The following is a 72089-nucleotide window of genomic DNA, read 5'->3' as shown; positions in this document are numbered from 1 at the left end:
AAGACATCCATCTGATGGGTTTGTTTCTTCCCCAACGCCCAAGTTAATTGCATTTTTAGTGTTGCATTCCATACCTGTCGAGAGTTAAATAAAGCCAATAAGCTCAGGTTAGTTTCTAATAACATTGATGCCGTTTCTAAAGGTGAAAATAGTTTATTAACTATGCATTTTTTTAAACTAAAGAAAGTGCAGGTGTGACCTGGAAAGTTGCACGTCAAAGTGAAGCCTGATTTCAGTCCTTTGGGGGGATGGAGTGTCTGACAATGTCTGTCCACATCAGTATTAGCAGCATATGGAGACTAAGACGTATTCTGTGCTTCCCCCTCTCCTGTGATGTGCTCTGGTGGGTCCCCAAAGCAGGTGGGTGAGAAGCAGTGCCCAGGGGCTGGTTATGGCTAAATACCATTATTTGTACCTGAGGTTCATGGTGACTACTGAAGTTCTGGGCAGAGTTGGGTCAGGAGACTTCTAGTCTGGTCTGTGGCAGGGGTATCCGAGCTGCCCACTCCAGGAGCAGGGACTTGAACAAGCTGGGGGCAGGAGGAAGTGGGTTTGCAGACCTACTGGACTGGCAGCAGCACCCCTAGGACTGGTCTTACATGCCAGGCCTGTCTAAGAAGCGAAGGCTCTAATGAAGCCGGTTAGCCTAAACTAGAGAAGCAAAAAGGGATTATGGGTCCATGGCTTCATCTCCTGCCCACACCCCCACTGAGGCAGGTGGCCTCATCACACATAATCTGCCTGAAGCTGCCCGTTCTCTGACCTTCCTCAAGATCTTTGCTTTCACCCTCTAGTGTGCATTGAATTGTGTCATCTTCAAATTGATGTGTTGAATTCCTAACCCCTAGTACTTCAGAATGTGACCTTATTTGAAGACAAGGTCTTTACAGAGGTAAGAAAGTTAAAATAAGGTCTGAGGGTGGGCCTTAATCCAATATGACTCGTCCTTATAGAAAGGGGAAACAGACAGACACAGAGGGAAGATGATGTGAAACCCAGGGAGAATCACGTGAAGGTAGAAGAGTCGAGTGATGCGTCTGCAAGTCAAGGAACACCAGAGATTGCTGGCAACCACCAGAAGACAGGAGGAGGCCTGGGACAGATTCTCCCTATGGCAATTTCTCCCACATGGGAAAGTGAGAGCTTGTGAACATGAGTCAGTGCCCGGCTTCTCGAGCTGTGTGGGATGCTACCCAAGAGGCACACTGCTTTCTTGCCCCACTCAGAATACTGAGATAATTGGCATGGCTTGGTGTTTGGGAGAAGCTGGGAGTGCACAACCAGGGTTTGGAACTCATCAAAAGGATGCTACCAACCACTTCATATTTTGTCCTCCTAATCACTTTATGGACTCCACCAGGATGCCCACCATGAGCCACTGGGGACACCTCACCTGCAGACCCTCCACCTGGCCCAGAACAGTGCTAATAAATACTACAACTGGCCCAAAGCTCCATGTGCCCAACCCATACCCTTCTACCCCCGTGGTATGCTCCTTGTGTGGACTCTTGAAGGTGGCAAGAGCAAGCATTTACAGGTTGCAAGTTAGCAAACAGAAAGCCAGCCTAGCTCTGCAGGGCGGGTCGAAGGCTCACAAACTTGAGCCTTTCAGGGCACTTCACTAGAAAAACGTAGAAGAGGCTCTCAGAACTGGGCCTGGCTTTGTGTAAAAGAGAGAAGGTATACAGTCTCAAGAACCCCCCCCCCCCCCCCGCCCCCCGCCAAAGAGGGAATAAGAAGTGTGGAGCAGGTGTAGCCATAGAACAAGTCTGAGAATGCCTTCGAATCGCCAGCTGGACTGGCTGGTGAAGATATTTCCCAAAGTCATTCAGTAAAGACTGGAGGAGGTGATGGCTTCTACATATGTGAAGACAGCAACATAAAACCTCAAGGAACGTGAAAAATCAAGGGAACATGACATCACTGAAGGAGCACAATAATTTTCCAGTAACTTAAAACAAATAGAGATCTGTGAAATGTCTGGAAAAAATTCAAAATAATTGTTTCAAGGAAGCTCAGTGAGCTGCAAGAGGACGCTGATAGACAACTCAGTGAAATCAGGAAAATAATATATGAACACAGTGAGACATTCAACAGAGAGATAGAAATTTTAAAAAAGAACCAAACAGATATTCTGGAGCTGAAGCATACAATGATTGAATGAGTGAATGAGGTAGAGAACATCAACAACAGACTTGATCAAACTGATGAAAGAACCTGCAAACTCAAAGACAGGTCATTTGAAAGTATCCAGTCAGAAGAGAAAAAAGGAATAAGAAAAAGAGAAAAGGGCAGAAAGCTTATTTAAAGAAATAATGGCTGAAAATGTCCCAAATCTGGGGAGAGAGAGGGTCATCCAGGTACATGAAGCTCATAGGTCCCCAAATAGATTCAACCCAAAGAGGACTTTACTGGGACACATTATAATATAAATGTGAAAAATACAAGACAAAGAAAGAATTTTGAAAGCAGCAAGAGGAAAGGAACTCATCACATACAAAGGAACTCCTGTATGGCTACCAGTAGATTTCTCAGCAGAAACTACCATGGTGAAAAGGTGAAAGATTTTCCTCTAAGATCAAGAACAGGACAAGAATGTCCACTCTGGCCACTATTATGCCATATAGTACTGGAAGTCCCAGCCAGAGCAATTGGGCAAGAAAGAGAAATAAAAGGCATCCAAGTCAGAAAGGAAGAAGTAAAATTGTTTCTGTTTGCAGATGACCTTATATTATACATAGAAAACCCTAAACATTCCACCAAAAAACTGTTAGAATAAACAAATTCGTAAAGTTGCAGGATACAAAATCAACAGACAAAAATCAATTGCATTTCTATACACTAACAGAAAACTATCAGAAATAGAAACTATCCCATTTACAATAGCATCAAAAAATAAAATACTTAGAAGTAAATTTAACCAAGGAGGTGAAAGACCTATACACTGAAAACTATAAGGCATTGATAAAAGAACTTGAAGAAGATACAAATAAATGGAAAGACTTTCCTTGTTTATGGGTTGGAAGAATTAGTATTGTTAAAAATGTCCGTAATACTGAAAGTGATTTGCAGGTTTAATGCAATTTCTATCAGAATTCCAATGGCATTTTTCACTAAAATAGAAAAAAATCATAAAATTCGTGTGGGAACACAAAAAACTGAATAGCTAAAACGATCTTGAGAAAGAAGAACAAAACTGGAGGCATGACACTTCCTGATTTCAAGCTATATTACAAAGCTATCATAATCAAAACAGTCTGGTACTGGCATAAAAACAGACACATAGATCAATGGAAGAGAACTGACAGCCCAGAAATAAACCCGTGCATATAAGGTCAACTAATCTTTGACAAGGGATCCAAGACTACTTAATGGGGAAAAGATAGTCTCTTCAATAAATAGTGCTGACAAAACAGGATATTCATGTGCAAAAAACGAAACTGGACCCATATCTTACACCACTCACAAAAATTAACTTGAAATGGATTAAAGATTTAAATGTAAGACCTGACACTATAAAACTTCTATAAGAAAACATAGGAAAAAAGCTCCTTAATATCAGTCTTGGCAATGGGTTTTTGGATATGATACCAAAAGCACAGGCAAGTGAAACAGAACTAGACTTGTGGGACCAAATTAAATCATAGCAAAGGAAACAGTCGAGAAAATGAAAAGGCAACCTACGTAATGGGGGAAAATATTTGCAAACTGTTTATATGATAAGGGGCTTATATCCAAATACATAAGGAACTCATACAACTCAATAGTAAAAATAACAAATAATCCAATTTAAAAAAATGGGCCAAGGACCTGAATAGTTATCTTTCCAAAGAAGACATACAAATGGCCAACAGGTACATGAACAGATACTCAACATCACTAATCATCAGGGAAATGCAAATCCAAACCACAAGGAGATATCACCTCTCACCTGTTAGGATAGTTATCATCAGTGAGACAGTAGATTACATGTGTTGACAAGGATGTGGGAAAGGGGAACCCTTGTACACAGTTGGTGGGAATGTAAATTGGTACATTCATTATGGAAAATGGTATGGAGTTTCCTCAAAATATTAAAAATAGAACTACTATATGATCTAGCAATCCCATCTCTGGGAATATATATGAAGGAAACAAAATCAGTATCCTGAAGAGATGTATGCACTCCCATGTTCATAACAGCATTACTCACAATAGCAAAGATATGGAAACAACTTAAGTGCTGTCAATGGATGCATGGATAAAGAAGATGTGATATATGTGATTTATTTATGGAATATTAATCAGCCATAAAAATAAGGAAATCCTGCCATTTGAGACAACATGGATGGAACTTGAGGGCATTATGCTAAGTGAAATAAGCCAGAAAGAGAAAGAAAAATGCTCTACGATCTCACTTATTAAAAAAATAAATCAAATTCGTAGGAATAGAGGATAGAATGTTGGTTTCCAGGAGCTTGGGGTGTGGGAAATTGGGGAGATGTTGGTCTTAGGGTATAAACTTTCAGTTATAAGATGAGTAAGTTCTGGGGACCTAATGTAGGACATGGTGACTATGGTTAATAATACTGCATTGTATACATGAAATTTGCGTAGAGAGTAGTTCTGAAGTGTTCACACTACAAAATATATGGTAAGGATGTGAGGTGATAGATGTCTTGTTTAACTTATTTGTGGTAATCATTTCTCAGTGTATACATATAGCAAGTCATCGCATTGTACACTTTAGATATATATAATTTTATTTGTCAACGACACTTCAATAAACCTGGAAAAGAAAGTATCAGAAAATGATATAGTTGTTCATACAACATTGAAGGAATTTTAAGTGTATTCCAGGAAATTAAAAAAAAATTTCATATGTAAGTACCTGGGAGCTATACATATTATCATATCATTTCAAAAATAAAACATTTAAAAAATAAAAAATAAAACGTCTTAGAGTAAGATGAAACAAATGGTGGAGCATCTAGAATATTAGTTTCTGTCATTTTCTGCAGTCTATGCCATTTCAAAAACTGGTTATTGCTTCCAGAGGATTCCCATCTATAAGCCTGCTTTTCCAATGGCAGCTGAGCTTTTCCCTGTGGGCGTTATGTTTCCACCATGTGGTCACCAGAGCCACAGTCGCTTTGCTGCCTGCACTGCCTTTCTTTCTGCTGTCCCTCTTCCTGGAGGTGGCGCCTTCTCCCTCCCACACCCTGAGGATCTCAGCCCTCCTTCCATCCTGGGCTTGTGTACCCCATCAGTCCCACCCTGGCATCTTTCTTTTCATCCTCTCTTCTCTATCCTCACACCCACCATCCTTTTCCAGACTGACATTTCCTCCTGTGGATGCTAGCCATCATTTTCCAATCACGATAGAATCCAGAGGATCTTTGAACTAGGAGGTGAAAAAATGACATCTTTATGTTCATTAACCTCTAACTGAAATCTAGCATTTCCTTCAATTATGAATGCAGACATCAATGCCCTGTGGTATTAGCAAATACCTTGGACTTTGTCCCTAATTCAGGTTTCCCCCTGCATGTCTGATAGTCCTGCATGTTGGAAGCCATGAACCTCATTAAAACCCATGGGAACAATACCCATATTTTCATATCCCATTACAGTTGTTGCAGATACCTGGACGTTCACTCGTGCTCATCCTGCTTCAGCGTTCCTGCAGTGTCTGACCTCTTGCTTGGGGCTTGATATTTGATTATGTTGGTAAAGAACCTGGTCTGCTACCATATCACAAGTTTTTTCCCCAAACATTTTTTGTTAACCATAGTTCATTATAAATGATTTCCTTTGCAATCCTGTGTTTATTTTATGCCTTTAGAAATCATTCTTCTAAGAAGTGGTCCATAGGCTTTGCCAGATGACCAAAGGGCCCATGGCTCAAAGTGGTAAGACCCACCTTTGTTGGAACTGGCTTTTGTGTCTTCTTGCTCAGTGAGGGACATTGGACCCCTGGCACCAGGATTCAGAAGAGAATCCTCAGGCTGGTGTTCCCTGGCATCCGCCTCCCTTTGCATCCTGTTGGTCTCTATCCCTTCACACACCCAGACTTTAGCCACACAGGGCCATTTCAGCTTCTCATGTATGCCCTGCACTTCCCCCACCTTCCTGAATTCACGCAGTTCCTCCTTCTGGAACATTCTCCTCTCTATTCAAAGGCCGTTGCAAGCAACATCTCTTCTTCAAGGCCTCTGGAGAACTCGGTGTCTGCCCCTCTCCGTATGGTAGGGGGTGCTCAGGGTTGTGCAGCTCGGATGAGCCACTGCTGTGGGCTAAGCCTGATGGAAAGGAGGGAACAGGAGGGTATGTTGTGTTCTTGGTGAATCTCTGTGCTACACACCAACGCCTTTTGGGGTGAGGGCCCTTTTCAGGGATAACAAACTCACCACGAGGAAGCCATCCCTGCCTGGAAGGACCAGCAGCTCTCAGTGAGCTTGTGGCTAGAGAACGTTCAGACACGTCACCTTACTCTTTGGAAAGGGAAGAACAGGGATGGAATAAAGTTCCAAGGACCTGAAGCAGAGTCCTTGACGTCCTCCCTATCGAGCTGCCCTAGGGCATGTGAGCGAATGTGAAGATACCTTGCTGGATGCATCGCTGTCACATAGATCTCTAGTCCTGTCACTTCCTCTTAGTGTGGATAGCACCATGGCTCTCACTCTTTTGCCTGGACCTTGAGGTCCTTGCTGCCTGTACTGGGTGGAATAGTGTCCCCCTCCAAAATTCATGCCCCCCCTGGAACCTCAGAATGGGACCTTATTTGGAAGTAGAGTCGTTGCAGGTGTAATTAGTTAAATTAAGATGAGGCCATACAGGACCAGGGTGTGCCCTAAATCTGATGACTGGGTCTTTATAAGAAGACAAGGGGACTCAGAGGACACCAAGTGATGACGGAGGCAGAGATTGGAGTGATGCTGCCACAAGCCAAGGAATGGCAAGGATTGCTGGCAGCCACCAGAAGCTAGGGGAGAAGCACAGGGCATATTCTCCCTCAGAGCTTCCAGAAGAACCAACTCTGGCATCACCTTGATTTTGGACTTCTGGCCTTCAGAACTGCAAGAGAACGAATTGATGTTGTCTTAAACCACCAAGTTCCCGGTAATTTGTTATGGCAGCCGCGGGAAGCTAATGCACTGCCAGACTCGCCTTGGGCCACCCAGGGTGAGCATTCTGCTTCCCTCTGGCCCCGGCTCTCCAACATTCCCCCACCCCACGCTTACCCCCCCTCAAATCCCCACACACCTTAAGGAATGGGAGGGATGAACCTTTCTCATGTGTCTGTGTCAGCCTACGGGCTCTGCAGGATTGATTACAAGCTACAATTTGAGGTTGTTTAACCAGCAAAGTGTTTGTGTTTGCACGCTTTTTTATTTTTAATTAACTACTTGGCACATAGCATGCTTTCTAATGCTTTCAGTTACCACATATAATTATTTAGATATAAATTTTAGAAATGTCAAGTGACTGGTTTCTTGGCAGAGGTAACTTGAAAACTATTAACCTGCCACACTCTGTTCCCATAAGCCTGAGCCTCTCAGACCAGAGTGAGCATGCCCCTGGGTGGGCTGCAGAGCAAGTGATGGGGTCACTGGACCAATATCCATGATCGATTTTACTGAGGAGCAGTAACTTAAATCAGGTTTACATTAAGCCCCCCAGAATGTATTAGGAGTGGGATGAGAGTTCCCATGGATTTTAACACAGTTCAAGACTGCATCATTAATCTCTGGGGATGTATTTTAGGGGAAAAATTTAAGAAGATATCCTTTCTGTCTGAGATAGGGTCATCCATTCATTTGCTGAGCTTTTCGTGGGCATCTTCCATGTGCCAGGTGGGTATAGAAACTGAGGATACAAGGTGACCAGTTGTGTCTCTGGCCCTCAGGGACCTTCCGTCAGCTATGAGGAGTCCCTGCCTGGCTGGGTGGTTGGTGGGGGATGACACTTCTCTTCCCATCAACAGAGATGGTCAAGAAAGAGTTCAATACAACTGCCCTCATCTGTTTTTCTGAGATTGTCTTGAAGTTGAGTGACTTATAAGACAACCAGAATGTGATAAAACAATTAAAATCCTTCCATTTGAGAATTCAAGGGAATGTTGATGTTTAATAGCCACAGATCATGTTCCAAATACCCTTTTTTTGTGAAAAGCACTCACCAGGGGTTTCCTTTCAGATCAGAGGAGGGGGGCTAGCATGGAGACAATTGTTTCCTTCCCCAGGAGCAGAGCAGATCCAGGACTAGAAGCCTGGAGGCCAGTGAGCTGTCCATGATCCTGCTGCTGGCTGCGGGTCACTGGGCACAGAGGGGTTGGCCATCCAGTCTGGAAGAGGGTTGTGGATGAGCTTCTAAGGACCTGTGCTCCTACTTTCTTAGAGGCTCTGGCTGAATACAGGGCTCGTTGGTGTTTTTCTTTCAAGACTTTATCCCAAATAAGTACCAAAGTCTTCCTGAGAATGCCTCTCAATATTTGCCTTTGTCCCTGGAAAGGCTGTCTCTGGGGAAGGGGTGGCAACCCACATAGCCATGTCTGGGGTGCTGACCACAGGCAGCAGGCGAGGTCTAGGCCTGTGCCCATGGAGGAGAGAATGGCCTGCAGCCTGAAGCTCAGCTCTCCATCCCTTTGGGGGACCATGTTGAAGTGTTGGGGACCTTGGCCGCATGCTGCTTCCAAGAGTCCCTTTGGCAGATGTGTCCAGGAGCAAATGTTGTTCCCTGAGATCTGAATCACAAACCAAAATGCAGCTTCTCCTAAACACCAACAGTTTTTAAAGAATAATCCTTGAAAGATAGCTTTCTAAATCAAATACCACATTTTTAGGTCTTTTAGGCTGGATAGAATGTAAAGTATCCTTGTTTGGCCGTCTCACTATGTCATGCTGGGACAGCGATGCTGTCAAGCTGTTGAGCTATGCAGAGCTATTAGCCTCCATATCCAATGTCCCCAGACCATGAAAATTTTGGTTGTTTTGCTTTTCTAGCAGAATCTGTGGAACATTGAGGAGGATGTAGAAGAGGGTTTATCTGCTACATGTGGCAGCTTCCTCACTGGGGAAGATCTCACTGAGCAAGGACTGTGTCTGCAGTTCTCTGTGGGTTCCTAGAGCCCAACACAGGCCAGGTGTGTGGTTGGTGTTCAGTACGTCTTGAGATTGAATGAATGAATGAATGAATGAATGCCACCACCATTAAACTTGGATGTTAGAGAAATATCTGTTTGTGCACTAGTTTTTGAGAGGATACCGTATATATTTTTTGCCTTCGTTCTTCTATTAGTTGAGGCATTCTTTAGTAAGTGCTAATCCTCTACAGAAATTGAATGTCTTATATTTTCTCCCTATTGTTTACCTGCTTTTGTATATTGTCCTAAATTTCAGAACTGGTGAGTCTACACACTCCCATTGAACCCGAGTTGAATTTAATTCATGCAGTAATTATGCATTTGTGTGGGAGGCCCACTTAGTTCAAGGACCTTGCTGTGTGCTAGGGTAGGGAGGGGTGGGGAGGGAGGGAAGGACATCTCAGTGTAAATCAGACTCTGACAGCGTCCTAGAGGAGGGGTGAGTACAGTGGGAGATAACACGTGAGATGTATATGGTAAGAGAGGAGTGGACCAGTGCTCTGAATTTTCAGAGGGGGAGAGGTTGTTGTGGGGAGATGGTAGTGGTGGAATTGGGGAGGACTTCAAGGAGGTGGCATTTGGACTGACCCTGGGAGGATGGATGCATTTGGAACAGGTGGAGAGTGAGGGGCAGGAGAGAAAAAGGTGGGCTGAGTGATGGGAAAAGAACATGTGTTTTCATTCCGTTGGAGTTTGCACTTTACCGAAGAGACTGGGGATAGCGAGTGTCAAGCCTTGAAAGTCAGGCAGAGTCCTCTTACCTCAGGGAAAGGGAAGCATTATGCAGGGTTGAGTCGGGTGAGATTTGGCCAGAGCCGCCCTTAGGAGGAGCCATCTGGAAGTTGGGTCCAGAGTGGCCTGTTAAGGGAGCCATAGGGAGCAGAGAGGTCAGATGTGGTCCCTGGTGAGGTGAGGGTGGGTAGGGAGGTGAGAATAGGTGCTAGAGATGTTGCAAGAGGGTGACTACTCCTACTAGGTGGGGAGAACCTGTTATCTGTGGCAACAGAAGGAAGCCACAGAGTTCCCTTCTGAAATGTTCTTATGAGTCTACGCATTGGGTTTTGGGGTCTCAGCCAAAATTTTATCTCAGTACATCAGAGCATGATACATTGGCTAAAAATATATAACTATTAGTCAATTGAGTTGCTACTTAACTTTCAACTTAATAAAGAATTTGGATGTTAATAGCACAAGCCGCTACTGCCTCTGAATGTTTGTTCAGATCCTGGTGGAATCTACTAGACAGTCATAACCTGCTTGTGCAGGGCTTTCCCTCACCAAACTGTGGTCTGGAAGGCAGGGACCCTGTTCTGGCCATTCCTTGTTCCCTGGCATCCACACAGTCTCTGTCACCATAGGGTTAAGTAGTCATCAAATGTTGGTTGATGAGTATAATTCACGAGACACACTGCGTGGAAGATCTGTTCCAAACTAAGTTCAAGGGAAAAACTTTGGAATTGTAATATTGGCTCTGCTTTGCATCTTCTGTGCTTTGTTCATAACAGCAAACAAAGTTGTGTGTCCTACTTTAGTAAAAATAGGAGTTTATTCAGGGTATTGATTTTCTCTGCAAAATCGGATCCCATCATTTTATGTGATGAATGAGATCACTCTCCTCTCCTCCTCCCAAGTATAAGTTAGAGTCTTAGTGCTGATAACTGTAATCAGGGGTGATAGTGGCTCAATGATCTATGGCTTTCATAGCCAGGGTACAAATAGCTGCTATGACAATACTGTTGATATGCATGGAAAACTTCTTGCAGCCAGATTGGAAAGTTAATCAGACCAAGGAGAAAGAGACTGTTGGCTAGAAGGAAGGACAAGAGGCAAAGGTGTTCCTACTCAAGTCCAAATGTTTCCCGCACTTGCAGCCCCGACAGAAACATATACAGGGGCAGCGGGGCATCTGGAGATCCAAGCATCTGAATGTTCATGAGGTGTGACCTTGGAGCAAGGCCTCGGCTTTCTCAAAAGGCTGTGAACTGCCACACCCAAGGTCACGATAAGCTCTGTCCACCAGAATCCCATTTTAGTTCCTGCGTTGTTCTGGACTGTGTCCAGACAGGCAAGCGTTTCAGGAGGCTGAGGTCTGTGCAGGTGATCCCAGCGCCCAGGCCCCCAGTGCTTGAGGGATTCAGAGAAAAATCAACGTGAGCCGATCAGGAAGGTGAACCTAGAATTTGACTCAGGTTCAAAAGGACTCCTCAGCAAAGCAGTATGATACCACGGGCTACAGAAGATGTGAAAAGAATAAACAACTTCAATAATTTAAACAACTTTTAATCTTTGATTTAAAGGTTCAGTTCTGTACTGGAGTCTGAGAAGCTTACTATCTGAGGGTTTGCCCCAGAAGGCCTCATCTGCCTTCCCTTTATGAGGCTCCCTTGCTTCCAGGACAGCCTGGTCTCCCCAGCCGGAGGCTCCAGAACCTTCTGCAGTTTATTACCTTGCTGGACTACTCTCCTCTTATTTGTTGGTCAAGATCTCAAGGTATTGTGTACATGTGCTGGTAGAGTCCACAGGGTATCTGAAGACAGAATAATCTTCCAATTTTTTCCTGTCAATTTTGATGCATAAACAATATCAGGCTCATACCAACCCTTTAACAGACGACACTGCTAGGGCCGAATGAAATCTATTTATTTCAGATACACCAGAAAAGCGTTGCATGCAAATCAGAACTTTAATCACAGTGTTCACAGACATGTTCATGGTGGGAAATCTTGAATACACTGGAGTCCTTGGGTAGAGGCAATGCCCAGTGTTTGTTATCTGCATTTTATTTGTAAAACTGCAATAGATATTTTAAATGCAACACAAATGAGACAATCTTTTTTTTTTAAAGATTTTATTTTTTCCTTTTTCTCCCCAAAGCCCCCCAGTACATAGTTGTATATTCTTCGTTGTGGGTCCTTCTAGTTGTGGCATGTGGGACGCTGCCTCAGCGTGGTTTGATGAGCAGTGCCATGTGTGCGCCCAGGATTCGAACCAACGAAACACTGGGCCGCTTGCAGCGGAGCGCGCGAACTTAACCACTCGGCCACGGGGCCAGCCCCGAGACAATCTTTTTTTAAGTGGGTATGTCACTCATAGATTCCACAGAGCACACTGACTCCTGTTTGAGAATGAAAACCACTTCCCTGGAACCTTCATGGGGAATATGAGGAGGCCTGACGGAACACCCCCCACTATATCTGGGCGCAGGAAGAAGCAACGGAGGCTGGAGACATGGGGAGGGCCTGAAGTCCATGCTCCACAAGCTCTGTGATCATGGCCAGTCCTTCATCCCTGAGTGGCTGAAATAGGTGTATTGACTCTTGTTTCCCTAGCCCCTCTGTGTTTCTGCTTTGTCATCTGTGGGGTGGGGATGATAACCTCTCCATGATGCAGGCGTTGCAGGCATGATTGGGTCATTAAATAAGATAGTCTCTGTAGAGCATTGAGAGCATGCTGGCGTGCAGTGGGTGCTCGTTAATTGTTAGCTATTTCTATGACTAAAACTCAGGGGTCACTGGAACCACCACATATATTGCAGTGAGATGTGAGCATACCATCCCTGTTCACCCTGGCTAAGTCAGCTGACCAGGCTCCTCCTGCGGTGTGGCCCCCTGGGATGGGGCATTTGGTCAAAGAGGGTGGCCTTCTGACACAGAGGGCTCTTTCTTCAAACAAGGGTTTTTGGTTCAGTTTTACAACCACTGATCTAAGCTGGTGCTTCCAGCAAGTCATGCCAATCTATCTCTGCCAGCCTCTTTTTGCCAAGATGGTGCCAAGTTTGGAAATCATCCATGAGACCTGTGCATTGGCTCAGTTCGTGGCAACTCAGCTCCACTGGCCTGATCATGTGAGAACAGTGGATGGCTCTAGAAAAGGCAGCCACAGGCTTGTGGTCTCAGAGAGAGCTGGGCACCAGGCATCCAGGAAGGGAAGCTGGTGGATGCAGGGGAGGCGAGTCAACCCAAGCTGGTTACTTCTCCCCGTCTCATGCAGCCTCACACTCTTTCCTTTCTATGCCTCACGTCACCAGGGCGCTTCTCTAAGGAGCCTTCTCTGCTTTCTGCCTTCACGTTCCCATCGCCTGAAAGGAAGCTTGGGTTCTCCCTGCCCAACCTACTGCCTGCCAGAGGCGCTCTCCAAGGTGCTGACTGGCCGCGTCCTCCTTAAGAGCTTCGGCTCCCCTCTGTGCTGATGATTCCTGAACCTGTGCTTTTAATAAACCCCAGGCCTGCACTAACAACAATCACATTGCTCCCAGTTATGAGGACTCACAATCTCCAGTTCTTAGCTTGGCCTTGAGGCTTCAGTATTACATCTCTATATTTAGACTGGGAACACTGAGGCTGGGGGTGGCAGGGCAGACTTGAAGTCCAAGGCAGATGTTGAGGCTCTTTCTCTGCAGCATCAAACTTCCACCTCACTTTCGTTTGCAACTAATATTACCACGTGCATACCCTGCTCTCTGTTCACACTCACGCCCAAAGCTCAGCTCGCCAAATTCCCTCCCCAGTTCCTGCACCCTCATCACCACCAGGCACAAAGGCTCCTCCTTGCCCCTCTCTGCCCTCTTTCATCCTCCATCATTATCTGACTCCTTTGGGTTTGTCCCTCTCTAGCTGTCCCAGCTTTTCATTTTTTAACCCACCCTTCTAGTTTAGCCCCTCCTTGCCTCCCCCCCCTTTCTTTCTTTAAACTCAAACTCCAAATCTGATATTGATGCTAGCAGGAATGCACTTGGACATCTGTTTACAGAATGGCTTGGCTTTTATTCCATCAGTTGTCTGGCTAATTGCTACATTATACTTCTGCTCCATTCTGCCTCCTCAGTCAACCCACATTCCATCACCCAAACAGACAGAATTTCAGGGACTTCTTATCTCTGAATCTCAAAATAAACTAGAATGCCAGGAACTTCATGGATTCTCCCTTGGAGGTAAACATTAGGAAGCTCCCTCTGACCCCTCTTGTTAGGTAGGTTCTTATGGGAACGTGGGGAGGCAAAGTTGGGAGGCGACTGGATAAGAATCATACCATGGGACCTACAACATACCTATGAGGGTTAAAATGCTTAGATTCATGCCAGCCACAAGTATTCATATGGGATGTCCCAGGTGCCATGAGGTTGATGAAATTTCTTACATTTTTTCTAAACAAGCTCCATCTCATTATTTGGGAAACTAAGGGGCCAGATAAAATGTTGCCAATGGTTTCTAGGTTTCTACAGGGAATTTTTCCTCTACCTGGAATCCATTTCCCCTCACCCCCACCCCAATCTGGTTGCCACCCTGCCCTCCTTTGGAGCCCAGCTTCATGCCACCTCATCCAAAAGCTCTCCCTGCTTCCTCCCTTGGTGGGGAGGATGTCCGTTACACTTGGAGCCTAGTACCCACCCCCCAACCTGCCCTGGGCAGGGAAGCACCATATTCACCTTTGCATCTGTAGCCCCTGGGCACCCTGCCCAACAGAGTCTGTGATGCAGCAGAGTGTTTGCAGGTGGACTGGGGCTGGTTTGGTGTCTAAACAGTGTCTAGAGAGAACCAGGCATTGTGCTGTTTGGATGCCCTAAAGATTTTGTGTAAATAGTTCCTTTCCTTGTTAATCCCTAGATGTTAGATGAGTAGAGATATGAAGCTCAATACAAATAAAGCCAGGAGCATCTTTCTTAATTAAATTTGAAATGCTAGTAATTATCCACATTATTAGAGGAAATCGAATCTACCTTGTGTCGCTGACAGGACGGGTGTTGGGAGGCTGGTACCTCCTCACTCATGATGGTTTAAGTCACATAAAAATTCAGCCCAAATGGCATCAACTGTCTTCTGAGTGTTCACTGCCCAGGGGTGCCTACTTCAAAGGAGAGACTGAGCAGCTTTTTACCAGTCTGATACACAAATGCCGACTCACACGGACTGCAGATGCCCTCACCGAGCTTGCAGAAGGGGTGGAGCTGTGGTTTTGGCCGGGGGTGGTCTGAGTCGCACTGGTGGCTGTTATCTGCTGCATGCGGAGCCTTCTGCCTCTTTCCCGGGGTGCAGCAGCTGTTGGCCCAGAGAGCAGGGGGTGGGGGTGGAGGAGTCACAGCCGGATGCTGTCACCAGTGGAGGGGTTGGGGCTTGTGTTATGCCTCCGAACACCCACTGCTGGTGTCTCTGTCACAGGAAGGCAGTCATGAATGATGCAAAGCCTTGTACCTTTAGAGGCCAAACCCCTTGGAAAAGCCAGTGGTGGACATTTGGAAATGCCAACATTTGCTCATTCAAGCCTTTTCAATTCCAAAGGGAACTGGAAAACTGAGATTATTCTGATGATACTTGTTTGTTCATTTTGTTTTTTAATTTTTGAAACCTAAATTCTCTAGATCAGCTATTTTTTCAGTTGATGTGTGTGTGCATGTGCATGTGTGTGCATTCATGTGTATCTACATTTATCGAAGGGGTACTTCTGGGAAAATATTTCTTTTCTTTTTTTTTTCTTTTGAGGAAGATTAGCCCTGAGCTAACTACTGCCAATCCTCCTCTTTTTGCTGAGGAAGACCGATCCTGAGCTAACATCCATGCCCATCTTCCTCTACTTTATACACAGGATGCCTACTACAGCATGGCTTTTGTCAAGCAGTGCCATGTCCGCATCTGGGATCCAAACCAGCAAACCCCAGGCCGCCAAGAAGCGGAACATGCGAACTTAACCACTGCGCCACTGGGCCAGCCCCTGGTAAAATATTTCTAAAATCTTTTGTTGCTAGTAAATTTTATGTTTTCTTTATATATAAAAAGCTGGCACATTCTAGATTAAATTAAATCACTAAATTGATATATTTTTAGTTTTTGGGAGTCTTCTCAAGTTTAAGCAACATTTGAATGACAAAACTTCAAGTTTGACAAAATAAAAGAAAACTGGAAGCTTAGGCAGGTTTTGAGAAGCATATAGATTGAATTATCACTTTCTTCAAACTCAGTAAACTAATTTCAATGTGTTATACCAGAATGTGACTTTTGCCAGCTAATGGATGACATGGTTGGGTTTGCAGTTTGGGGCAAGGCCCTTTAAGGGCCCGCGGGCACTCATAGTCACAGTCAGTGCTGACTGAGGAGAAGGACCTTCATGATTCCTCCACCTCAGCTGCCTGTTTTCCTTGCCCCTCTCTGTCTCTACGGAGATCTTGGGGAATGAGGCACCCCAAAGGGAAAATGCGCAGCTCAATGATGTTCTGAGGTATTGATCTCCCTTTTCCCCTTGCTCCTGCATCCCTGGCCCGTTTCTCCAGACAGGTAACAGTCTGGCTCCACACTGTCCACCTTGGCAGGGGTGGAAGGGGGTGGCGGGGGGTGTGGTGGGAGGCAAGATCAAGGAAGCCTGGAAGCTTTCTGGTCTTTGGTCTGGGTTCAGGCCAAATGAAGGGGAAGGGTTTGTGGGAGGGAGAGGATTGTCTTCCAGATCAGCCCATGAGGTGCCCTGAGCTAGAGGGGACAGGTGGAGGGCTCCTGGGAAGGGTGGCCTGGCTGTGGCCCCTGGGAGCACTGCATGGAGGTGTGAAGGTGCAGAGACGGATGGCTTTGGGTGCTTCTTGGGAGAAAGGCTGGTGTCCCTGGCCTTTCAGAAGATTCCTGTATTCCAGTAACATGGGAGCAACAGGAGCCACTGGCCTTGACGGGGCCCAGACGCTGAGAAGGATGGGCCTGTCAGGGCTGCCCTAGAGGACAGAGACCAGAGCTCCTGCTGCACTGCTGTGGTGAGTTGAAGTGTGTCCCCCAAACTGTGCTCAGCCCCCGGGAGGCAGAATGTGCCCTTATTTGGAAATAAGGTCTTTGCGGATGTAATTAGCTAAGATGAGGTCATCTGCATTAGGGTGGGCCCTGAATCCAATTCCTGTTGTCCTTACAAGAAGAGAAGAAGACATGCAGAGAAACAACGCACAGGGGAGAAGCCCCTGTGATGACGGAGGAGAGACTGCAGCGATGTGTCCACAGCCCAGGAAGGCCTGGAACCACAAAGAGGCGGGAAGACTCCTCCCTCACAGCCTCCAGAGGGAGCGCGGCCGTGCTCACACCTTGATTTTGGGCTTCTGGCCTCCAGAACTGTGAGAGGATAAATTTCTGTTAAGTCACCCAGTTTGTGGTACTTTGTTACAGCAGCCCTAGGAAACTAAGATACCTGCCATGCCAGGTGCTGATGAATTTTTTCTGGAACCCTAACAACAGGGGTTTGGTTAAAAGAAAAAGACCCCAGCAATTGACTAACGTAGAATTTCCAACCAGCCTCACGTGATGGGTGGTGCAGGGTGGGGCCTCAGTGTTTTAATTGCTATGTCTTGCACATCTGAGTTTCTACAACCTGGTTTGCAACTGGCTGGATGTTCTTCATCCTCTTTTGTTTCCTTCCTCTTTCAAACTAGTATTTTGTTTGTTTTTTCTTCTAAATGTATCCCTTTAAATCTCTGGGACTCTCCTTTGCTGGGTCTGCTCACTGCCCCCTCTGCTGTCCACCTGGGAGATGATGCTGGATAAAGTGCCTGGTCCCTGCCACCCAGAGACTGTTCTCTCTTCACTGTCCACTCATCATCTCTGCAGGGACTCCCAGAATGCTAAATCTGTCACCATCCCAGCTTGGAAAGCTGAGTGCCCCAAGAGGAGGTGGATTCAGAATAAAATTCCTTATTATCATCCTTAAGAGGCAAGACCTGTTTCCTGCTAGTTCCTGCATAATGAGTCATCTTTTCCCTTCTTCCCTCTCCCCCAACCTCAGATGTGCACCTGCTGTGGTTCTCTGGATCTGTGGATGCTTCACCAGGCTTTCCCAAGGCACCCCTACCTGGCCTCCTTACCCCAGGGAGTCTGCTCGGCGCCATAGTCTTGGGACACCTCCTTAAACTCTCCAGATAAGGGAGGTAAAAGAAAAAACAAACACAGCTACATTGCAACTCATTTGTTCTCAGCTTGGAACATTTGCATCTGTGCGAGGCAATTAGGCTTAATGGAACGGCCCCGTGCAGAGGGTAAGTGGTTGACTGTGGATATCCGAGGTGCACAGTGGTGCTTCCCTCCTAGAAATGGCCTGTTTGTTCCGAAAGGTTGAAAAACCAGCTCCTGGGGATGACCTCCCATGGCCGACCTTGGTATCCGTCTGTAGTTGCTTTATTGCAGGAGCCAGCAGGAGGGCAATGAGGTGGGTTGGAAGCATGATGGGGATGGGGCTGTGAGGTTTGTCCAAGTGATCCACCCCGATCCCAGACCTCAAAGGTCGTGGAGGAGATGGCGATTGGGGATCGGCAGGTTGCATCAGAGCCAAGGAGACCCCCGGAGAGAAGGGAATAAAGACCACATCTCCCTCCCCGCTGAGGTTCACTGTATGAAACCATCTTAGATTGTTGCGGGGTCATGACTGAGACCCGTGGGCAGAGGCGGCCCTCCATGGGGAAACCTACTTTGAGGTGGAGAGAGTCAGCTGCTGGCAGGGCAGAGACTCATCTTGGGAAAAGTCTGGTTCTGGCACTTCTTCTAGCCTGGCCTTGTGCAAGGGCTTCAAATCAATGACTGAGAAGGTGAGTTGGGGGTGAGTTTAGGATGCCCAGCTGGGCTCCACGGCTCAATGGCCAGCCAAAGCTGAGAGGAATTGGCAGAGGTCACTGTCCTTCCCACCCCTTCCAATGCATCCGCACCCCGCTGTACCCTTCTGCAGTTTCCCTGGGGTTTCTGGAGGCATGTAGGAGTTTTAATTCCAATGCAAGTTTGCATCAACCTGGAATGCATGTCCTGAGTAGGCATTCTAGAAGCAGGGTATCACCCTTGAGGTGAGACCCCAGCGGCACGGGACTTGAATTTCTGCTACTTGTCCCAGTGGGGCCAGGGCTTTGTAACTGGACAAGGCTTAGGGGAGGAGCTGCATAAGGACCCACAAGAGCAATGTGAGTCCCATGGGGTCAGATGACCATCGCAGACCGCACCCTTTGTGCTTCCTGCTTTCTCACTTACAGTGACCGTGATGCTGGTGTATATGTTGGCCAAGGTGGAGAGAGCTGGGCTTGGAAATCAGAGACCTGGGTGAGAAAGTGGCTGCTGCTATGTCTCAGCTGTCACTCCTCCCTGGGGGCATCACTCCTTTCTCCTGGCTCAGATTTCCTTGTCTGGGTGTTGGGTGATGCCTCAGAGCAGGCCTGTGGAAGAGCCTGTTTGACACTGAACGTCCTTGGGTAGGTGGCTCTTTATGACTCTTACTCCCTGCTGTCTGTTTTATGGTGATTCGTACCTCAGGCAGTTTGGATCCAGCCAACGCATGAGCCCTTATGTGAGCTTATTTCCCTCTGAAAACTGGTGGTCCCCATGGTGACCTCCCCAGAACCATGGGACTGGCCTTTAGGGTGTTTCTCTTGCCCCTGCAGATGCCCCCTGATACTGCTATTTATGCCTCACGAGCTCAGTTTGGGTCAGGGGTGAGTTTTTCCTGTTCACTCGTGTCTTGGTGACAGCATTTAACAAAGAGACGTTTTAAGGCATCTTCTGAACTTGTGAATTTTGAGACAAGAATTCTAGCTTTACAAAATCGCTTGCAGAAACAAATTCTGAACTGCAATTTACTTTGCTTAATGAAAAGAAACCAAAAAGCGTGGGCTTGCTGCTTGGCTGGATATTTTCTCTAGACATGGCCCAGCCCATACACGTTCGTGAGCCCCAGGTCTCCAAGCCAGGAGCTTTCAAACTTCAGTAGGTTGACGACCGTGTACAGAAAGTAATCAAGGAGGCTCGTCCTGGAATTCCAAAATAGGGAGTCCTGACTTTGCATCTAGGCGGATCACCACGCCGAGTTAAGAAATGAAACGCCTGCCAGTCCCTGGCAACTCATCACAACGTGTGCTGCTGATTATTTCGGACCCGAATTAGAATTTCCCAACAGAGTCCATCCGTGGGGTGTGGTGTAAAGTCCAGAGCGTGCCCTGGAATAGTCTGGTTTCTGGAACAAGCCATCTAGAGGACTGCTGGGCCGAGTCTATCAGTGTCTGGTGTCTGTGACGGTGAGCAGTTCAGGGCACACAATGGAGGGACACAGGTTTAGTTTTAGCAAGGGTGCGTCCCCTTGGAGAGCGCATGTGTGTGTAACCTCCAAGTGGGAGGAGGCGGCGGGAGGGAGGTGCTGAGGCCTGGATGCCCTGGCTACCTGGGAGTTCACAGTCCCTGCATCCGCTCAGCTGCACCTCCCTGGACTCAAAGTCACTCCTGAGAAGGAAGGCTTTGCCGTGTCATCTGACGGTTCAGGTCGTTACATTGGCCTTGTATCCAACGGCTCGCTTCAATATCGACTTCATTTTCTCCTGTCTCCATCCTAATTTTCCACTGACACTGTTGTGTAATTGCCTGAGGCCTGGGTAATTAATTGTTCGTTCTGGTTGCATCAGTTTAGTCCTCATGAGCGCGGAGGCCCCCATGTTGGGAAGGTCTCTGAATTGGATTTTCATCTGTTCGGCACTGTCATCGTTAATTACGAGAGTCGGAGTGAGGCCATTTTGAAAATGAAAACACATTACCATGACTTCCAGGCATACTGGATCCCATTAAGTTTCTCTTTCTGCTGCCTTGCAGATACATGCAGATAATGGCTTCAGATTGACGTGTAGATAGACGTATAGATAAGATCATGCCCTTGGAGGCGCTTCTATTCTCCTGACAAGGGTACCCGTGAGGGATGCCTATTTCTTGATTTTGCTGTGCTCAACTTAATCTGACAGTTGTACCCTTTGAGAAAGAAAAGAGAAGCGAGCCCCAGGAGACGGCCGCGGCCGCATTGTTCAGCAGGAGGGGGCTCTTGTTGGCAGAGGGCCCGTGCAATAAAGGTCTATTTGAGATGCAGTTTGAGTCTCCCCTCGGCCCCCGTGTGCAGGGTACCTCTCTTTTATGGATTCTTTGAGCACATTTTACTCATGGCCACATGGCAATGTGTCAGTTTACCTGCCTGTCACCACCTCCTAGAAGGACATGAACCTCCAGCACCAGATGCTGCATCTGTGGACAGAATAATGGCTCCATAGACATGTCCACGCCCTTATCCCTGAAATCTGTAAGTACTTATCTAGTGAAAGGGACTTTCCAGATGGGATTAAATTAACTATCTGGAGATGGGGAGATTCTCCTGGATTACCTGGGTGGGCCCACTGTAGTCACAGGGTCCTGACAGGAGGGAGGCAGGAAGGTCAAAGGCAGAAATAGGAGATGTGATGACGGAACCAAAGCTACTCCAGGTTGGAGGGATGAGCTTTGAAGATGGAGGAGGGGCCATGAGCCAAGGAACGCAGGTGCCTCTAGAAGCTGGAAAAGACAAGGAAACAGATTCTCCCCCAGAGCCTGCAAGAGGAAGGCAGCCCTGTGGACGCCTGGATTTTAGAGTTCTGGCCTCCAGAGCTGGAAGAGGATAAATTGTTTTTTTTAAGTCACTGAGTTTACGGTAATTTGTTACAGCAGAAGTAGGAAACTCATATGGTTCCCGATCCTTACCAGGTGCTGAGTGTTGGTCGAATGAAAGATTGCTGGAAAAGGTGAAGCCCCAGAAATGTGGTTTTCACGTGAAATCAATTTCAGGATGAGTGCAAATAAACTCACTGTCTCCTCACTCTGCTGAAATGAAGACCGTTTACTGCCTTTTGATTCATGAGGCTGAATATTCACATGCACGGAGCGATTTTGGTGAAGAGCAGCCTTCGACTGACAGTTACAGCACCGTGTAAGACATCTATTAAATGGGAGCTTAAAGGTTTCCATTTAGCTTCCTTTCATGAAGTTTTCATGATGTGTTTAAAGTAAAAATTGTGAGTATGTCACCCTATCATCTTTTTCAAAGACACAGGAAAAAGGTAAGAAAAGAGAGAAGAAAAGCAGTGTTTTGAACTTTTGAAGGCGTCGTTTTCCTGAGCCCTCAAATTCCGGGTGGAAGACATAACACATACCTTTGGCTTAAAAGGATACTTTGTAGCTTTGTGTCTCTTTTGTCCTTTTTATTTTATACCTTAGCATGCCCCTTATTTACAGTCAGCACATTGCCTTCATTTCAATTAACCAGAAGCTGGGCATATCTTCAGGAAGGTGTCAGAGAGAGAGTGAGGGGCAGCAAGTCAGGGGAGCTGAGCGGACATCCTGGCCTGGCCACTGAGTGGCCTGTGACCCCGGGCAGTCACTTCCCTGTTTGATCTTGGTTTCCTCTTCCGTAAAATGAGGGGTCCGAAGAGATAACCCCCCGGCACACCTCCCTCTGAATTCTTGTCCTGCCCAGGCCATTGTGAGAGCTAATGTAACGGGTCGCCCATCAGTTCCGTTCATCTAGAGATTTCCAAACAAAAAGTCTTTAGACGTATGCTGACCTTCCAGGCTTTTTCGTCCGAGGGGAAAAAAAAAAACAAGTTTCTAAACATGTTAATAAGCTACCCAAAGACCACCATTCATCATTCTGATTGAAACCTTTTAAATGGCGTAATTGTCCTCTGTTTTTCTCAGTTACCGTAATGAAGTAGCTTTTGGGCCCACAGTGATTAACTACAGGCTTGATAGAGTGTGATGCATTTGTCTTTGGGTGTCTGCTTTTTTTGCTTTTAAATTTATCTTAACTCTCTATGTGGGGCGAATTGGATAGGATGGTGCCCCAGGAATGATAATTATTGCCTCCTTCATTTCATCCAAAATTAGCGAGTGGTCATGAAGCTCATACTTTCCCTTTCCATGCGGTGATTTTCCCCTCTTTTTGGCTTATGCAAAAGCTCAGGGCAGTGCTGGTCTTTAGGAGCTCTGCTTCCAAATGAAATCCACAACCCCATAAATACATACTTTAAAAACAGACTTAATATATGGCTTCTTCAAAGATTTATGAGGTTCTGCAACTAGATTTTGTATAAAGAAATTGCAGATCCTAAATTTTATGTTTTAATAAGATCAGAGGGACTGATTCATTGGCTTTTTGGTACTTTACAGAAAGTCGATAAATACAGTTCTTTGACTCCTATGAGACTTTTGGATTTTGGTCTTCCATTTAAGCTCAACTGTACATTACAGTGTAAGATTTCTTGTTGAAATGATTCAGAAAATGCATAATTCAATAACTGAACTGGAAGTCCTTGGGATCATTCACCCTCTCGGATGTGAAGAATATGTAACCCCGTTTGAATTCCCAGTCTGAGGATACTGTTTCTAATTCCACGGGTCAAAGAATTGTCTGGAGTCCCTTAGCAGTAAGTCGGTTGTAAAGAGAAAGATGTAGAAATAATTGCTTATGGCTTTGAGAAGTCTATGAAATCCTGCTGATCCAAATGAGATAAATATGTTATGAGATATAAGAATTATCTGCTCTGGTAAATGTGAGGTGGCCATAACTCACCAGTGTGATTGCATCCCCCGTGTGGAGAATAAACAGTGAGTCACACAGAAGGAGTGGAGACAGGCTGCCAACGTGGGTGGCAATAAAAATGGCTGTCTTTGTTCTTTGCCATAAAACTGACATCCTGCTTAACGACATGACCTCGAAGCCAGCCAGTCACCTGAGGTTGTTTCTGCCTTGCTCTGAAGGATGTGTGTTTAAAGTGAAGATGGAGGAAGTGTGGAGCGGGGAGGCTGGATTGCTGGAGGCACAGAGCATCTCTGTTCTGCACTGCCGCCAGCTGGACCTAGGGTCACAAACAATGTGCCCTGTGGTCCCACAGCAGCCACCGGCCATGCTGGAGATTTAGAACCAGCTCTGGTACCAAGCAGAATTTTGGCATTAATTCTAGTGTCAATTTTCTGGTACCTATGGAGGACTCGGGCGGCACCCTGGACCCGGAGTCCATGTTCTCCTTTCAGAGTGATCAAATGCAGGATGTGGACTGAATAGAAAATGGCATTGCAGCTCTTTTATAAGCCTTCTTTTTAAAATTTTCATGAAAATCACACAGGGAATTCAAGTTCTTCATAGAATTCAAGAAAACAAGAATATACAGATCTTTTAAAAATGAGTAAAGATCACCCACATACTTAGCACCTGGAGTCAACCAAACATTAACGTTTTAAAGTATACTCTTTCAGACTTTTTATACATGTGTGTATGTGTATATTATACTTTTATGATAAAGGATTGCACTTTACATCCTTCTTTCTTTTAATTGAGCTATGATATATACACAGTAAAGTACACCAATCTTACATGTACAGCTTGATACATTTTTACATAGTTATACACTCACGTCACCCCCCCCCCCCCCCAACTTCCCTGATCAAGGGAATGGACACTCCTAGTGTCCTGGAAGTCTCCGTTAAAGCCCTTTCTCTTGAGTAGATACTCTAGGAGAACTATTGCTGGGTCATAAAATGCCTGTATGATTAGCTTTAACAGGTACTGCTAAATAGGTTGCTTTTTTTTGAGTGTTCTAATTGTTCTGTATCCTCACAAATTCCTGTCTTTAATTTAGTCATTCTGGTGGGGTGTAAAGGTATTTAACTATGGTTTTAATATGCGTTTTTTTTCTGATAGAGAACTATGTTGGAAACCTTTTCATATGCTTATTGGCTATTTGAACATCCTCTTTTACAATTTACCTTTAACAGTCTTTGACCATTTTTAAAAATTAGGTAGACTTTGGTCACTGATTTGTGAGACTGGATGTGAGTTCACGTTTGGACATATGCTTTTCAAATTTTCACTCAATTTTTTTTTTTAATGAGTGGGCGTTCTTAATGTTAATATGTCAAATTTATTGTTTTTCTTTTCTGTTAATGCTTTTTGTTGTGTTAAGAAATATTTCCCTATACAAGATGATGAAAATATGTTCGTATGTTTTCTTTTTAAACCTTATCATTTGCATTTAGGTTTACAATAAGTCTTGAATTAATTTCTGGATATGGTTTGAAGTAGGATAAAAGTTTATGGGTCTTTTCCCATCTGGATATTCAGTTGCTTCATTACCAAGTATTAAAGAATCTGTCCTCTCCCCACTGAATTCAGATGGCTTTTTTCGTAAAGCAGGGGACTGCATATGCATGTCTATTTCTGTATTTTTCACTCTAGCATCGGTCTGCTTAGCCATCGTTGCAGAGATGGCACATGGCCCTGATTCCTGCAGCTTAGAGTAAGTCTTGCTACCTGATCGTTTGTCTCCCACCTTCTCTGTTCTTCCTCTAGACTGACTTGTCTATTCTAGGTTCTTTGTATTTCCAAATAAATTGTAGAATTGGCTCGTCTGTCAACTTACACAAAAATACTTGCTGGGATTTTAATTGTGCTTGCATTGAATCAGGAGATCACTTTGAGAACTGACTTTTTTAAAAAAGTGCTTTTTCTAATCCATGATTAAGGAATATCTCTCCTTTTACTTGCATCTTCCTTATTTCAGTAGTATTTTATAGTTTTTGATGTAGAGGTCTTGCACTTGAAAAAAACAAATTTATTATAGATATTTGATGTCTTTTGATGCTATATTAAACAGTATTTGAAAAACTTTTTCTTATTTTTGTTGATAGTATTTAGAAACGAAATAGACTTTGTTTATTGATCATGTTTCCAGTGACCTTTCTAAGTTCACCTATTAATTCTGAGTTTATTTGTAGATTATTTTGGATTTTCTATATATGCAATTATGTATCTGTGGATCATGACATTTTAATTTCATCTATCTATATATCATCATCATCAAGTTTACAAATTCCTTGGCAGAAAATGTTTCATGACAGCTTTTATCATCTTCCTGAGGTTTATGGGATCTCAGTGATGTCTCCTTTTCCATTTATGATAGTGGTAATTTTTTCTTCTCTTTTTGCCTCATCATTCTTGCTAGGAGATTTTCAATTTTATTAACATTTTTAAAATAAGATGATTTGACTTTGATTCTCTGTGTTGTAAATCTGTTTTCTATTTCGTTGATACCTGCTCTTGTCTTTGTTATTTATTTTCTTCAACTTTAATTTGCTGTTCTTCTAGATTCTTAGATGGAAGTTTGGATAATGGTTGTCAATCGTTTCTTCCTGTCTTCTTTTAATATTTACATTTAGGGCCATTAATTCCTCTCCAAGCACTACTTTGCCTTCATCTCACAATTTTTAATATTCATATTTCCATTATCGTCCCTTCAAAATGTTTTCCTTCGTAATTTAATCTTCACTGTGGGTTTTTGTTTGATTTCCATACACTTGCCTGCTTTCCTACTATCTTTCCGTATTTACTTTTAGTTCTGTTTCATTGTCTTTAGCCAATATGCTGTGTATGATTTTAAGTCTTTGAAATTGTTGAGACTTGCTTTATGAGCCAGCAAATTGATTTATTTTGGTAAATGTTCCCTGTCCACTTGTAAAGGATGTGTGTTCTGTCATAGTTGTGTGCAGTGTTCTGTATATGTCAATTAGGACCTGTTCATAAATCATGTTTAAATCTTCCATATCCTCACTGAGTTTTTGCTTGTTTAATTAGCGTCCTTTCATTTAAGCTTGAAGAAATCCTTTTAGCATTTCTTGTAATGCAGGTCTACTGGTGATGAACTCCTCCAGCTTTTGTTTGTCTGGGAAGTTTTTACTCTCCTCCATTTCTGAAGGACACCTTGGCCAGGTAAAGTGTTCTTGGTTGGCAGTTTTTTCTTTCCGCCCTTTAAATATATCATCCCACTCTCTCCTGGCCTGCGAGGTTTCTCCTGAGAAATTCACTGACAGCCTTATGGGGATTCTCTTGTATGTGAGGATTTTTTTTCTCTTGCGGCTTTTAAAATTTTCTTTTTCTCTTTTATTTCAGACAGTTTTATTATAATGTGTCTTGGAGAAGATCCTTTTGAGTTGAAAAATTTGAGGGACCTACAAGATTCATGAACTTGGTCCAAATCTCTCTCCAGATTTGGGACGTTCTCAGCCATTATTTCTTTAAATAAGCTTTCTTCCCCTTTCCCCCTCTCTTCTCCTTCCGGGACTCCAGTGATTCACAGATTGTTCCTCTTAATGGTATCCCATAGTTTACATAGGCTTTCTTCACTCTTTTTCATTCTTTTTCCTTTGTTCTCCTCTGACTGGATAATTTCAAAAGACCTGTCTTTGAGCTCACAGATTCTTTCTTTTGCTTGCTCTAGTCTGCTGTTACTCCTCCCACTGCATTTTGTTTGTTTCACTCATTATATTCCTCAGCTCTAGAATTTCTATTTGGTTCTTCTTTTTTTTTTAAATGATTTCTGTCTCTCTATTAAACTTGTTTTGTTTGTTTACTGTTTTCCTGATTTTCTTGAATTGTCTTTCTGTGTTTTCTTGTGGCTCATTGAGCTCTCTTAAAGCGACTATTCTGAATTGTTTATCGGCCAAATGGCAGATCTTCGTTTCTTTATGGTCAGTTACTGGAAAATTATTGTGTTCCCTTGGTGGTGTCATGTTTCCTTGATGTTTCATGTTCCTTGAAGTCTTACGTTGCTGTCTTCACATCTGAAGAAGCAGTCATTTCCTCCAGTCTTTCCCGACTGGCTTCAGGAGAGGAATATCTTCTGTCAGCCCTGAGGAATTCTGAGGCTTTCTGAAAACTTTTCTGTGTATATGCCTGCTCCACACTTCTTGTCCCCTCTTAGGGGGGATTCTTAAGATTGTGTGCCTTCTCTTGATCCTGAAAATCCAGGCCTGGTGCTGACTTCCTCCCATTGTCTTTCCCTAGGGCAAAATTGGTATGTCTTTCTGTTGAAGTCCTTTTATCATCATGAAATAGTCCCAGTTTCCTCTAGTAATACAGAAAGTGTTACATAAGCTGACATTAATATAACCAAGTCAACTTTCTTTTGGTTAGTGTTTGCGTAGTATGTACATTCCAATGTTTTAACTTGTACCCTGTGTCCTTGTATTTAAAGTGTGTCTCTTGTTAAAAGCAGATAGTTAGGTTTAATCTTCTTATGTAGTCTGACAATCTTTGTCTATTTGAAGTGTTTATTCTCTATATATTTGATGAAGTACTGATTTAATTGGGTTTAAGCTTATCGTTTTACTCTTTGTTTTCAACGTGTTCTACTTTTTTTTATTCCTTCTTTCTTGCCTTGTTTGAGATTAATGAAGTATTTTTATTATTCCATGTTGTCTTCTACATTATTATTTTCTTGGTGCTTTTTTAGTGGCTACTCTAGAGATTACAATATGAATAATTCATTTATAACGGCCCATCTCAGTAATTTCACACTTCCCTACTAATGGGTCAGCCTCCAACACTTTAACTCCATTTACCCTTTTCCCATACTTTGTGCTATTATTCTCATATATTTCACTTCTACATATATTGTAGATTTAGACATTATTATTAACATTGTAGTAGCCAGTAAATATTCTTGTGTATTCAGTCACATATTTACCCTTGGTGGCGTTCTTCATTGCTTAATGTATGTCTGTGCTTGCATCTGGGATAATTTTCTTTCTGCTGTTAAAAACATCCTTTGTTATTTCTTGCAGTGTGGGCCTTCTAGAAACAAATGCTCTGTTTTCATTGGTTTACAAACATCTTTATTTCTTATTTTTGAAGGGCTTTTGCTTGGGTATAAAATTTTTAGTTAGGATTGGTTTTCCTTTCAGCTTTTTACCAACGTCATTCCTTGTCTTCAGGGTTCCACATTTTCTTTTAAAAAAATCATCTATTAGTTGTCTTGTTATTCTTTTGAAAGTAATACAACTTTTCCCTCTAGCTACATTTTCTCCTTATTTTTGGTCTTTAGAAGTTTGACTATAATATTTTTAGATGTAGTTTTCTTTGTATGTATCCTTCTGGGACTTCACTGAGGTTCTTGAATCTGTGGGTTAATGGCTTTCATCAGTTCTGTATAATTCTTAGCCATTCTCATTTCAAATATTGTTTCTGCCTCATCATTTCTCTCCTATCACTTGGCACTCTACTTATATGTATGTTAGTCCATTTGACAGTATTCTACATGTCTCCAATTCTCTGTTTTGTTCTTACTTTTTGTTATATTTTCCCTTCTGTGCTTTAATGTAGATACATTTTAATTGATATTTCTATGAGTTCATCAATTGTCTTCTGCTGTGTACAGTTTTTAATGTATCCAGTGCATTTTACTTTCAAATATTGTATTTTCAGTTCTAGAATGTCTCTTTGATTTCATTCTTTTTATAGATTTCAAAATTCTCAATCTTTTCATTCTTTTATCCACTTTTAAAATTTTTCTTTAACATATTAATTAGGTATTTAAAAGCCTTTGTATGCTAACTACGTATCTGGACAATCTGTGGATCTGCTTACATACTCTAATTTTTATTTTCTGGATTATTGGTCACCTTATTCTGCCTCTTCATTTGTCTCATAATCTTTGAATATATGCCAAACATTGTGAATAAAAGAACCATAGAGGCTGCAGATGATGTTAATTTCCTTTGTAAAGGGTTATCTTCTTCTTAAATAGTATTTTTTGCTTGAGTTTGAGTGGCTGATCAGTCAAGAACTGCGTTTGGCTGCTGTTTGTGTAAAACCCAGTCTATCGCAATTCCCTCTCTTCTTCGTGGACGTGGAGCTCCTGGGCTATTGATGTGGAGACTGACAGGTGCCTGTCTCCTCAGCTCTGAATGCTGTGGACATTCACTTCTGTCTTCAGAGGTCTGATCTTAGGTTTTTAGCCTCTCACCTCCCACAACTTCAAATTCATCAGTTTTCCTGAGCAGGATACTGACTCTGTGTTCTAGGCAGTCGCTCTTCCTCTAGTGGAAATTTGTCTCTTAAGCTCTCTGTAATTGCATGATATTTCAATCTGCCAAGTGGAGGTTTCTGACTCCAGCTCCCCAGCTCCCTTGCAACCTCCAGTGTTGGTCTAGAACCTAGCAAATGCCCCAAGGATTTAAATTGGCTGTTTTTTGTTTTTGTTTTGCCTTTTCTAGATTTCAATACGTCATGCTAGCTCGTGTGACTGTCAATAGCTCTGCTGATGTTTCTTTCTCCCACTAGAATCTTTCTATGTAGGTCAAGTCAAATCCTCAGATTGCATCCTAAATGTGAGAATGCTCCCACAAGAGAAAACTTCTGGCAATCATCAGCTCTACTAAGCACTCTTCTTTCTCTGGAAGATTTGCTCATCTGGACATTGTTGCTACCACAGCGCTCTGATGTTTTAAAAGTATGGCTTTCTACAGTTTATCTATTTTTATCCTAAAGTTGTAGTGGATAATCTGGTGGGATAGTGGGATAAGCTGGCTACAAACTTTTACATCCTACTTGGAAGAAAAGCTCTACATCTTGGTTATAATCTGTTTTTTTTCTTGTTAATATGTTATGAACTAATTTCTCGTAATAAATTTATGTCAGTAATTATTCTAAAATATTATATAAAAATCTGTAAAGATTTTAATTAATCCCCTTGTTGAATATTTAGATTATTTCTTAAATGTATTTTAGCCAAGCTTCTGTCTTTATGATAAATCCTTAGAAATGGAATAAGAAAATAGATTCTTTGAAGTCCTTTTTCATTACCTCTTCTTCTTAGAGAGTGTTTAGGTTGGTTTGCACCATCCTCATAAAGCCCTTTGCCTCAATTTATCAGACAAGACTTAGATATTTTCCTTATTTATAACAAGTTTGTTCCCCTATCTTGCAAAATGTTGACACTACTTATGATTGAGAACCATGTCTATGTAGGTAAATATTGTTAATACATCCATTGATATTCAACAGTCCTTCCATTTTCTACAGAGTCTGCTGTGGGCACTGCATTTGTGCAGCAGAAGATGCATTTCTCTTTTCTTTGGTTGGCTGCCTGCTTTCATTGCCTGCTAAACAATGCTTGAGCTGTCCTTAAATATTCTGTCTCTCTTATTCTTCTCTTGCCTCTCCATTTTGACTAATAGATAAGACATAAGTGGCTGATAATTGAGAGAGAGAGAGAGTGTAGAGCAGTTTTTCTTCAGACCTAGGTGATTGTTCAACTTCCCTAGGTAGCTTGTTTTAAATAAAGATTTCCTCAGTTTCTTCATCTGTAAAATGGGGTATATAAAGACTTAGAATAGTGCCTAGCACATAGGAAATTATCAAGCAATGCTGGCTGCTGTCATTGTCATGGTGGTTGTCATCATGACTATCATCACCACTATCATCATCATCATCACCTTCATCACCATCTTCACCATCATCATCACCACCATCACCATCACCTCTCCACCACCATCACTATCACCTCTACTGTAGAATCGGAATCTTCAGGGATGGGGCTGGAAATCTATGTTGTGAATTTATGCCCCAAGCAGATTTTATAATGTCACTGGTCCTTAATCAGTATTTCCTAACAACCACTGGCCTAGAAGGTGTTTTAATCATCTCTTCTTTTTGTATTAGTCGATTTCTGTCTTTATCGTATCACCTGGAAGACATACCTACACTTTGGCTTTTGTTTCCTGGAGGAATTCCCTGAAACAGTTTAATATTGTCTTCCCCATTCTGCAAAGACTAAGATGTGAACAGCCATATAAAGAACATTGCAGCATCATTTGGAAATCCTGTTAGTAATGGCCCTGCTCCCACGTTCCTTGGACCTCACATAAAGGATTTCGTATGTTAGAATTTTGGATGTATTTTTTTCTCTCTTATTTTCCAGTGTGTCTGTAGTGTTGCTATTTACATCTCATAACAAATGTTTTAATAAAAGCAACATACATGCAATGAAATGTTCTTAGTGTTCAAGGCGAAGGGAGGTCTTCTCTAGCAAATATGTATCCATGTAGACAACAGGGTTTTCCTTGTTGTCTTAGTGTCTAGGGAACTCAGAACTAAATGTCATGCTCCATTTTGCTCTGTTTGTTGATCCAACCCTCTCCATCCTTCTCCCACTCCTCACCTTCTTATTCTTGTGCTTAAATTTCAACTGCATTTGTTCCTCTTATTTTGAATTGTTTCAAATCTTTAATGGCGGTGGGTGGTGGTATAAATAATCAATTATAAAGTAATGATCTCTAACTGCAACTGGGCCATCAGAGCTGCCTAATAATGATGTTACAATTCTCCAGCCAGTTTATTGTCCTATCCCCTGCAGTGGCTTTTTCAAATCTTCTCCATTTTCCTCAAATCTCTGACTCGTCCAGCTTCCACACTCACTCTTAGCTGAATTATTTCCCTCTACTTATCACAGAAAATAGAAGCTGCCTTCTGGAACTCCCTCTTTTTCCTACAAACTTCTCTGCACCCACATGTATCCTTTCTCCTTCTTTGCTGGCAAAGTATAGGAGGTGCCCTCTTGCCGTGTGAGACCAGGTCTCCAAGAGCAGTCTGTTTCCAAGAGCAGATTCTGTTCCACCTGCCTTCGTTCTCTCTTTCGCCCACAACTTCAACTCTTCCGCCTCTTCTCAACCCTTGCTCCCAGCATTTAAACATACTCAATTATATGCCATTAAAATGGAAAATTCTCTCTGGCCCCACTTCCACCCAATCTCATGCTTCCATACTGTCAAATTTCTTGGACAAGTTTCTACGCTTTGTTCCCTTCATGAGCTGCTCAGCCCACCTCCGTCTGCCCTCTCCTCCCACCACGGTCACAGTGCACGGAAGTCCCCACTTGGGGGACCATTTGAGCTTTCAGCTTTCATGGAGGCTGCGCTCACAGTGACCAAGAGCACAGTGAGCTCTGGGGCTGGATCATGTTGGTGCAAGTTCCAGTATTGCCAGGTACACGCTGGCTGATATAGGGCCGCGAACCACTCCAAGCCTCAGTTTCCTTAGCTGTAGCATGGTAACCTAACTGGTAATGATTCTCACGTTCAGGCTACTGTGAGCAACATGTGAGACAGTGCACCTAAAGCAGTGAATGCTCTGACGGGCACGAAGCTGCCGTCCACTGGTGTCTGTTGCTCTCCCTCCTTTTGTCATTTGTGCTGTGGCTGCTGCTATCATTTGCCCTCCAAGCAGCATTTACACTGCTCAGCACTGTGCCTTCCCAGAACATCCTTTTTGATCTTGTCCTTTGACAGTCGTGGTCCTGTACCAGGCTGGAGGCCTGCCCTTGCTCCCCGTGGCACCCGCAGCATTCCTTGTCCGCACTGTGTCAGGCTGCTCCATGAGCCGCTGCAGGCTTTGATCCATGCACACCTTCCCAGATGGACGCAGTTGTTGGAATGGTGGAGGCCGTGGCTCCTGTGTTGCTGACCTGACACACACTCTGTGGATGGAAGCTCGCTGGATGTTTGTACAAGGGGGTCTGCTCTGCAGAGGGCTGCTGTGACCCCAGGGTGTCAGAGCCAGTCTGCCCATCAGAGGTCTGTCAGCAGAACCACAGTGCGATGACCCATGGCTTTGGCAGCCCTGTTGGGACTCCCGGCTCCATCTGCTCTGATTTTATTCAGATATTCATGTATTCCAAGAGTGACACATTTGAATGAATTATGTTAGCAAGGCTGACTCCAGAATCTGCAGTGCTGGGCTGCCTCGGGGCTAGGCACGGGGGTTCCTATCACTTTCTAGGGGAACCTTTTCTTACCTTCTGGCCACTCCCAGACTTTCCACTCCCTGTCTAGGGAGCTCTGTGTCCACCACCTCCTTTATCATCAGTGCAGGTCAACATGAGGGAGAGGGGCCTCAGTGCTGGTCCCAGGAAGGGGAGTTGTGCCCCTTCTTGGAAAACATTTTGCGTTAGCCCACGGTTTTGTAAGCCTTCGCAGAGCAGAGATTCCCCAGGTACCAGAGGGCAAAAATGTTGACTCCAACTCTGTAGTGAGGTGGCAGCCAAACCTACTTGGACTTTTAAGTCTAATTTAATTTAATCCTTTGCTTTGAAGTAGCAGCGTTGAGTATGTCCCCCTACAGGAGCTCCGTGTGCGTCGTTCGTGGACCTCAGTGTGTGATGGGTGAGGCGAGGCGGGGGTGAATGGGGGTGGCGTCCTTCAGGTTGTCAGCCCCTTTGTTCTGTCTCCATCAGGAGCCGGGCTGTGCGGGTGTCACAACCAGGGCCTGAGTCACCTGGCCCAGAGCACTGGGGCTTTGCAATGTTTCCACTTCAGAGAGCAGAGTTCTGTTTGTGGGAATTGACAGAAAACATGCAGAAAGTGAGGGCCTTGTTCTCCGAGGGCAGCTCAGTCCTTTCAGGCTGGACAGGCAGTTCGTCCCTGCCAGTGGGGGCAGCCCATGAGAGCCACCCTCGACCCTGATCAGCCTGCCCCCGGATCCATTAGTGCTTCTGCTCAGCCGGCGCCGGCATCCTGGCCTCCACCCCGAGGCGGAGGCTGGCTTACCACCAGAGAGTCCATCAGGGATGCAGTAGCTTCTTTGAAATTCCTTCCTTAGTGGGCTCGCGGAGCCGCAGGGCCTGTGTGGGGCGAGGGCCTCTATGCAGAGGGCTCTGTGTTGACCTGCCTGACTGGAGGGTCCTCAGCTATAGGATGGGCAGTGGCTCCTGAGCTGCCCCAGCCTGGCCTGGACGCCTCAGGACCTCCTGCCCTTCTTTCCCAGAGGACAGTGGTGGACCGGGCCTCCTCTCTGTGACCGCAGAGCTGGAGGGTGCTGTTCATGCTCCCCCAGGGTCGCTGTTTCAGTTGACGAGTGTGGTCTCCTAGCTCCTCAGTCCAGAACCAGGCCTTGCTCCTCTTTGTGTCATGTTCAGGGTGTGCTTGTAGGCTGAGCAAAGGGAAATCAGGCCAATAAAGCCATAATCAGTGGACAGTTGCTGTGGGGGGTGCCGCTGGTACTGTGGGCGGTCCTGGGGAAGCTCAAACACGCCTGGTGCTGGCTGCATCCCACTATGAGCAGGTGATGCTCCTGGGATCTTCGCGACGCTGGCGGTGGTGGAGGGGCAGCAGGTACAGCCTAGAATTGTGGGAGAGATAACATCCCAGTGGGGAAGGGAAGCTGGGGACGCCTCCTGCAGCATCCATCCTCCAGGTGGGCAATTCCAGGGGAATCTGGGGACTCTCCCTGCTGGCTGTCTTCTTCCCCATCTTACTCCCACTACCACTCCTTGGCCCAGGATCAATTTCCGAGTGCCTGTCTCTGTTTCAGCTTTCAGGGGAACTCAAACTCGGATACTGGCTCATGTGAACGCCCAAAGTGGAGGGGCTCATGTGGCTGCCTTGCAAACTAGTGGTACTTTGGGGAGTTTTCTGAAGGGCAGGAGTGGGTGGGATGCCTTCTGCTGATGAATGCTCACTGCTAGGGGCAAAGGTCCTGGCAGCCATCACTGTTCACGAAACAGTGCCTGAGGAAGGGGTTCCTGGCCATGCCCCCTCCTGCTGCTCCTCCCTGAGCCAAGACACATGTGGCTTCTACTGCTTTCTGGAGACAGGCACTTTGGGCAGGGTGCCTGGAGGGAGAACCCCAGAGATGTGGGCCAGTCTCCAGCATCTTTTGTTTCATGAGCATCCCCACCACAGCCTTTGCCGTGCAATGTCCTACAGAAGAACAGACCGGAGGATGCCTTCCTCTCAAGGTTCCTGGGTTCCCCCTGCACAGACCATGGATGAAAAATACATGTTTGCTCCCAGGGTTTAAGTTAATGAATAATATCTCAGAGAAGGCAGCTCTTAAGAAGTTGTATTTGCAACACCTCTGACCATGGCCCCGTAATGGGCACCTCATTACCAGTCCAGTTTCTGAGCAAGGCCACGAGGTATGAAAACAGCTGTGATTTCCGAAGTGCCCTGGGTTCATGGTGCTTTTTGTGTTCGCTGCTGTGCAAAGCTCTGATTTCCCCCAGAGAAGCTGAATAATGGAACACTTCAAGCTTTAGCATGATCCTTAATATTTCCATCTCAACGGGGTTTCCGAAGCACCAGGTTGATATTTGTGTGCAGTGGCGGGAGAACAAAGCCAGGTTAAATTTTAAGATGTCTGCAAAAATGCCAGAGGCTTTGTTATGTTGTTGTTGCCTTAAAACTTTTGTTGTGGAGTGTGCCTGAGTAGAATATTGTGTATTTACGTGGTGGGAAAAAGACAAAAAGAGTTAATATAGTATGAAACCAAACCAAGCCACCCCACCCCTCTCCATCGTGGTAACTGCTTTGTCTTGACCTCCTGGGTTGGACTGCCCTTTTGGTAGATTTCCAGAGAGGAAGTATGAACATTTGGCACACTGGATTTAAGGCTGACTTTGTCACTCTTGCCTCTGGAAATGTCCCTTTCGATCGACACTGATCGGCCAATGTGGATGAGAATAATGATCGTTGATGTCAGATGTTCTTACATGAGAATCTCATGGATGTTCGAGACTCTCTTCCCAGGAAATACACATATTTTATCACGACACGTTGAGAATGATTGCAGGAGGGTCACATACCTACTAAACACCCCCCTTTTACCTCAGCTGAAAAATAGATTCCTAATCCACGAGAAAGAAGCCTCCTGGATGGATATTTGAGAATCATGGGTTGTTCTGGGAGAAACAGGGCAGTCGGCTCCAGGCTACATGTAAACGCACAGTAACTGAAGTCAGCGCAGATTACAGGGCTCATTTAAAATACTGGCTGAGGGGCCGGCTCAGTGGTGCAGCGATTAAGTGCGCTGTTCCACTTTGGTGGCCCCAGGTACACCGGTTCGGATCCTGGGTGCGGACATGGCACTGCTTGGCAAAAGATATGCTGTGGTAGGCATCCCATGTATAAAGTAGAGGAAGATGGGCATGGATGTTAGCTCAGGGCCAGTCTTCCTCAGCAAAAAGAGGAAGATTGGCAGTAGTTAGCTCAGGGCTAATCTTCCTCAAAAAAAAAAATAAATAAAATACTGGCTGATGGGAGAAAGAGTGGACACACCCACTGCAGCTTCAAGAAGGGAATTTGCATGGTGTGGGATTAGTATGTGCTTTCTGGTCAAATTGCTTTTTATGGTTTTCTGTGCAAATATAATCAGGGCCATTCTATAGCATCAAGAGCTGCAAGTTAAAAAAAAAAGAAAGAAAAGGAAAAGAAAGATAAAATTCCCCATCCACCATTCTTTAGAAGTGAGATGGAAGCTGGAAGCGTGTGACTGAGGGATTGGTGAGGCGGCGTGTGCTTGGTTAGACTGGTAACTTCCTAAAGAGGGAACTGTTGTTGGAGGCACAGGCCAGCCACCAAGGACGAAGGAGGCTATTCGGAAGGAGCTCATGACGTCGCTGGTCTTGGAGAGGTCCAAGGTCAGGACCATAACCCAGCTGTCCTCAACAGATGCTGCAGTGCCCACACCTGAGTTGGCAACATTGGGGTGTGGAGAACTTTCTGGACACATGCTCATGCTCAATGATCTGGGCAGAAACCCCAGAACTGCCAAGGTTTTGGAAACAGGAATTGGTGAAGGCAGCAGCTAAGAAGACTCTACTCTCGTAGACGAATCTCTCCCCGTTTGACTAGAAAAAGAGGCGCATCTTGGGGGAAAAAAACAGGGTTTCATGTGTGCCAGTTAAATCTATTCTTTTGGTAAAAAAGCCTCAATTTTGCAGCTAAGAGATTTGGCCGGCCTAATTGAGTTGGTTTTCCTTTTAATGGTAATCATAGTAAAGAGCCCTAGAAATAATTTTCTTTTTGGAAAAGTTCCCTTCTAAGGGAAAAATTAAAAACATTCCATTGAGACATGCAGCCTTGTTGTTTGTTTTGGGGAAAAAAATGTTAATTTTCTTTTTTCCATTTTGAAACTTTTGTTTAAAAGCTCCATATGAGTGTGTAGCTTGTCCAAGCAGAGTATTTGAATGTTGTGTAATTATATGAGCCATTAAAAATGTGTATTTTATTATTTCTAAGTTTGGTTTTCCCCAAAGACTGAATTGAAACGGTCTAGAGAAATTTTAATGAGAGCATTAAGCAACTTCCATATTTCCAGAACAATGTTATTTAGAAAAGTCATCCTTGCTGGGCTGGAGCCGAGTAAGATAAAAGGGGCGGGCGGCGTGTATGTGGGCAAGGGCCCTGGAAGCTTCCTCTGGAGGCTGGCAATCTGGGGAAGGAGTTTCTCCATGCTGCTCCCTCACCTCCTCATTTGCTCACCTTAGAAACTTGCTTTGAGTTTCTCACAGTTTCTGTGGTTTCCGAGCTGAGAAAGGGGGCTGGCCAGCTCCCAATCCTTTTCTACAAGAAAAAATGACTTTAAAGATACTTGCACGTACAAATGAAAATATTTAAAAATGTACAAAAATATCCCCAAAAGAGGTATGAATTTCAATTCTAAAAAAAGGGGAGTGAGGAAAAAGAGAGTAGCTGAGAAGGAGCTGCTCCAAGCACTGGAGTTGAGGGGGTCTTTGCGCTGCTCATGCAGCCACAGGGGACGGAGCGGCAGAGGGAGGCTCGGCGAGGGCAAACTCACTCTCGGAGTTGGGGCAGCTGAGCCAAGCCCAGGGACTGTACCTCGTGCCTGTCTCTGTGTCCCCAAACAAGAGGGAGTTTGCAACTCCCACCTGAGCACGTCCAGACCCAACCAAGCTCAGGGACAGCCAGAGGGGTGGGGGCAGAAGCTGGTGAGACACGCTAAAGAAGGAATATGCTGTCCAGTCCCGCGAAGTGAAGTGTGGGCTCTGAGGGGGACTGCTCTGCAGGGAGCTGATCCCCTAAAGCAGAGGCCCCAGACCCCTACCCAAGGCAGATGGAAGGAGGGCCAGTCTTCCTGGCCTTTCCATCTCAGGACCCCACGGCTCTTTGTTGTGTTGCCCGTAGGAAGGCCTGGGAGCTGGGACAGCCCGGAGCCTCCCACAAGTAGAGGTGGTGTGTCTTTCCTGCCTAAATGTGTTTTGGGTGGAAACGTGCTCATCAACTGGTCTCTGCCCCAGGAGCCCATCATCTGGCATTCCTATGACAGAGAAGCTGGGGCTCTCCTTGTTACCAGTCCCCCAACAAATGGCTAACAGGAAGCAGTTCCATCCTGGGAGAGCCTGGGAGGGCTGCCAGCAGCATAACATCAGGAGTCAGGAACCCACTAGTGGCCCTGTCCCTGTCCAGATCCAAGAGGAAATGGTGGGCCTGCTGGGCTTGTTAGACTTTGGCAAATTGGTACCCATGCTTGATGTTTTATTGTATCCTATCTACCCATTTACCCAGATGGGTTTTATTTCTGTCATTGTTGTAGAGTCATCAAAGAACACAAAATTAGGGGTACAGAACAGCATATTTCATTCCATTTAATTGTTTGGGTGTTTTGCACAATCATTTTCCAGGGCTGTAACTTTCTGAAGTTTCTATAAGGAAAATCAAACTGTACCTCTACTTGGGTTGGTGTCAGAGATTATGAAAATGTAATATGAACAAAAATTAAGGATGTTGTAATAAAAATATTCTGGGGTAAGTTTATCAACTGATTCTCACAGAACCCCAGTATTATTGTGCAAAGTAGATGGTCCTACAGAAATGATTTCTCTTGAACTTATTTTGGTAAAGTTTAAAAAATCTGCGATAGATTCATAATATTACCTTGTGGTATTTTCTGACAGTGTTAATTTTCCTTTTCTTTTTTTTTTTTTTTTGTTTATGACTAAAAATGTCTTTATTTGCCTTCATTATTTTTTCCAACTTTTAAAAACTGTGGTAAAATACACGTAACATAAAATTTACCATCTTAGCCATTTTTAAGTGTGTGGTTCAGTGGTATTAAATACATTCATGAAGCTGTGCAGCCATCACCACCATCCATCCTCACAATTCTTTTCATCTGGTAAAGCTGAAACTCCGTCTCCATTAAACACTAACTCCCCACTCCCCTTCCCCCGGCTCCTGGACCCCCATTCTACTGTCCGTCTCTGTGATTTTGACTCCTCTAAGTACTTCACGTAAGTGGAGTCACACTGTATTCGTCTCTTTGCGGCCGGCTTATTTCACCTAGCATGATGTCCTCAAGGTTCATCCAAGTAGTCATGTTCTTTTGAGATGAAGGACCTGTCAAATATTTGTATTTATCCAAAAGCTAAAGGAAATTGGAGTCCACACCAACGTACATGAGATGAAAGATATGTAATGACGTGACTGCTCATGGAAGTGGGGAGTCAACGGGGAACATCGGACCTGCAGCTCTCCTTTCTTTACCTCATTCTTGACTGTGTGAAATTCTTTCTGAACACTCTGTCCCTAGACAGGGGGGAATCTCATTTTTTTTTTTTTTCAGTTGGAGCCTGTGCTATGGCGATGGAGGGTTATCTAGACTGCATACTCTGAAATTCAGTCCAGGATGCTTGACCCAAGAATCAAAGAGAGAAAAGAAAATGGAGCCTTGCACGCTTTCTGGCATCCCAGGATTATTACCCTGGTGGCTGTGAGACTCTGTGGTTTGGGTATTCAAACGGTTGATAAGGACAAAGACTGGTGAGTCCATCCAGTGGGGAGAGGTAAGCACTCCCTTGCTTGTGCTTGGTGAATGTGGGGGTAAGCTGATGCCCTCTTAAACTGCTCTGCTGTGTGCTGTGCCCTCCTGGTGCTCAGACCTGCGTTTCTCATGCTGTTCTCCACTACAAGGAACCAGGGCTACTTTGAGAGCCCTGGGTTTTACATTTGGAGTGAGAGAACGCAAGACAGGCCAACATCTTCTTGTGAGAAAACAAGGATGCATCTAACTCTTGGGGAGATGGTGACAGCGGAGCCAGAGAAAGAGGACATCGCTGGCTAACATTTTACAGTTTGAGCTTCAGAAACAAATCGATGATGACAGACCCCAGTGCTTACAGCTGAATTTGTAAAGGGCGGTAAAGCCAGGATGATACTCAAAAGGGGCAAAAAATATGACATGTTAGAAAAAGGTCGTAGAAATTAATGGCAGTTATTGATCAGATCCAAATTATAGAAACTACACACACATGATCCACAATTCCTTGGCATATGACCACCCATTGGAGTCTGGGGAGGATGCAGGGAAGGAAATTGTGAATGTGGTCTGGTAACAATTCGATGTCAAAAGCACCTGACTAATGAATATTAAACAAGGTGCCTGGGCCCATGGGACCTAGTAGGCTTTCTGGGATGCTGGAAAGCTGGAGGTGCTGTTTAAAGATGCCTGGGCACTGATGCTGCTATCTGGTCTCTAGGAGGTGATGCAGACTTGATGAACCTTGAAAACCATGACGATATTTGATGTCTGTAAGAATTTCCCTTGAGGGGCAAAGATGATTTGCATACGTCCTTCATGATTACTCATGTAAACCTTCCAGTGTAAAAGCACCTTGGCACGAGAAGAGTTAGCTTATTTGGTCTGTTAAGACCCTAATTTGCTAATTTGGGGCGATAGTAACACCACCAGCTGTGTGTCCCCTCCCTCCAACCCCAATTAGAGACTTCAACATCCTGAAGAAGCTTCTGCATCTGCTCATGCTCTGTGCGGCCTTATTTCTATATCAGGAGCTTGATCTAGCCTTAGTGTGTGTGTGAGCGTTAGAGTGTGTGGGCATGTGTATGAGCGCGTGCGTCCTGGTCCCGGTTGGGATGATGGATGTATGGTGAAGATGACGTGCATGTTTGGGGAAAAAGGTCAGTTATCCTTAGACCGGCTGGGTTTGAGGCACCTGTGGGGCATCCAGTAGTTGCCCCAGTTGGTTGGAAATATGGGTCTGGAACTGTGGAAAGGTCAGGTTTAAAAGTGGCTCTGTGGGAGGTACTGGCGTGGGCATGGGTAGATATGGTCACCTGGTGACGGCTGATAGAAGAGGGCAAAGGTCAGGGCTGTGTAATCCCAACAGTCATGATGGGAACCTCAGAGAGGCCAAGTCATGCACCCAGGTCCTCCCCTCTATGGGGAGGGGGAGGTAGGCCTGGTGTCAATGTCCCCAAACTTCCCTGGTGATGACTCCGTACTTGCGACTGTAGATTTAGGAGGGACATTGGAAGTCACCTGGTTAGACCCCTGGCTCTGATAGATACCAGCTGAGTGACATCAGGCAAGGGGCTTGACCCTAAGTCTCAGTTTCCTTATCCCTGAAGATGACAAGAGTGCCATTGTCCAGAATGGTGAGGCTTCCCTGAGATGACGTGCATAAAATGCCGAGCATGGTGGCCAGCACATAGTAAGCACTCAAAAGTCATTATTGTTCTTATTAATCAGGATGCCATCCATCTACCTTCTGGAGCTTTTGTGACAGATGCACTTAGCTTAAGTAATCCCTCTGCGGGGCTCATCAGACCCTCAGTGGGGATCTCTTCAGCAGTTGAGCCAAGTGAATTGTTAAGACATCCTTGCCGCCTGTCTGCTGCCAGAGAGGGAGGTGTTCATGTCTTCCCGGAGCCGTGGAGACTGGGCTGCCCCCGGGAGCTGATGCCCACCTGCTCACCTTTCCTCTGCAGTGACTGAAGGGGCGGGGCTTCCCTCCGGTGGGGTGGGGGAGAGAGAGAAACAGGGTGGAGGATGTTCATTTATTTCGAGTAAAATGTTCCATCTGCTCTCCATCTGTGTTGATAACCTCGCATCATGTGAGTCTGGGCTGGCAGACGCCACTGAGTTAATGGGACCACCTGCCAAGCAGCTAAAGACCTCCTTTCTGGACGTAGAGTTCTCAGAAAAGAATGCATTGAGTTTAATGTTGAGCTCTAAGTATAATTTGGTGTGAGTTATTTTTAGGTAGAGATTTATGAAATCATAATGCAATAATAATGGGAGGAGAACCACTGATCCTAGACATATATTAACACCAGGACAAGATAATGCAGTGAATATTTCCAATACATGTGTTTTGGAAAGGTGCAATCTAGCATTTTATGTGTGTCAAAATGATCAATACCCTTTGTTACCTCAGACCAGTCGGCATTTTCCTGTTCAGGAATTGGGTCATATCCCCTTTAAATTCGAGTCCTAATCCTTATGTCTTAGAATGAAAGCCTATTGTTTTTCCTTTTTGCCCCTCTTCTCAAAAGGCCGTTGTTATTGCCCCCCACTCAAGACGAGGCGGTGTGTAGGATGATTTTGAATTGAACACTTTCCACATCCGGCTAAATCCCGGGAGGGCTCATCTCCAAGGAGAGCTTGTCTCCCAGGAGAACACGTCTACTCCCTCTTCCATGCCCTCTGCTCCCGCCTCACCTGGACCCACAGAGCCCATAATTCCAGAGGGGCCGAGTGGGTTGGGGAGGATGAGAGATCCCATGGGAGCCCTGTCTGCAGGTTTCCTGTGGAGCAGGGGGGCAGAGAGCTCTGAGCTTGCAGCCTAAATGGATTTTGGGTCTCTATCCAACACACTGGCCTCCATTTTATTACTTGAAACGTTCCTTTGAGGAGTCTATGTTCTTGGCTATCTGCACGTATTCTGAGTGTGAAACTATACATTCGAATATGTTGCCTTCAGTTTCCGCTGTGGTCCAGATAGACTCCAGGAGACGTGAGCTTCCTCTGTTGACATTTTTCTCTAAACCCTAAAGCGTGGTTTGGCTCCCCCGTGTGCTGTAGGAATGCAAAGTGAGACACAGGTTAGATCTCAGAGAAGGCTGGAGATGGACAAACCACTGGGACTCCACCTCTTCCTCCTGTCTGTGCCTGGTGGCAAGTCACTTGATTCTGAAGTGAGGCCATCACTAACGGAGGTTAAGGGTCAGTTGGGGGGCTGAAGGCTGGGAGAGCCCAGGGTGGCCCGAGGGAGGGGGTCCTGCCAGGAGTGCGGGGTTCTGGTGGAGAAGGAGATATGTCTGGAACTTTGACTCCTCCAAAGGAGGCTTTTCTTCAGTGGCTGTGCCCCTTGAAATTGAATGGATGAGGGCCACTGTGGACTAGGTGGCAGCAGCTGTAAGCTACGTGGTTTCACTTTCAAGAAATAGTGCAGTGAGAGGGCAGACACCTGAGGGCAAGCTAGCTGAAGGGGCGAGCAGCTGACTTTTCCCAAGTAAAGCTTTCTTTAGAATGGCATGTCCCTCTCCTTTCCTTTTCCCTTCAGATTTTTATGTCTTTCCTCTGAGCTACTTTTGGTTATTAAGACATTAGATAGGAGGTTCCTCTCTCAGGTCATTTGAAGTCATTGCGACACACCAGCTCTTGTAACGAAGTGCCTCCGTGGTCTGCATGCTCTGCTTTCCTTAGGGACTCACGGAGGGCCTTGGGTCAAGGTTTCTGTGTGTGTCAAATGGTGTACAGACTGCCGTGTGACCCCAATCCCCCCACTACCGCTTCCATGGAAATAACCCAATTGGTCTGTTTCTCCACCGCCAAAATAAACCAGCTGGAAGAGCCTCGATCGTTTAACTAGTTTAACTGAGGCAGCAAAACAAGGCAAAATAAAAGTGAACTCTTGCTTCAGGTAAAGACAACCCCTGTGTTTCCTGGGCATCCAGCTCACAACAGCCTTGCACTGCTCCTCGCTCCACCACATCAGCACGTGCTGGGGGGTTAGACACGGTCTTTCAAATCCAATGCCATTATTTATACTTTCCTTTGACCCAAAGGTCTTGGTATGGTATGAGGTGAATTACTGAAAACTGCTTTCTGGTTCCATTAACAGGAATTGCTGCACTGTGGCTTATTTACGGGTACTGTGTATTGGACTTAAGTAAACCCATAAATTATTATTTGCAGATGCAGTTCTCCTAAGTTTTGGAATGAAAACTCTGCAGCATTGTTTGGAGCCCAGTTTAGGTGGTGTTGGTGCACTATCCCCGCACTGGGAGCTGGCCAGCTCTGGCCAACTCCAGTCCTGTCCTCTCAAACACCGAACCTCGTTTTAGAGGTCACTAGGGCCACAGTATGAGCTGGTGGCTGGATGTGGTGCCACATAGGAGGCTGTCACAGTATCGGGAGGTAGAAGATGAGGGCGTGACACAGAGCAGTGCTCAGACATGGAGAGCAGGTGACAGACTCAAGGGAGTCTTAGGGGGTGTCTTCAGTTGGATCTGGAGTCTGCTTGGATGTTGGGGATGGTGAGAGAGGTGAAAAGGATGATGTGGATTCAAGGTTGGGCGAGTGGATGGACGGATGGTGGTGGGAGCCCAGGGAGAGGAGCAGGCTGAGGAGAAAGGTGATGAGTGTGATTCTGGGCAGGTCGGGCTTGAGGGGTCTGGGGGACCCATTGGTCCAGTTCAGGGGAGGTGGCTGGGCTGCAGGCACAGCTCTGGGTCTTGAAGTCATGAGAGTGTAGAGTGAAAAGAGCGGCGACCTCGCCACATGGTGTTTGTTTTCAATTTCTTTGATTTTTGCTCTTATCTTTGTTACTTCGTTCCTTCTCCTTGCTTTCAGCTGTTCTTCTTTTCCTATTTTCTAGTCGTGGAAGTTTGGATCATCACTTTGAGAGCTTTCTTCTTTTCTAATATGAGAACTCAATATTACAGATCTCCCTGTGAGCACTGCCTTTGCTGCGTCCCACACATTTTGACGTGTTGTGTTTTCATTTTCATTCAGTTAAAAATATTTTCTAATTCCCCTTGTGACTTCCTCTTTGACCTATGAGTTACCAAGAGGTGTGTTGTTTCATTTGGCATCCTGGGGCATTTTTCAGAGATCTTTCTGTTACTGATTTCTGGTTTAACTCCATCTGTATCAAAGAATATACTTTGTATGATTCCAATTCTTTTATATTTGTTGAGGTTTGTCTTAAGGCCCAGAATATGGCCTAGTCTAGCGAATATTTGATTTATTCCTGAAAAGGATGTGCATTCCATTGTCATTGTACAAAGTGTCCTGTAAATGTCAATTAGGTCTTGTTGGTTGATAGTGTTGTTTAGGTCTTCCACATTCTTACGGATTTTCTGTCTATTTGTTTTTTCTATTACTCAAAGAGGACTGTTGAAATATCCAACTATATTTATAGATTTGTCTGTTTTTGCCTTGCAGTCCTCTTAGTTTTTGCTTCATGTATTTTGAAGCTCTGTTGTTAGATGCATGGGCATTTAGGGTTATCATGTCTTGTGAGTTATGCAATGTCCCTCTTTAACCCAGGGAGTAGTCCTTGTTCTGCAGTCTGCTTTGTTTGATATTAATAGCCACTCCAGCTTTCTTTTAATTAGTGTTTACACATTGTATCTTTTCCTATCCTTTTGCTTTTTAACATATGTGTGTGTATCGATACCTATGTCTGTATCTGTATCTGTATATATATCTGTATCTATATCTGTCTATATTTTACTCTCTCTGTCTTTATATTTAAGATGGGTTTCTTATAGACAGCATACATTTTGGTCATGTTTCTTTATTCAGTCTGATCACCTATGTCTTTTAATTGTTTCTTTTTAAGCCATTTCCATTTAGTGTAATTATCCATAATGTTGAAATTAAAACTGCCATATTGCTACTTGTTTCTTTTTCCCCTCTGATTATCTTAGTATATGCTATTTTCTTAAAAGCTTCACCTCCCTTCCTTTACAAATTCTTCCTACTTCCAACTGCCATGTGTATTTTTTCTCTCTGCAGAACTAACGCTTAGCATGCTCTGGAATGTGCTCCATGCTCTTGTTATCAATACATTCAATGTGTGTGAGTCTTATCTCCCAATTAGATGGAGGGTCCTTGAGCCTGCAGGCCATGCTTTTATGTCTTTTCTGTTCCCCACAGTGCCTAGCAGAGTAGAAATCTAGAGAAGGAACTTACTACCGAACTAGGGTGACTCACTCATCTGGTTTCTTCAATCATTGAAGATGCTAAATGCTACTGGAGGGAAATCATGCAGTTGCCACACCAGTGCCTGGGACCCAGCTGCCAACTACCTTTAGCTAACCCCTCAGTTTCCCATGATATTTGTGATGAAACTTTACTGGCTTTCTCAGCTTCTCAGCCCACCCTTGCCCCTCCTTCTCAGGGCTCCAGAGATGTTATTCCACAGAGCTCCATCCACGGTCCACTTCTCCCTTCACATGCTCTTCTCTGCTGACCCCTGTCAGCTATACCACACCAGGCTGAGCTCCGACGGAGACCCGTCTCCTTTGCTCCTGGCTGGTACTCCCATCTATACCCTACTGATACCTGAAACTCCATGTTTCCCATACTGACCTTTCCCTTTGACTTTTTATCTTGGATGAAGGAATCATTTTCATATAGGACCCAACGTCAAAGTCACTTTGAGGTCTTTCTCACTCATCCTTTCCCTTCCCATATAATCAGTTGTCAAATCCTGTCTTTCTCCCAACTTCATCTTGGCTGTCTTCTCCACTGCCACTGGTAGCTCTCTCTGGGACTAGAGCAGTGGCCTGTACCTGAATGTTCTGTGCTTGAAGGCTCCTTTCCTTGACCAACCGACCCCATGACTTGAACTACTGTGCCCTCCATTCTCCTTCTTGTCCTCTCTGCTAACTGAAGTTAGACATAGTGCACTGTCCCAGCTTTCCCACATTCCAGCTTCCATCCTACTTTCTGCGTCTTCCTCTGATGTTAATGGAACCTCGTGTCATCCTTTACACCGCTCAGTCTCATATTGCCCTTCTGTCTTCTCCCTTAGGATGGAAATTCTTTGCAGGCAGGGTCCCCATCCAATCTGTCTTTGTAACCCCAAGCCTGGCACACAATAGCTGTTGAGTAAAAGCTTACACCCAGCAGATCTTTTGTTTGGAGCCTTCTGCTTGCCTTGGTAACGAGAGTCCTGCTGGAAATGGCAGTTTGACCAGCTTGCATTTCTGTCTCTGCCCCAGAATTTCACCTTTTTTATTTGGCTTTCTGTCCTCCTTAAAATGAGGGACACAGTTACTCCCTGTACTCCAAAAACCTGGGGGAAGTCTGAAATAAGGAACAAGAGAAAGTCGTGAGAGGCCTGTAGCTATTGGTAGCGCCTCGAGTGGGCTGGCCTGTGTGTTATCTATACCTTAACCTCAACTTGGAAAAAAATGCAAACAAATAAATGGAAGGAAAGCAGGACAGGGCTTTGGTCACCACAGAGCCACAGCGGGATTCGACCCTGTGGGGATATTGTGAAGCTATTTCACTGCAAGTGCATTTTTTCTCTCTGAAAACACATCCCAAACACCGAGACAAGGTTTGTTTTGTCCTGTTTAACATTATTTTCCAGTGGACTGACTTACTCTGTGGAGTGAAGTCTCTTGCATTTGCCTAGCAGCTGATTTGGGGGAGAGAAAATAGCCTTGTCATGTCACATTAACAGCGAGGGAACTTTCTGCCTGGCGGCTGCCCAGCTCTACAGCTACATTGACCCCTGTGCAGAAAATCAGCATCAGCTCCCCAAAGTGCTCCTGATTTCTTGACTCGGCCATTTGTCAGGTTTCCATCATCTGCTCCCTGGGTCACCATCTCTGCGGAGGAGCGGAGCCTTTAAAGGAATAGACAGTTTATCCATCTCTGCAAAACACGAGAAGCTGCCCCGCAAAGCCTGGGGTCTGAACGGAAGATTGAGAGGGTTGCTCCTCCTGGGAGAAGCCACAAACCCCTGTGCTCCTGGCTGCTTTCGGTTTAGCCCAGAGGCCAGCTCATCGAGGAGCCAGACTCGCCCTGTGCCGTAAAGAGACTGAGTGGGGAGGCAAACTTTTGGTTTGTTTGAATATTTAGATTCCAGCATTGATGGGAAAATATTAATTCTCTGATAAATGTGAATTTTCTAATCTGTTTTTAATTGAATAATGTAGAAAAAGGAACCTTTCTAAAAGGCTCTGCAGTAGGTATTTTATGGTGCCTTTTCTCGGATCAAGGAGTAATCATGGTGTCCCTTCTTGCATGAACAGTCCATAAACAGGTAACTATTTTCTCCCCTTATCCTTCCTAGGTTTCAATTGCGTGCGTGTGTGAGTGTGTCTCTGTGTGTGTGTGCGCATTTCGTTTGGGTATGCGTGAGTATGTGCATGTGTGTCTCTGTGTGTGCATGTGCATATGCATGTGTGTGTGTGTGTGTGTGCGCACAGTACGTGGAATGGAAGAGTCCAGCGGCTCATTGATCAGGACTGGCTACCTTCTGAAGCCTGGTGCTTTCCTACTTTAAGGGATTCTCAGGGGCATAGACTTAACAGTGAACCCAAAGAATCTCATGTGAACTTGCTCATACAATTCGTGGGACTTCTCTCATCTGGTTTGTACGGGCCATAGGAATAAGCTGGTAAACGGAGAGAAGGAAGGTGCTGCTACCAGAGTCTCAGGGGGCTTTCCTTCAGGTTGCCACATCAATGCCTATAAAACATTAGAGACGCGCATGCCTGAGGGGGTTGGCTTTTCTTCTGGGAGCAGTCATTGTTGGAGGTCTGCCTCCTCTCCATGGGGTGGTCACTGAAGTGCGCAGGTGCTGCGCACGGCCCCTCCGGGAGATGCAGACCTCGGGCCAGCTTTGCAGCTGTCATGGGGAACCAGCAAGGCTCTCTTGTGCTCTTGGCCTCAGTGTGAGAACTGGGGTAACTGGCAGCTGGAGTGATGGCTCTGAGGGGCCGGGCCCTGGGGGGAGAATGCCAGAGGCTTTTCCGGCTGTTTCCAAGCATGAAGCAGCCTTCCAAGGAGACAGCGACCTAAATGAGGAGAATTAGGCTGGATTAAACGACTCATTAAATGTTTCCTCCACAAAAGCAGGAGGAGAGGCAGCAGACGGGGCAGAGCCAGCACGATCAGTGTGAGGGGCGCAGAGGGCGACAGAGCTGAAGCTGCCCCGTTCTCCCAGCCCACGGCCACTTCCCGCCCTGCCCTGTGCCTGTCTCATAACAACCTGGTTGTCAAAGGAGGTGAATGCATGAGGTGGTGGCCCATAGGTGACGGTGAGTGATGCACACACCTGGCTTGGCCTCCAAGGCCTCAGCTGGCACTCCTGAGGGCATGGCCTGCATACACCTGCATGCTCCACAGACACTCCTGTTTTTAATTTTCTTCATACTGTCAGCACACCAAAATTCTTGGTTGCTGATGACATCTCATACAGTACAAAACGAAGGGCTGACAGTGTTTAAAATTTGGAAAAATCAAGGTGAATGCAAATGCCTAAAGAAAGCCCTGCTTCGGCCCCATCATGAACAGCAACTGCTGCCATTCGCTTACCCCATGCCCCACACCCCTGCCCCAGAATTTGGTTTATGATTCTGTTTTCCAATAAATGCAACCAGGACTCCTTGGAGGGCAGCTGATTTTATTTCACTCTTAAAGCAGGGAAAGATCAGGGTGGCTTTGGAACACGCTCTTGTAGCCAGACAGAGAGAATCCTTTCCTGAATGGGAGGGGCAGAGTTGAAAGGCGAAAGGATCCAGCAAGTGTCAAAATATGAAAGTCCAAAGGAGAAGCTGTGGTCAGTGGAAATATGTTGAGTCTGTGAGAGGCCGTGAGCCCATCACCATGCTTAAGAGAAAAATGTTAACATAGAGTGGATACAAAGGGAATTCTCAAAGCCAACAAGAGTATATAATAGTGTAGTTAGTTAGATGTATAGTTTCCTCTCTTAATTATATTCCTGTCTCTGAAGGATGGAGATGTACTTGTTTTTGTGTAAGCAGGAAAGAAGGATTGTAGGGATGTGTCCGAGAGTCCAGCAGTCCTGGACCAGGTAGGAACCATCTGGAGAACAAGAGAGACCCATCCACAGTGGAGGCCACATGTCCTCATGAGGAGGAAATGGAAGGGGATGGCTAACACCTGATAACACCAGTGCTGTCGCTCACAGCAGCCATATGCAAAGAGGGTCATGGTGTTCCAGAAATTCAAGTTATCCCAGTGGACTAGGAAAGAGAGCCATCTGCCCAGATCCAATCCCTTCCTTCTAGACCGAAGGTCTTCAAACTTTTTTGACCTGACCCATAGTAAATGCTGCATTTTACATCAGGGTCTGGAGCATGTGCGTGCTCACACATATTTACTAGAACAGTAGGTACATAGGACCTATGCTAGGTAAAAGACACACACAGCAGGCCTTTATATCTTTATCAATCTACCTATCCGGGAAGACAAGTCCCAGTGAAGGCCACTTGCCCTCCTACAAATGAGGCCACTACACGTAGGGGGCACCCTCACTGCCTGAGCAGCCAAAGAGAGTCCAGCAGGGAAAGGATGATGGAAGTGCAGAAGAGTCATGGCGCCACCTCCAGTCCCAGAACCAGCCTGCTGGGGGCTAGTAGAATCAGGGCCTCGGGTATTTCTTGGGGGCTCAGTGGGGGAGACCAGGCCTGGGAATCGTTAGTGAATGTCCTTTGAGGGCCACCACTCAGAACAAGGCTTGCCAGCAAGTTTCCCTTGTGACAAGAGAAGTCTTTTCAGGCAAACTCGGTTACCTTGGAGGAGGGACAGCTCCTTGGTGGTGGATGTGGATAAAAGAAGATAGAATAGCACATTCATCTTAAAGAGAAGTTTTGACTCTAGCAAAAGATCTCAAAGATTCGGGTTGCCGTTCTGTTTTAAATTGGAGATAATGTCTCCTCCTTGTCATTAATGGAGCGTCTACTCTGTGCCAGGCTCTGTGCTCGATATTCCAATGCCCCATCTCAGGAGAGCCTGACAGAGCCCTCTGCAGTGGGGACCTGGCCCTGTCCTATGGCAGAGGGAGCCCAGGTTGGTTTGGCCAAGGACACAACCCTTGGTTAGTGGTGGGGTCTGGGTTAGCATCCACATCTCTAACTGCAGACACATTATTTTCTCATAACGGCTTTGTGTTGAATCTTTACACATTTCTTAAGCCGCATGGAGGGGGAAAATCACATTTTATTCTAAGGGAATAATAGCTCGATTATTCCGTGCTATTTAATATTTGTAAATACTTTCCAGTCTAGGAACGTAACTGTTAGTGTAGTAATACAATGGCCCCATGCAGCTGACGCTCAGTTGGCCTCTCTCTCCTAAACCGTGATAGGTACAACAGCTATTTCCCAGTACATCGGCTTTCAGCACCAGAGTCTGTAAACATGTCATCCCAATTTGTTATGTTTCCACCTCTGTATCTGGACCTGTCCGAGATCATAAATTATCAAATTTTGGATTCTGAAATGCACAAACCCAGAATACTCTTAGTGCAATATTGAAATAAGTGCTTAAGATGGAAACAGTCATATTTTTCCCTTATTATCCTTCTAGCCGTTGGCTCCTCTGTGGCTGAGGAAAGAGATGAAGTCTCGGTTATTGTTCTGGGGAAGAAGGGAATCACTGATGACCCTCCACCTCATCAGCGCCATTCCTCCAGACTCCTCCTCTCAGTGTTTGTGGCAGACGTGGAGGGGTAATCGCTTGGCTGGTTTTCGTTCCACCTTTTTCTCCTGTTCCCTTCCTTCTGTCTGCACTAACAAGCAGTGAAATGGACAGGGAAGAAAGGAAAGAATTGCAGAGCAGGGAAAATTCAGCATGTAAATACCCTGTCTGGAGACGGCTGCTTGTTAAGAGAGTCTAAATTTCATTGTTATAAATAGGGGCTACAAGCAAGGTCCCACAGCCTTTTGAAAAGGCCATCCGTCTCTCTCCAGGCTCCTCCAACCCATGGGCAGAAATGCGCTGAAGCTCTTGCCTTAAGAATGAGCTTCCACAAAACATGCCCATCCCTAGCTGGTCCAGAACCCGGGGCACCACTGTGCTCCTGGCCAAGAATCACCCAGAGGTGTGGCCTTGCCACGCCCCCTGCAGGAAGGATCACAGAGGGCTTCTCTCTTCATCTTCAGGATTTCCTTTTTATGCAGATGGATACACAGAACCTTAAAAGGTACACTTCCTTGGGTTTGATTTGAAATTCCTACTTTGGTGAATAGAAACTGTATGTTAGAAGTGACCCCCCACCCCACCCTGTTTGGGAGACGGTCAACGTTATGTTCAGGTGGGGCTTGACCCTTTCCCCTGTCTTTGTAGTCATGATATGGAATATTCTATACACTTGATGGATACATTTCCTCCTACCTATACTTTCACTGTGGGCTAACTGGAGATGGGGTCTCCATTCTGTGAATGGGGTCTCAGTCTAGGTTTATGTATTTTTGTGTGATAACTGACATGTTTCCAGAGTTTCAGAAAGGTATCAACATTGTCATCAAGAATTCCACTAAATGTCTTATGGGAAACTCTTCTCTGAAACCCTGAAAATGGGGATTCTAATGGGACTACAATATGTGCTCCTGACGTCTTGTGGTCAGAAAGGAGGAGCTGAGGGATGCCATACGGATGTTCTAGCGGGAAGTCGGGAGACACACACTGATTCAGTTTCTGATGATGTCTGGTGTCCTAGGCGGACGTTTAGGGAAATGTCCTCGGGTCCTGGGCGGTGGTGGGGTGGTGTCCACGTGTCATGCTGCAGTGGGTAGTGTGGCCCACAGCCTGCAGTCCTATTTGGTAGGCCAGCTGGACAGGGCTGTGCTGACGTTGTGACGGGTTAGCCAACTGGCATTCCAGACCTCAGGGACAAAAGCACCTGACTGGAAATCCAGTCAAGTTGTGGGCAAATGTCTGTTTGTGTTTATTGACCAGTTAGCCAGTGAACAAGAATCACACAAACCTCCTTTAGTCGGGCTTGTGTCTCTACATTGCTGGCTCCCTCCGTTGAGAGTGGACAGCTGCCCGCCTGGCCTATGCCACTGTGCCTTCTTCTCTCTTTCGGCTGCTCCCACCAGGTCCTCCTGAGTCTCAGCCCCTGTGTCCTCTTCTCGATGCTCCTCCTGGGCTGTCTGGCCTCAGTCCCTCACATTTCCTTGTTGGGACTGATTTAAGTTTCTGTCATTAAAGTGCCAGGACTTGCCCCTGTCTTAGTCAGCTCGGGCGGCTATGACAAATTGCCACAGATAAACAGCAGTAGCTTATTTCTCACAGTTTTGGAGGCTGGAAGTCCCAGATAGGGCCAGCATGGTTGGGTTCTGGTGAGGACTCTCTTCTGGATTGCACGTGGCTGTCTTCTCACTGTGACCTTATGTGGCAGAAGAGATGAGGAAGCTCTCTGGGATCTCTATAAGGGCACTAATCCCTTTCACAAGGGCCCCATCCTCATGACCTAAGCACCTCCCAAAGGTCCCATCTCCTAACACCATCCCATGGGGGGTTAAGTTTCAACATTCGAATTTTGGGGGGACTCAGACGTTCAGCCCACAGCACCCCTGACTATGCAGTGCTCCCTCTAGCAACTGTGCAGTTGCTACAGCCCTCCTCTTATCTCAGGTTCTCTTTTTCTCATCTCTGCCACTTGCTCAAAGAAAAGACAATGAGTGAACCCAGCTGACTGCAGGGGAGGAAGCAATGTCCCTCCTCTGGCGCGAGGGGCTGCGTGTCAGCTCCTGGGAGGGAGGGGGCTCTGCCTTTTCCACTGGTGTCCTTTGGTGGGCTGGCTTTGCTGGGACACCTGACCAGCCATTCTCCTCGGTGATAGGATCAGGGGAAGTGCCACCCAGAACCAGCTCCAGGGCACAGCAGGCTCAGGCCAGGGAGGCTCTGTGTAACCCGTGTTGTCGGTACAGACAGTTTAGGGCAGCAAGGCACCCTCATCAGTGAGGGTGATGGGAGCCCACAGCCAAGGGCCCAGAGGCCAGCCAAGGGCCAACCCTGCAAGCAGGGCTTTCCAGGGAGAGTGGTGGGGACTGCCACGTTGGTCTCTTTCTGCACAGGGACATTCATTATTTCCCAGAGAGCTTAACCTCCTTTGGAAATAGCTTCATTCTTAAAAAAGTGTGGCCAGCATCTTCATTTTCTAGAAATAGATGGTTGGCTCTCAACTGCCCCCAACGTCTATCTAGATTTCTAATCCAATAAGCACGTGCCTGGCTCTGTGACAAGCCAGAACCACAGGATATCTGAGTGGGATATGCATGAAATTCCGATGGGAAAGGCCTGTGCAGATCCTGAAACTTTATTCAAATGCACTGATAAAATGGTAGAGCATTAAAAGTCAGATTTAATCCCTTACCCTTAGAATCAATACAATTATTGTGAGATGATGGATATAGGTTATCCCTTTGAGTGACTGTGAGTTTTCAGACTTGAAAATATCCAGCTGCTGGATAACTGCACAGACAAGCCTTCCGCAGCTCCATAACCCAGGGCCGGGATGGCATTAAACCCGCCTTCCCTCTTCGGTGAAACAGGTTCCAGTTGCCAATGTTTAATTGAGGAAAAAAAACAATAAAACTGAATAATGCAATTGATTTGGCGAGGAGTTAAGGTTGTTACAATGTTTGAAGTTAGTGGCTTGTTGAATGTTTTAAGGAAAATCCAAATTTAAAATATGTATTTGTTTTCCTCATTACAGACCCTGTTGCAATGATTTCTTGTTCCTGAAGCAAAACTCGGAGAGAATAAGTCTCAAAGACAGCTGTGTTGATTATGTTGCTACCACACGCAGTCTCACGTCTCAGCTTCCAGGGAGGGCCTTCCAGGACAGTACGTGTCCCGAAGTGTGCCACCCTCTCCGGGAGAGCCAGCTGGTAGTTTTTGGCAGCTGGTGGCATTGAACTTGAGCTTCGTTTTGGAAACATCTTCTAAGACTCACCTGCTGCTACACCTAATGGTACCAGACCTTGGGAGACAGTGTAGTCAGGAACCAAAGGGGCTCGTGCGAAGAATGAGCTGGTGTGGTAGGAGACGGCCACAGAAGGGAAAACGCCTGATTCTCCGTGGGCCTTCTCCACACACCGGGAGGCAGGCGTTCTTAGTGTCCTTCGCCCAGCTGCACCCCCACCAGTTTCAGAGGAATGTCCATGCTGGGAATCTGGTTTTCCCCTGGAACGCCATCTCTGTTTAACATCAGAGGGTGATGGATTTTTTTAAACAGGAGAGTGGCTTGGCATACTCCTCTACTGGCACATCCACTTGTTAGGGAGGGGACCCCATGTGCTGCATCTTCATGGGAGTTGTGGAAGCACCACAGAGAGTCAGTGGGCATCTCGGCGGAAGACGATTAGAAAGGAGTCTTCTCTGGACTGGGAAGCATGTGAAGGAGGGCCGGAAGGGGGGCTGGATGCGTGGAATTCAGGTTTGTATCACAGCTTCAGGAAGGCACTTTCAGCTGATTGAGTAGCATCTTGTCATTATTTAAGCTGCTGTCCATCAGTAGTCTTAAAATCCTTATTCTCTTCTTGGTGACTTATAGGAGATTCTGACATCAACTGTAAAAAGAAGAACATTTAAAATTCTATTTACTTGAGAATAATTGTGAGGCCAAGTTGTATCAGAAAATCCATTAAGTACTTAAAAGATTAATTTTCGTTATGACTGCTAGTTAGTAAATATTATCTTTTATATCATCCTGAACAATAATATGAGGGATGGGAACTATTTAACTTGTTTTGGTTTGATTTTAAAACTTTAATTATGGTAATATTTGGCATTATTATTAGTATTATAAGAGGACTGAAGCAAATTACTTTTGGTGGTTGATTTCTTGAAACAGTTTTTACTGGATCACTGGAAATGAAGCTTAAATCCTGGAAGCAAGTGTAGAGATGGGAGGAAATTGAGTCTAATGGGAGAAGAGTAAAGTTACCTGGGAATTCCGATTTATTTTGGGCAAAATCTCTTATGGTTAGTTGCGTAATGATGAAGGAGTCGGTGTTCTGCCTGTTCATTCATTCATTCATTCATTCAATGAGTACTTACCGAAGCTGATGCATTCTTTTTTGGGGGGAGTGATATTAATTTAAAAAATTTTATTTTTAATAAGCAATGTGTAGATCTAAGATATACAATATGCTGATTGGATATTCGTATATGTAGTGAAATGATTACTATAGTAAAGCTAATTAACATATCTTCTCCTTACGTAGTTACTGTCTTTGCTGTGAAATGAGAGCACCTGAAATTTACTTGTGGGGGACTGGAATTGGCCACCCCAAGATATGCCTCTTTGGCATGAGGATTATTTTGGGCTGGTTACCTTAAAAACTGCGGATAGGAAAGAAACTCGGAAAAGTAGAATTTACTTACCCTTTGTTAAGAGACATTTATATTGTAAAAGAAATCTCCATCTGTAAAGGGGTCTCCCTCTCTGTACCAGGAAGAAGGGGGGTGACCTTATCTCTAGAAACTCTTATCAATGCAGAAGGCAAGGACTTAAATCTGCATAATAACCTGATTCTTGTTTACTGTGCTTTTCTGGCAATCTCCTGTAACTGACTCCCCTCAGCCCCAACATCCTCCTTTGTCTTTAACTGAAGATGATATTTAAGGTGGTAGCTTCAGCCATTTTGGCGAGTTGCTCAGCTTGCCTGAGCCTCTCCCATGTATACATGTTATAAAGCTTTCTTTAATTTTCTCCTGTTATTTTGTCTCATGTGAATTTAATTCATTCTTTGGCCATAAGGACCCAGAGTGGGTAGAGGAAACGTCTTCCTCCCCTACATACTCCTTTAGAAAATTTCCAGTGTTCAATATAGCACCATTAACTATGGTCATCATGCTGTACCTTAGATTCTAGACTTACGCATCCTACATAACTGCAACTTTATATCTTTTGGCCAACATCCCCTCACTTCTTCCACCTCCACCCCTGGTAACCACTGTTCTACTCTCGGCTTCTATGAATTCCAGTTTTAGATTCTACGTGTAAGTGAGATCATGCAGTTTTTTTCTTTCTGTGTCTAGCTTATCTCATTTAGCATAATGTCCTCCAGATTCATCCCTGTTGTCACAAATGGCAACAACATTCCTTCTTCAGGGATGAATAATATTTCATCACATATATAACACACCACATCTTCTTTACCCACTCATCTGTTGATGGGTATTTAGGTTGCATCCATACTTTGGCTATTGTGAATAAGGCTGCAATGAACATGCGAGGGCAGGTATCTCTTTGAGGTACTGATTTCATTTCCTTTAGATATAAACCCAGATGAGGGATTTCTGCTCTTTTTTTTGTTTTTCTGAAGAAGATTCGCCCTGAGCTAACATCTGTGTCAAACTTCCTCTACTTTGTATGTGGGTCACCACCACAGCATGGCTGAAGAGTGGTGTAGGTTCACACCAGGGATCTGAACCTGTGAACCTGGGCTGCCAAAGTAGAGCATGCTGGACTTAACCACTATGCCACAGGGCCAGCCCCTGTTTTTGGCTTTTTGAGGAACCTCTGTACTGTTCTCCATATGGTGCTTCTTTAAGTGCTGGCTGTGGTTGAGCACAGAACAGCTTCTGTCCTCATGGGCTTGTAGTCTTACATTGACTGAGGCCACTTTCAAGCTCCAAAGCTAGGCCATTGAGAGAATGCATTGCTGATCTTTTTAAACAAGAGTCAACGATGTCTATTCCCCATAGAGAGTGAACGTGAGAGTGCCCTGGGGGAGGGGACACGGGAAACATCCGACAGCCCTCCAAGCTCTCGTGGCTTGTTTTGCTGTTGCTTATGGCACTTTCATTCTAAGACTGCCTCAAAATCTCATTCAGAAAGCCACTGTTTAAGTGGAAACACTGCCTGGGAAGATCCAGGAGAAACAGCAGGTGGTGTTAGTGTTGTCCACAATGTTTCTCTTCTTGCTGCTGAATTTAGAGCAAAACTTTGTGATGGCTGATTTCCTATAACTCTGTACAAGCTCACGCTGTCTGTCCATTGCACTTCCTCTGAGTATGATCATAATCATAACTATAATCATGATCATAAGAATAAATCTATGTGGACTTAACCTGATGTGGCGAAAAGAGCGAGAGTTTGGCCTTGGAGTGGCACTGACTTCTTTTCTGGCTCTGGTGCTTACCAGCTGTGTGAGCCTGAACAAGCCGTCGAACCAACTCGAGCCTTGGAATCTTTGTTTATAGCATGGCAGCAAACAGACTACCCACCTCAAGGGAAGGTCTCGAGAATTCTATTACTGAGGGTGTATAGCGATTGGCCAGCAGCTGGCCCACGTCAGGCCCTCCGTCAGTGCTCTGTACCCCTTGGGGTTGGCTGTAAAGAGTTTTTCTGCTCTACAGAGAGAATTCTCTCTGAGTGGTAGCTGTGAGACACTACATATCGCATCACTGATTGTATGTCTCTGACACGTCACTGGTGATATTATTCCTGCTCCAAGAACAACTAACAATACTTGATAGAATTAGGCACTGGTCTTTCAGAAATAGTGACTGAAGTAGAAAAAATAAAATATTTAGGGGGAAAAGAGGAACAGGTTCTAAATCGTGGCTGAAAGCATACTGCTAGCCCAGGCCTCAGAAGACATGATGATGACAAATCTGTGTCTTTGCAATCAGAGGATTTATCAGCATGATCAGCTGCACTCCAGCCCGGGGGGTGCCAGGCTGGCAGACAAGGCTGCTCCTGTGCCGTCTTCTTGGAGAATCATCTCTGCTGTTTGCAGCCCTGCCAGATGTTTCAGCCTTCAGACTCAGGCTGTTTCTCCCCTCAAGGATTGCTGGAGAGTGCACGGCTGCGGGAAGTGCTGCCCTGAGCACATTAGGACCCTGTGGTGTCCAAGTGCTGCTCTGAGTCAGTGGGCCGGCCCTGCCTCTAGGGCTGAAGGCTGTGCCAGCTTTGGAGAACTCTGCCTGGCTGGCACAGGGAAGAGCACTTTGAAATGATTCACAATGTCCTGGGGAAAATGAACCTCACTTTCCATTTCCTGCCTGGCCCGGACCGGGTGACTGCAGGCCCCCTGTCTGCTGGCAGCTGCTCTCACTACTCATGCATATGTACATTTTGAACAGATTCGTTTCTCCTGGGTGTCCCCATCTATGGGGGTATCATCAATGTTGGCTGTAGGTGCGTATTCAGCCCTGAATGGAGGCTCAGCCTGTGTGGCGACCCAAGCACCCTGCCTAGTTGTCCAGGCAGCCCTGGATTTGAGTTAGCTGGCCTTCAGAGGGATCAACTCTTATTTCCTCCTGGTTCTCTGTGTGCTTGCACATCAGACCACCTCTGATTTAGTGTCCAATAGGAAAAAGCAGAATAGCGTGACTTTGCTGATGCCCGCCACCTCCTCCTTCATAAAGGTAAGACAAAGCACAATTATGGTGCAAGAGCCATGCAGAACCCGGGGCATCACAGTCTGAGAGAGAAGTTGGCATGAATGGCATCTCTTGGCCAGGAGTTATTTGGTTGCAAGGGACAGAAACTCACTTGAGGTAACTTATGAAAAGGAAGGTTTATTCTAAGCATGCAGATCCTCTCAAAATCCTAGTAAAAGTTAACCCGTCAGGGCTCAGAAGGACCAGGGCTGGCTCTACTCCGAAGGAAAACCTCAGCAGATGGATTTGTAGATTCCCTCTGGAGCTCACGATCCAATGGACCCATCCTCACGCCATGTGTCTGGCTCATTTCTGCCTCCCTGTGAATCTCTTAGGCTCTTTCCACATCACAATTCCAAATTCTAGGGGAGGAATCTGATTGGCCTACCTTGAGTCAGGCGTCTTAGGTCCAATCAGCTTGTCCAGCAGAACTGACCATAATACCTGATACATAATGGAGTGGGAGCGTGGCTACACTGAGGTGGCAAATAAACTCACATTTACCAATGCTTCAAGCTGATAAAAATGCCCACATGAGTGCATTTTAATGAGAATTTGCCATTTCAGCTAGCACCGCTAAATCTGTACAACTCAGATTGTCAATAGACTGTGGTCTCTGACTATCTGTTCATAAGCTTCAGGAGGGCAGGAGCCACATCACAGGTGCCTAGTACACAGTTCAGCCTGTATAGGTACAGATGCTGGGAGGGGGGAGGGGTCCTGAGGACTTTGGATCCACTATCCTTTTGAAAAGGGCACAAGTATTGAGAAGCTGGGCTAAGAGAGGATCTGGGTGTTGAGAAGATGCTGGGACAGGAATGAGGAAGAATAGGGGGGATTGGGTGGAAGTTGTGGGGTAGGGGTAGGGTAGTGTCTGTCTTTGTTGAGCTCCCCTCTGCTCACTTTGATTCTGCGGGGAATATAACATTATTTGATGTTAGCCACTAACCATAGGTGAGGTACTTTGTCACTCCCTCCCTTTTGCTCAGAACGTTCCACATGGAGCCACACCCTGGCAGGCGGGCTGTGGCCCTATGTGCAGCCAGAGCCCTAGCGGGCTGGCCCTGGGTCGCGCTTGCCTCTGCCCTGTGGTGTGATTGCTTATAACCTTGGCCGTGATGCTCAGAGCCCGGGTGTGTGAGCTGCTCCTGCAGGAAAATTTTGTAAAAGTGAAAAGCTGAAGGAATGGCATTTGTTTTTCTAAGTAAACTCCTGACTAGTTTTGCTTATTGGATTCTGCAATTCTGCACACGAAAACATCAAAACACAAAGTCCACCTCCATTCCAAATAGCCGAGAGAAATGAAATATTTGTGAGGGTCGGTGTTACCAAACTGCATATGTGAAACGGCTGAGCGCACCAATGAGCGTCCCCACTCTTGTGTTGGGACTGGCGACACCCTTGACAAGCTGGAGCAGCTGTGACGTGACGTTCGCGCTGTTGCTGTTGGAGAGGTGACCTTGTGGGGTGTGTTTGGGGATGCAGGCCTGGGGCTTCTGTCCTGGTGGGTCGCAGCTTGAGGGGCCCTGCCGTGTCCCTGACGCTGCTGCTGCTGGGACAGGGGTCACTTCGGCCCAACCAGTTCCCACCCTGCGGGCGACCCTGCCCGAGACCGTGCAGCTTCCGCCCCTGCTTTGTTTTGGGGACTGCCCTGCTGCTCTCCTCTGTGCCCAGAACCGCTGCACGGCCGGCCAGGCCCCGTGCCTCAGTGACACAGTGGGACCTCCAGCACCCAGGGCCTCACAGAACAGCACCCTTTGCCTCATCACTTGCGAGGGCTGCGGTGCCATCAGCTCAGCAGCCCAGGGCACTGCGGCCGCAGTGATAAGCTGGGGACAGGGGGCCAAGGGCCTTGCCTGCCATGGGCTGGGAGCAACAGCTGGAGGCAGGAGCCATCTGGATGGCGTACCGGGGGCGCTCAAAGGGGCAAACCTGTGCTCTGAACTCGGATCTGATTCTGTGTGTCCTTCCACAGCTCTTCAGAGGCTCCTTTCACATGCTTTCATTTTAACCTACTTAACCCCGTGAGGGGAAGGCCACCAGGCGGGTTCTAGGGCAGAAGGGGGCCTTGCTCTAGGGGAGCGGGATGCCAGCTTCTGCCTGTGGGGCCAGGCACGGCCGGGTGATTGGACCCTGTGGTGTAGACGTAAACGCTTCTCACCTATCAGCACCCAGCCTAACAGGTAAAGGGGTAAGGCAGGTGCCGACAGGAGTCTTCGTCCCTGAACTGGGGGACAGACGTGGGGAGGGAGGGCGGCCGCCTCCAGCTCAGAGGTCGCTGGCATGTAGAGGGCATACCTGCCAGCCGGGGGAGCTCTGCTCCCAGGCCACCCCTTTCCAGGCTGGGCGGCAGAGTGGGGGCTCGGGGACCCAGGGCGGGGGAGGGCTCGGAGTCCTTGGTCTTGTAGGGCCCAGCGCAGGTGAAGGTCTGTGCTTTTCCACCCACTGGGGCCCAGGAGCAGCACAGGTGGGGTGACCTAGAGAAGGACAGGTAGAGGTGGGGGCTGGTGTCCCCTCTCTGCAGGGGATTGCTCTTGGAGAGAACTTGACAGCTGCTCTCAGATGTGGGGATGCGTAGCCTGCAGACCTGTCTGCCCCTCGACGAGGAGCAGGGAGAAGTGTGCCTGGACAAAAGGATGAGACCTGCACCCCTGCAAGCTCACGGGGCAAGGCGCCCCCCGGTCCCTGTGGCTCCGGGTGAGGAACAGGAGGGAAGAGGGCTGGAGACCTCTCTGGGCAGGGGCTGGGTGGGGACCGCAGCTCGACAGGGGCCAGGGACATGCTGCGCCTTTCAGAGACAGTTGTCCGGTATAGGATGTGTTAGTGTCCTGGGGCCATGATCACCAAGTGCCACTCGCCGGGTGACTCAGACCGCAGAACGTTATTCCCTCACAGATCTAGAGGACGGGAGGGTGAAATCTGAGTGTCCGAAGGCTCCAGGGGAGAATCTGTTCCAGGCTTTTCTCCTAGCTGCCGGGGACCTGCGTGTTCCTTGGCTTGTGGCTGCATTGCTCTGACTGTCCGTCTTCACGTGGCCTCTCCTGTCTTCATATCATCTCCCTTCAGTGCAAGTCTGTCTCCAGGTCCAGACGTCCCCTTTTTATAAGGACACCAGTCACTGGACCACGGCCCCCCCAATGACCTCATTTTAGATGTCAAGTTTCCTTTTTGTCATTTTACCTCTGTCAAGTTTCCAAGTAAGGTCACGTTCTGAGATACTGAAGGATTCGAATTTCAACATATCTTTTTTGGGGGACACAATTCGACTCAGTTCAACACAGGTCAGCAGGTGGGGCGGTGGGGTTTACGTCAGAGATGGGAGTTTTGAAACAGCCTGGTCTGAGATGGAATTTTGATAGCTGAACGTGACTGGAGGGTTCTGGAACGTGTCCAGGAAGTTAGGGGCTGAGAAGGGAGTTGACAGCACAGCAGTGCTAGGAGAGGAAGAAAATCATCATGTCAGCTCTCTGCCATGTTCAGACTCGTCCCACTGCTTCTACGAGGAGGGGACTCCTGTCCGCTCCGTCCTTCCACACGCGCTCCCCACGCATGAGCATCCCGGGCTGCCTCACTACAGCGCCACACACCGGGAGGCTAGAAACAACAGGCGTTTCTTCTCTCACAGCTCTGGAAGCAGGAGCCCGGCAGCAAGGTGTTGGCAGGGCCGTGCTCCCTCTGAAGGAGCTGGGGGTGGGGGTGGTTCTTCCTGCCTCTTCCGGCTTCTTTCTGGTGGCTGCTGTAGTCTTTGACGTTGCTCAGCTTGCATCTGTGTCGCTCCATCTCTGCCTCTCTTGCCACTTGGCCTTCTCCCCTCCATGTGTTTGTGTCTTCACATGGCCTTCTTATAAGCGCATCAGTCATCAGATTTAGCTCACCCGAGGCCAGTATGATCTCATCTTAACTAATCACATCTGCAAAGACCCTATTTCCAAGTCAAGTCACATTCTGAGGTTCTGGGTGGATGTGAACTTTTGGAGGTGACACAATTTAACCCAGTACAGAGCAACCTGTAGATGGCCAACTCTAGAACTTGTCAATGGGACTCGGCACCCCCCCCCCCACCCCATAGCATCCTAGGCTGAATGGGCTTCCATTTCCCAGTTCAGCTCTCAGTGGAAACCACAACTCTGTTGCCCTCCACTTTCCACTGCTCCTCAGCCACCGAGCCAGCCCTCAGAGGTGGTGACCTACTCTCCAGACCCCTCTACTTGCCCAGGTATGAGGCTGACAGGTGAAGAGTGCACAGTGCCCTTCCCTTGGTGCAGAAGAGCTCTCTAAAGCTGACCGGACCTTGAAGGCCTGTTGGTGGAAGAGTCACCATATAAGCTCCTGCGCCCAACTCTTGGGTCTCTGACTTCCAGGACACTGTGGTGCCTCCCTGAGCCCTGCATCCTTCCAGAACTGTGTTCAGAGCTTGGTTGGATCCAGACAGATGAGAGAGTGTGCCAGGATGCAGCCACACCTGTGACCCACCCCAGACCTGTTACCAGAATCAGGGTGTACCAAATACCACTCGAGGAAAAGATAGACTGTCAGCTTTTCATGATTCCTCTGTGAACTGGACCGAGATTTGATCTGTGTTCCCATGTCACCAACTCGCACCTGGGCGCTGCCCTGTTCTTCTTGCTCCTCGTGGTCTGTCTTTTCCAAGAGATAGCAGGCCCCTTGTGCTCACGTACACACTTTTTCGCTTGAAAACTATTCTCCATTAAAAAAATATAAACCCTCAGCAAACATTTACTATATTGATTTTGCATTTTAAATTTGATTTAAAAATAATTTCAGCTATGTTGTCATATTTACTGGCATGAAGTTTTCGTAATATCACCTTGCACCTTTTTACTGACTTTCACGGAAGCATCTGCTAGGTGCCAATTGCTTTCCTTGGTATCTGAGACAGAGAGAGGACACCTCCATCCTCAGGGAGCACGGAGGAGATGGTGCTGGATTCCACCAGAGAGTCTGGGCACTGTCGGGTTATGTAGTCCATCCCTCCCAGGACTCGCTGTCTGAGGGCAGAGGCAGGGAGGTGCAGACTGGTGGGAGAGTGGGTGGGCTTGAGGGGGCTCAGAGAGGCAGGGGAAGGGGCTTGGCTTGAAGACAGATGGGACCACAGTGGACAATTGGGACTTGATAGGTTTTATCTGGTGGGAAATCTTTAAGGTTTTTTTTGGACTTCACTGGTTTTGGAACAATGATACATGCTCTTCTAAAAAGTTATGCAATAAAGAAAGATGTGCATAAGTGAAAAAAAAAAAAGGCACTCACTCAGTTGCCCATTCCCTGGAGGGCCCCTGGTGGATGTTTGTTGCATGCCGCCCCAGTCCCCTCTCTGTGCATGTGCACACGGACGGAATGAGGACGGCTGTTCAGTCACATGGCCGGTGGAAGGATCCTGCAGGAAACGGTAAAACAAGAAGATACTGTGTATGCTGTCTTTTAGAATACGGATGAAATTTAATTTTGCATGAAGACAAAAGAAAGGAAAATAAAATTGAAGGGACTGCTGAACTTCAGATTAATGTGTCTAATTAAAAGAGATGTTATCATTTTTCCATTTATTGATTGTCTGTCTGTTAGGAATGATAGAGATAAGCATTGCTATACTTGCATTCTCCTTCCCTCAGCTTTTTGTCAGTTACGATTTTAATGTGGTCAAAGCTGCGATCACACACATACACTCTGTCTCTCTAATTCCCACTTATGTTTAGTCTCAGTTCTATATTTAAAGGACTTACCTCTCGATACCAGTCCTTTTAATGAAGGCTGCTCCATTCCTAGGTTGTTTCAATTCATTCCCTAGTTGGCCAGATTTGTTGCCAATCATTTTTTCTCTAGAGGAACCCAGTTGTCATATTCCCCAAAGTCTTGGGAGCTAGGAAATGTCTGTCTCTTTCTGTTTATATTCTGCTTCCAGGGTGGGCATTCCTTTCTCACTTGAGAACCCCATCTTCTGGCATCTAGTGTTGGAGTGGTGCAAAGACCTGTCTGCCATATTTTCCGTTGACTGCACTTTGTGACTGAGTAGGTTTTCCAAGGAGGGCTCATGGTTGATGCACATTCCTCAGGTTCTTTCACGTTTAAGAGTGTCTGCCTATTGTCTTTAGAGCTGAACACAGCTTGGCTGGAGCTAGCATTCTGGTGTCTCATTTTCTCTTCCTCAGAACTTTGTGGCTAGTGCTCCGTCATCTCTTGTAGCTCTGATTTTGCCTGAGGAGGACTCTGAGTCAGTCTGGTTGTTTTAGTCTTGTTGGTGAATTCTTTATCTACCTAGATGGTCCAAGCATCATTTCTTTAAACTGGAAAGTCAACACGTTAACCAGGATATGTCTTGTTGTAGATTGTTCTGTTTAATTTTGCCCTGAAACACGATATGAGAATTTGAGCTATAGATTCACAAAATGTTTCTCTTGTTAAATCTTTCCTTTTATCTTTGACCCCATGGGTTCGACATATTGGGCTCTCTGTTGTTGGGAAACCAGTTTTCCTTATGTTTGAGAATTGCTATCTTTGGTGTCTATTATCTCTCTCTGATTGCTTTCTCCCTTCCACACCTTCCTTTTCCTCCACTGTGGTCATGGGCTTCTCTCCATATCTCTGCTTCGGTGTTAGTTACGTGTAGCCTCTTCCTTGATGTTTTGACTTTACATAGTATTTCTGTAATGATGGTGGTTTGGGTCAATTTGTTTCCTGGAGTCTGCAATTTCCATTCTCATCTTATTTTCTTATTTTATAATCTTGCCTTTGAATGACTATTTTTATTGGATTTCCGTTCCTAGTATGTCCTTCTCAAGCAGGAAGCACACTTGGGGAGTTTTCTTCTGTTCCTCGGGGATGTGTACTTTGGTCTAGGTCGGTTAACTGTCCTTCACAAGCCACTTCCCTCCCTCCCTCCTTTTCCCTCCCTTCTCTCTCCCTCCTCCCTCGCTTCCAGACTCTTACCTTTGGCTGGCATTGGTGTCCCAGAGATTCCTTTAGCAAAGGAATCCTGGCTGCTGCATATTTGAATTGCTATGCTGAAGCCAGCCACAGCCCAGACCAACTAAATCAGAAGCTCTGAGGGGCAGCCCAGCATCTGCTTTGAAATCTCTCCAGCTGTTTCCAATGTGCATCAAGGCCGAGAACTATTGCTCTAAGGTCTCAGTTATCTAGGAAAATTAAAAAATAACCAATCACAGAAGTTCAACCCCTGTTATAGAAAAGGGGTAACCACGTGAGAGCATGGTCTGAGTTGGGGCTTGTAAATGTCCCACAGTCCAGAGGTGGTGACATGGCCTGGGGGGTTCTGCTCCCTCTCAACGTCCCTGCTTAACGTGATTCGGCCTATTTGGATCTCCCTGAGGGCCCCCTCCTGCAGCCTGGAGGTCTTGCATGGGATGCAGGGGGTGCTTGCTTTGCATAACACCTCCCTTTGCTTCCAAACACTTATTCATCTGGAGAGAAAAGTCTTTCCTCAAGCCAGCTCGGTTTGCATTTTCTAGCTTCTGCCAAAGCCAGTGCCTGAGCCATTACTTTAAAACCAAGCCATGAATTGCTCATTCCTCACTAATCCCCAAATGGAAATTGCGATTTTTGTTTACTTTCCTAAAAAATTCACATTAAGCCTGAGGCTCTGCTGAAGGAATTTTAAGCATTCTTTGAAAGCTGTAAAGATGAGTTGGGAATGAAATGACCACTCAGCTTTAACTAGCACAGTCATTTTTAAAGCATGTCATTAAGTAGAAGGGCACAGTGGTGACTGAGAAATGATCTCCAGCCACCGGGAGAATGTTAATTTCTTCGGACACATCACTCGAAATGAATTTGCGGTTAAGGAACAATTTTGGAGCCAGGTAAAACCTCGTGACAATGAATAGCATTATGATTCAGTGCCCCAGTATTGACTGAATATTTAATTTGGCTAGGGAACGTGCTAAGCGCTGGGCACCTGCTCACCCCGGAAAACCTGCTCTCGCTGAGTGGGGACAGACAGCTGCAGTCAGGGCTGGGCGGACCACGTGGTGAAGTATTTTCTAAGGTAAATATGTCCCGAACAGCAAATGCTTCCCCTGCTCATGCCCAGAGAACACTCACTCTATAGCGGAAATACGAAATGATGATTTGTTTAATCCAGGAGCGTTGAACTTCCCTGACCCTCCTCTTGCCCCATGTCCCCGCCACTCTGTACTAATTTTTCAAACTACCCACAAGAGCAAAACGTCATGAAAGGTTTGAGCTTGGAGGAGGAAGAGCAGGAGAGGCGTGGAGTAGGCACAGCGTGCTGAGTTTAGACTTCATCTTGGAGAAATTTGCCAATTCTGCCTCTCGTTATCTGGCTGTGGATGGGGCATGAGACATGGTGGTGTGGGTCACGGCATAGGACATGGGGGTGTGGACATGGGGGCAGGGGACATAGGGGTGTGGGACATAGGGGTGTAGGTCCTGGGGGCAGGGGACATAAGAATATGAGACGTGGGGGTGTGGGACACGGGGACATGGGACATGAGGGTTTTAACCCTCATCTGTTGTTTGTGGTGGGCAGAGCGCTCTCCTACGTTCAGATGCTGATCTGTAAAATGGGAGGCTGCTCCCTGCTCCCCACCAGCCTCCTGGGGACTGGGGACCTGTGTCCGGCCCCCATGTGGAGAGTCCCAGGGTGCCATGTTTTGTGCAGTGCCTCTTGAGGGTCCCTGCAGACCTCCTTTTCCCCTGTATGCAAACCGGTAGCCTTCACTTCTGGGTTCCACCATCAGCCCATTGTAGGTGTCGGCCTCATCTAGGTGAGCAGCTCTGATGGGCTCTGAGAGGGGGATGCAGGTGTCAGATCTATCAGGATGGAATGTGAAGTGGAGAGAGCAGACTCTAGGCAACATTTAGGAGTGTTGAACATGTGGCCTTTCATGACTCCTGTTTGTGAAGCCCAGTGGCCTCTCCTCTTTCCACACGCCTCTCCACTGCATTTCAGGAAGCAGAAGGCAGTGAGTTGGGTGGCCCTTTGTGCATAAAACGCACATGAGGCAGGAATGGATCCATCTGCAAGTTGGGAGATGAGACGTGCCTAATGCAACGAGGACTGCTTCGGAACCCTGAGAGATGAAGAACTTCCCTTTAGAGTTAAAAAAAGTTTGAAAAATGAGATTTTCAGACTTAATGGAAGCTGCTTTTCAGGCACTTGCCTGCTAAACTCATGAAAATGATGCCTCAAGAATGTTTCCCTGTTTGTCAGTGTGACATTTGGAGTTCAAACATAAAGGACTCTGTTTCTTAGGCCTCCACTGTAGCCCCGTGGCATGAGGGTCCTCACGGTGGATGAAGGCAGTGTGGCAGGGCCAGGGGGGCAAGAGGCCGAGCCTTGGGCCAGCCCATTTACCCCTCATGGGCTCTGTGACCTTGGGCCAGCCCCTTGGCTGTCTGTGCTTTGGCATTCGAGAGTACATCTAAAATACAATCAGGGTTCTTATTAATTAGTAATTACTGTTAATTAAATGCTTATGAGCATTTGGGTCCCTCCACCTACCTCTCTGGATAATGAAGGAAGAATGGGGCGGGGTTCTGAGCGATGGGTCATGGGGATTGTTAGATTGTTTTCTCCACTTTCATGCATGTTTGAACATTTCTAGAAGAAGCAGAGTTGAGACATATTACCATATAGATGGAGAAATAAAAATTGGCCTGGATATAACAAACAAGAAACATTTTCCAGTTTGAATCAAACTTTGGGCTGCTTGCCTTTCTGGGGAGGAGAGGGCTGGGGCCTGGCTTCAGGGCTCTGCTGTAAGACAGAGGGTCAGCATGTCCTCAGGGGTCTCCATCGTCTGGTTGGAGGTACCAGGCTTTCCTATCATGGACACAACATCAATTCAGATCCGGAGCAATCTTAACACTCACATGGTGAGCAGGCACTTCTACCAGAGGCTCTTGTATGTACTTGTGTGTGTGTATGTGTGTATGTATACACCTGTGTGTTTGCATTTGTACGTACATTGGCACACATGTGTATCTGTGCAGGCATGTGTTCCTGTGCACGTACACATTTAGGCATCATTGCTTATGTGCACATGTGCATCTGTGTACATGTGCACATGTGTATGTTCACATTGTGTTGCACATATGTATTCATGTCTGTATGTGTATGCATGTGTGTTTATGTCTGCATGTACATGTTTGCATGTGTCCACATGTGCATGTGTGTACGTTGATTTGTGCACCTTCATGTATGTGTGGTTTTGCAATGAATGTCTGAATGCGTGTATGTGCATATTGTGTGTGCACACATGTATTCGAGTATGTATGTATGTCTGTATGTGCACGTACATGTGTATTTGCACGCATGTGAATTTGTGTACTCAGGCATGTGCATTTATGCATGAGCATGCATGCATTTGTGTGTCATGAGTTTGTACACATGTGCCTGTATGCAGGTGTGCATGTGTAGGTGCACATTTCACTGCATGTGTGTATTCATTTGTATGTACATGCATGTATAATTGTGTGTGTGCACATGTGTGTATGTGTGTGTATAGGGAGATAATTGTTCTCCAATGCCTAGCAAAGCACGAGTCCAGGGCCAGGTATGTGGTGGTTCTCCATAAATGTAAACTTGTTAGAATTTTGAATGAAGGTGTTTTCTGACAAATAGTGACTGAACGTTTAAGCACTGTAGATAATGGTTTGTGGTTATCATTCGTCTCTTTCATTTTATTCCCTTTGTTATTTTGTAAACGCAAAGTAGAACCAAGCGCGTGCCCCTGCCTCTGACATTGCCAGGGTCTGGGGTGGGCGGTCTGGTAGTTAATGTTTCTTGAGCCCCCACCACGTGCCAGGCTGTGGACAGGGGGCCTGGAATCCAACAGTGGCTCAGCTGCACGGTGTTAGCCATGAGGAGCCTGGTGCTTTCAAAGGGCAGACTAAGGAGTGGGCCACACGCCTGGAACGCCTTCCTCCTCGTGCAACATCACGGGGGCCTTCTGCGGGAATCCACAGCTTCTCCCATCAGGACCAGCAAGAAGGCCAAATTTGCCAGGGAAATAAGCCAGATGACACAGGTTACTGTGCAAGTGGCAGGGGGCTGGAGCACAGTGCACAGCAGTGACAGAGCTGGCTGGTCTTCGGTCCTGGGGCTCCCAGTGGCAGATGGGAATGGACCCTGCTGTGCCTTCTCTCCTGGGACATGTGGTAGGACATCTCCTCTCAAATGCCCATGCCCCTCAGCTGTCTGTTCTCTGGGGGAGTAGCCTGGGTTCTTCAGCACTGTCATCTAGGAAAAGTGATTGAGCTGTCAATGGTTTGCACAGAGAACTTTCAGGAAAGCCGTATTCAGGGCAGCCTCCCTCATCATCTTCGAGATTCAGAGTCCAGATCAGCAGCTCTCAGGAGCCCTATGGGCACAAGGTGGGAACAAGCATTCACACTCTTCTCAGCTGTAAGGATTTAAATCCTTAGATTTGGGGTGTAGGACCCCAGTAGGCCCAGTGCAGCCATGCGACACCCCCAGGCCTGGGTGAGAGGGGCAGACAGGTGCATTGCTCAGAGCCAGCCCGCCCAGGCTCAGAAGAGCAGACCCGAGGGCGGGCTGGGCTGAGTGCAGCTCACCCCACACGGCCCAGTGCGGGCAGCCCACACTGACTGGAAAATGGTGCGACAGTCTGAACGAAACCTTCCGTCTTTCCCGTAACATGTTGCACGTGGCAGCTGTAGGGCTGTCTGCTATGGCCATCCATAATTTATTGGTGTTCTCAACTTGAAACTTCTCTTCTTGTCCAATATCAACAATTTCCAAGACACGCTTGGTGGTGGCTCTGCCCTGGTCAAATGCGCTGAGGCTGCTCCCTAGCACGCTGCCTGCTCAGGTATGGGTCAGTGGCACCCCTTCTCCGGTGCTTGGAGCAGACTCGGCTTTGGTTCACAACAGGACCACAGAGCCTCGCTAACGACCTTGTTGGCGCTGACCGACACGGCAGCCCTGGCTTCAGGGAGGATGCACACTCGCCACCTGCACACTCTTGGGCCTGGGCCCCATCTCAGGTGGCTAATGGCTTTCAGGCGAGCCTGTTGACGGGTGTTGAACCCTCACCCCACACGATTTGTGATCACAGGACGGTAAAGATGGGGAAAAGTATCTTCTGCAGGTTCATTTAGAAAATAAGTTTTTGAATTATAGCGTCGTGAGTACACAGATAGAAGAGAGGGATTTTTTAAATTGATTTTCAACTTTCGGCCCTCTGCCTTTTCCATGTGAATCTAGACGCTCCATGTATGGGAACCATCCTCACAAGGGTTCCCTTGGAGTTTCCTTAGATTTGGGTGTAGAATTAAAACAATCCTATTGTGTTACACAATACCTTTTATGTATTATTGATGGTGTTTTATAAAAGTAAATTGCATCACTAGTGTAGTCGCGCAATCCAACGATGTCAGTCTATTAACATTTTATTGCTGGCGGGGATAG

The 72089-nt window shown here is 46.2% G+C and overlaps 1 long non-coding RNA gene across 1 annotated transcript; it reads left to right on the top strand.

Annotated features, from left to right (window-relative positions):
* Positions 1-15701: 15701 nt before the first annotated feature.
* LOC139074014 (uncharacterized) lies at positions 15702-56484 on the top strand. Its single transcript, XR_011523295.1, has 4 exons — positions 15702-15832; positions 16737-16850; positions 17864-18113; positions 54981-56484. It is a non-coding gene; the product is annotated as an uncharacterized lncRNA (long non-coding RNA).
* Positions 56485-72089: the final 15605 nt, after the last annotated feature.

The sequence above is a fragment of the Equus przewalskii genome, chromosome 1 (genome assembly GCF_037783145.1).
Source record: "Equus przewalskii isolate Varuska chromosome 1, EquPr2, whole genome shotgun sequence".
Lineage (NCBI taxonomy): Eukaryota > Metazoa > Chordata > Mammalia > Perissodactyla > Equidae > Equus > Equus przewalskii.
The sequence above is the reverse complement of the archived record's forward strand: the minus strand, read 5'-3'. Positions and strand labels throughout refer to the sequence as shown.